The 72,089-nt window shown below is 42.5% G+C and overlaps 1 protein-coding gene across 1 annotated transcript; it reads right to left on the bottom strand.

The window, feature by feature from the left end:
* Window positions 1–27,116: 27,116 nt before the first annotated feature.
* THOC3 (THO complex 3) lies at window positions 27,117–47,216 on the bottom strand. Its single transcript, XM_032336972.1, has 6 exons — window positions 46,859–47,216; window positions 45,968–46,124; window positions 44,269–44,473; window positions 39,880–40,041; window positions 39,660–39,760; window positions 27,117–27,718 (listed from the first exon to the last, which is right to left on the bottom strand). The coding sequence occupies exons 1-6, from the start codon at window positions 47,123–47,125 to the stop codon at window positions 27,555–27,557; spliced, it is 1,056 nt and encodes a 351-aa protein (XP_032192863.1). The 5' UTR covers window positions 47,126–47,216; the 3' UTR covers window positions 27,117–27,554.
* Window positions 47,217–72,089: the final 24,873 nt, after the last annotated feature.

Below are 72,089 nucleotides of genomic sequence, written 5' to 3'. Positions count from 1 at the left end.
TTAAGCACACTCTGTGCTTAGCACAGACCCTGATGTGGATCTCAATCCCACAACACTGAGATGGAAACCAAGAGTCGGACACTTAATTGAGCCACCCAGGCACCCCTGACAGTTCCCTTTTCAATGGGCATTTGTTTTCAGTTTTTGCTGTTACAATACTGCACTGAGCAAGTCTCTTACTTGCATCTTTGCATATTTGTTGGTGTCTACCTGTAGAATAAATTCCAAATAGAATAAATTTGTTGGTGTTTACCTGTAGAAGCATGTGCATTTTCATATTCAACAGACATTGTCAACTTACCCTCCAAAGAGACATGTGCCAGCTCATCAAAGTGTCTGTTTCCCCATCCCCAGGGGTTAGGCAACATTTAGCTCTTTGACAAACTCATGAGAGAGAAATAGATCTCGTTTTTATTTGTGTTTCTTAATTACTAGTGAGGTTGGGCGTCTTTCAGGTGTGCATTTGTTGTATTTCCTGTGAACTGCCTCTTCATATACTTTGTACACTTTTTTGTGGGGGTGTTCTGTCTTTGCTTCATTTCAATAATGTTTGAGCACCTACTCTGTGGTGGATATTGTGTTCAATAACCTCTCATGAAACTTAGAATAAAGTCTGTCCATACTTGAGTGGGCACTGGAGGCAATGAAGAACTCCCTTACGGGGTACTCCCAAGAGAAAAGACAGTCACCAAGCCTTGAATCTTCCTTACCAGTAAAATAGAAAAATATAGTAATTCTTGTCTGCTAATGAAAAAAAAGCACAAAACAGTTTGTATAAGATAGAGTAATTTCAGGTGCAAGTGAAAGAAAATCAATCGAAAGTGGCCTAAACAGAAAAAAGGAAATGTATTGGCTCATGTGACTAAAAGCTCAGGTTTCAGGCATGGTTGGATCCCGGTGCTCAAACAATATTGTCAAATATCATCTGTATCTCTATATCTTTCAACTCTGTTTTCCGTGTTAATTCTCAAGCTAGATGTATTAAGATGGCCTTGGAAACCTGAGACATACCCTAGTGGTTCAACAACCCATGAAGAGAGACTATTTTCCAGTAGTTCCAGCAAAATTCCAGGGATTAGTTTTGATTGATCCTGACTGGGTCATATTTCCATCATCAAGCTAATCAATGAGGCCTGAGTAGATTACATAGATTAGCCCTGATGAGAGATGAGGATGAATTCCACATGAAGCATATGGCCTGAGTATGATGGGGAAATTCAACAGCCATTACTAACAAGGCAGGCTAAAATTACAGATATCCCTACACCAGATTCTAGCCCTACTTCATCTATGTGCTGTTGGACAAGTCACTGCTCCTCTCTGACTCATCTGTAGGATTCAGAGATCAAACTCAATCACCAACTTTTATATCTGTTATAGTAGCAGCAATTTTTACTTTTCAATTAATAATATATGGACCCCAATATAGGAGAGATAAGAGCTATGTTTTCTTAGAAACTTTATTTAATCCTATATTAGGGTAGGCCAGGATTTGTTGTAATATCAACCCCCAACACCTCACTGGCTTAACACACAAAGTCTTGCTTCTTATTCATGTAACCATTCCACGAAGTTCAGGAAACTCTTTGTGGCAGATCCCTAGCTCCCCCAGTCAGTGACCCACTATCCCACTATCTTGGGATTCTGCAGTAATAAAGTCCTCACACCCCTATAGAAGGAAAAAAGAGCATACACCACTTCTGCCCACATCCTGGTGGCCCTCAGCACCCAGTAACGTGCTTCCATTCAAATGCAAGGGACTCATGGAAATATAATCTTCCTCTGGCAGTAAAAGACACGAGTTTTGGTATTGCTTGCCACAAACTCTATACCATTGACTTATTATAAGGTCAGTCACTGAGAACAATAAGATTTTTTTTTAGTGGATCAAAAAGAAAAGGAAGTTTTTTTTTAAAAAGAGTAGGAAATTAGGTATTACGATGACAGATGCAATCATGTTTCAACCTCAGCAATGACTTTTTAAAGCCCTACTCTCTTTTTTTTTTAAAGATTTTATTTATTTATTTGAGAGAGAATGAGTGAGAGAGAGCATGAGAGAGGAGAAGGTCAGAGGGAGAAGCAGACTCCCCAAGGAGCTGGGAGCCTGATGCGGGACTTGATCCTGGAAGTCTGGGATCATGACCTGAGCCCAAGGCAGTTGCTCAACCAACTGAGCCACCCAGGCGCCGGCCTACTCTTTTTATGTGGTAACTATGAAGATAATCCCTGGTTACAATGAAAAGGAGTTGGACATCGCAGTGGTATTTAAAAATTTGCTTTGTAATTTCAGTATTCTTTTCAATTACAAACAGAAAAAAAAAAAAGAAAACCAGAAATAAAAGAAGAAACTTTAGGGTCAAGCCTATACATACCTCAGTTAACAGATAACTTAAGAAACTATACTGGTCATCTCCAAAATGTTAATATTAAGCATGCCTCATATCTGAGGCTCTCGCTGCGTTTATTACAATGTTTAAACAGTTAAACATATTTAAAATGTGAAGTTCAAGTGTGTTTGCGGAGGCCTCTGCTTTGGAGAGCACAGTGATGGGTGACTTCTGAGGGTTACAATCAGTCTGCTTGGGTGGTGCCCTGCTGGGTGTCCTCAGGCGAAACATTTTACTTCACTAGTTGTTGTTTTTTTCATCTGTTGGAGGGATGGCTTAGCAAACTCAATGGACCTGACCAGAGAAATAGAAATTAAAAAAAAAAAAAAAAAAGTACGGGGCGTCCGGGTTGTTCAGTTGGTTAATGTCTGCTTTGGGCTCAGGTCACGAGCCGGGGATCCTGGGATCAAGTCCCACATTGGGCTCCCTGTTCAGCAGGAAGTCTGCTTCCCCCTCTCCCTCTGCCTCTGTCCGTAGCTTGTGCTCTCTCTCTCTCTCACTCTCTCTCTCTCTCAAATAAGTAAATAAAATCTTAGAAAGGAAGGAAGGAAGGGAGGTAGGAAGGGAGGGAGGAGGGACAAGGTATAGCACTGTAACACACGGACATCTGGGACTCGGTTGGTTGCCTATAATTTAGCAATGCACAAAAAGCATTCAGTTGAAGCATAGGAAATTCCTGTTGTTGTTGTTTTTTTAAAGATTTATTTATTTATTTGACGGACAGAGATCACAACTAGGCAGAGAGGCAGGCAGAGAGAGATGAAGACCAGGCTCTCCGCTAAGCAGAGAGCCCGACATGGGGCTCGATCCCAGGACCCCAAGATCATGACCTGAGCTGAAGGCAGAGGCTTTAACCCACTGAGCCACCCAGGCGAACCTGAAATTCCTGTTTTAAGAGGTAAAAACCAGCCAAATATAAGCACCTATTTGCAATATAATTTTGCATATAATATAAACTAATGTATGAACACTGGTAGCCTGTGGTCCTTTTCTAGCCCATAGACATGTTATCTTTTAAAAACACAAACTAAGGGTCCTGGGTGGCTCAGTGAGTTAAAGCGTCTGCCTTCAGCTCGGGTCGTGATCCCAGGGTCCTGGAATCGAGCCCCACATTGGGCTCTCTGCTCAGCAGGGAGCCTGCTTCCCATCCCCCCACCCCGCCCCACTCTGCTGGTCTCTCTGCCTGCTTGTGATCTCTGTCTGTCAAATAAATAAAATAAAATCTTTAAAAAAAAAAAAACATACAAACTGAGATTTTTCACATGAAAAACATATTTCTGGTCTCTTTTTAGAAAAAAATGTCTTGCTGAGCAAACATAGGAGAAAATCTTTACGATCATGGGCTAGGCTAAGATTTCTTAGCTATAACACTAAAACAATGACTCGAATAAAGTTGGTAAATTGGACATCAAGAGAAGAATTTCTGCTCTTCAAAAGACACTTAAGAGAATATAAAGACCACATGCTTGGGAGAGTTTGTTTGCAAATCTCGTAACTGACTTAGAACAATCTGTATCCAGACCATAGAGAGAACCCTCAAGTCTTTAAGGCCACATATTATATGATTCCATTTATATGAAATGTCCAGAAGAGGTGAGTCCATAGAGACAGAAAGTAAATTTGCGGTTGCTTAGGCCAGGGGGAAGGGGGATATTGTGGGGAGCTGTGGGGTGATAGCTAAAAGGCATATACAGTTTGAGGTGATGAAAATGTTTTAAAAATTGACTGTGGAGATGGTTGCATATTCTTTGGATATACTAAAAATCGCTGAATTGTATACTTTAAATGAGTGAATTTATGGCATACCTTTCTTCCCCCTTTTCCTGGAATGCTCTCCCTCCTGATGGCCATGTGATGGTCCCCTTCATTCAGGTCTTGACCTGAATAACCTTCTCCTCATTCATACTCTCTCTCACTGTCTCTCTCTCTCTCAAATAAATAAATAAAATGTTTTTAAAAAATATTTGTTGAATAAATGAATCCCAATTTTACAAATAAGGAAATGAAGTCCCACAAAGAGTCAGTGGCAGAGCCAGGATATAGTCCCAAAGCTCATCACTTTGACTTTAAAGGATGTTCTTTTCACCTTTCATTTAGGATCAAATGGAGGAGGCCTCAGAGCACATGCTTTGGAATCAGAAAGACCTCAGGTTAAGTTAGTGCTTCTTTATCATTTTGGATCACTGATCTTTGAGGATCTGTTGAAAGTTTTAGGCCCTTCACTCTGAAGAAGGGACAGAAGTGCAAATGTAACCACTTTGCAGATGACTGCAAGGAGCTCTTGGATCCTCTGCAGTAGCCTTCCTGAGCTTCCTAGCTTGTGTCTCTGGACAAGTCCCCTCAGCCCTCTGAGCCCCAGTCACCATACTGAGGTGGGGATGGTGAGGCTGACCTCACGGGGTTGACGGCGGATCCAAGGACATCAGCACGATCATCTGCTGATCAAGTCCCTGTGCACTGACGCTAACCTACCCAAGCCGCTGTGTGACAAGCAGGGAAGACGGACTGGACTCAAGAGACCTTGTCCCAGCCTGTGCAACTCTGAGGTCCTTATTTTCTACGAGCCTTGGCTGTGCCCACCAGGAAAATGAGATTATTGCTCATTTAACAGACTGGATCAAATGAAATAGTGAAAGCCCTCAGGAAACACTAAAGTCCTGGAAACATTTCCCAAGATATCCCCAGTGAGTGCCACAAATTGTTTTACTGTTTCAATTTCAGCTACAGAAAGCATTCTACAGACCCAGGCCTAAGGAGTTCGAGGATAATTCGGGCCAAATCCCATTATGCCAAATCCTCTCACAGTGCCACTTTCCCGTGTAGAAAGCTCCCCTCACCGAGGGATTACAGCCATTTGGACTCACCTCTGCCTCCCACTGGCCTAGCACTGGCGCACTGCAGGCACTCCTTACCAAAAACTTCCATCCACAATCCCAAGAAAAAGGTCTGGAGGAAGGAGGTGTCCACAAGGGAGGTCTTGAGCTGGTTATCAGCCTGCATGTGCGGAGGGGTGGCCGTATGTCAGATACCCGAAGACTGCCGTGTGTGGACCGGGACACCCCAAAAGTGTTAGCCGCTGTAATGTGCTTGTCTGAGGAACCGCGCAGAGGACACGGTGACAATGAGGGGAAACAGGGCCACTGCAGTGCGCTGGCCCCTGCCACGGGCTATTCGGCTGGCCACGGATGCCCAACTAGAGGCTGAAGCCCCAGTTAGAAAGTAGGAAGAAGAGCTGGATTCAGGAAAGGTGCGCAGTGTCCACTACTCTGCGAACTGCAGAGCTGGCAGACAAGACAGAGGCGCGGAGGTACTTGGTGCCTTTAATCCCAGAGCCTTGCTGGAGATGTACGGTGCTAACTGGCCAGCTTCTGGGTTTCCCCCCACAGATGGCCTAGCTTTCTGTTCCTTCTGGTCTGCTAAGACAGTCATCATCCAGCCAGCTTCTTTCCAGGACCCATAGTTTTGATGCTGTCATATCCTCTCCCAGTCTCTAGTCATTGTGAGTGAATAGCCCTTAAAGCTTTCTTTGTCACTGCAGAGGCCTATGGTGAGGGAGCAGAGGAACGTGCACCTGCTCGACCCACCATGTCAGACCAAAAGTTCACCTTTGCTCAAGCTCAAGTTTTGTGACTTATAACTAGAGTTGTGACCAATACAATTATTATTTCCCTTGGAAGATAAAGAATCTGAGACCCAATTCATATGCCCAAAGTCACATAGCTGGTATTGGGAGTGATGTCAAGATTGGATCTCTGCCTGACTCCACAGCCAGTAGTCCTCCCCAAGACCTTCTCCTTCCTTTCACCCAGTCTTACTGTGTCTAGTAATAAGACCTTTTAGTAGATCAAAGTTAATAAGATTTGGAGGAAGTGAAGCTCAGTGGGTTAAAGCGTCTGCCTTTAGCTCAGGTCATGATCCCAGGGTATTGGGATGGAGCCACGAATTGGGCTCTCTGCTCAGCAGGGAGCCTGCTTCCCCCAATCTCTCTGCCTGCCTCTCTGCCTACTTGTGATCTCTGTCAAAAAAATAAATAAAAAATAAAATCTTTTTAAAAAAAAATTCCATCTGGGAGAGTGCTTTGTGCTGAACTGTGTGGTCTCCCAAAATTCGTATTTTGAAGACTTAACCCCAAGGACCTTGAAACAGGACTGTATTTGGAGACAGGGCCTTTAAAGAGGTGATTAAGGTAAAATGACTGGACAGCTTTGGTACTGCCTATATCTGGCAATTTCTGTAGTGGGTGCGGGGAATGTGCTGCGCAGTCTCACCCAGGTCAAGTAGCCCTTCTGGAGTCAGAGGGCTGAGTGGAGTCAGTGTGTTCAGAGCTATACAGCCCTCTAAATAGAAATCAGGCCTTCAGAAGGGGGAAAGAGAAATGTCATTAGAACTTCCTATTTCCTGGGCGCCTGGGTGGCTCAGTGGGTTAAGCCGCTGCCTTTGGCTCACGTCATGATCTCAGGGTCCTGGGATCGAGTACCGTATCGGGCTCTCTGCTCAGCAGGGAGCCTGCTTCCTCCTTTCTCTCTGCCTATTTGTGATCTCTCTCTGTCAAATAAATAAATAAAATCTTAAAAAAAAAAAAAAAGAACTTCCTATTTCCCTTTGCATCTATCTGCATGTCTGCTTCATTCTTTCAAGTCAGTGTCTCCACGGGGTAAAGAATGTGTCTGTCAAATGATAGCTGTGTTGTGTTATGCTATCCTAAGGGGGTAAACAACATGGTTGTTAGCTCCACTTAAAAAAATAAAAATCCTATGAAAGGATGTGATTGGCCTGGTTTAGGTCACATGCTCCCCCATGACCCCATCACTGTGGCCAAGGAGAGGGCACACCAGCCTGCCACAGCTAGGGCCAGACATGGACCCCACCTTGGACAGCAGCAGGTGCTGGGGTGTGTAGACAAAATAACAGGAAACCTCCATCATATCTATAAGGCAGAGTTGTTGCAAGAAAATACCTGAAGTTTCCTTTTTTCCTTTGGCATCCAATGTGTCTTCAGTTCCTTTTTTTTTCCCCCCAAGCCATTCCCACCCTCACCGAGCCCTCCAGCTCCAAATTTGCCAAGCTGAAGAGCAGGTCCTAGGAAAACAAAACAAAACAAAAAACCCACAGGTGAGTTCTAAGCAGGCTCTGGCTCCCCTGTGCATATCTCTCTTGTTTGAAAAAAGTAAATCAAAGCAGAAGGCGCTTGAGTGAGCCACCATGTCCCTGAGACTTGGATTCATCAGTTATCAGGTGGAGTCAGTAACCACCCCAACTCAGTAAGTCCTTGTGATATGAACTGAACTGACACATGTGAAATGGGCTCAGAACATACAGTAGCTACTTAGTGAGTGTCCATCTATAGTTTTAAAAGCCCAGTCAAAAGGCAATCTCACTAAAAATAATTGTCCAAGAACATGTAAAACCTCCCCAATAGCCAAGAAAAGACCACATCACCCTCTTTCCAGGGAGCACCTGTCCCTTGGTATCACCCTCCAGTACCCTCACCTGCAATTCTGCACACCCAGGCTGAGTCCCCTCCACCCCAGTTTCTGAGAGTTCAGATCTGCACATTCCCCTCCCAAACCACCCTCCCCACCCTCCAGTCATCTGTGCTGCCCAGCCCGGCAAGCTGTCTAACACCTCACCTTCCTTATTAGTTTATTTCCCCACTTTCCTCACTCAGAGAAGGGTGGGAGCAGGAAGAATCACACAAGGCAGGAGACTCTGAGACCAGATGGATGCAGCCCCTGCCCCCTGGTGCCATGCCCCTACCCACAGCTCCCACTAGCTCACCTCTGGCCTTCCAGTGTCCCCTTTGCTCCCCACGCCCTCCCATCACTCCCACACTGAGCAGCCGGTGCTTTCCAGTCCCCACTACTTTCCCCTCCCCCTCTGCCCAAGAAGGCTCACAAAGCCAGGCCAATTTCCAGACCTGCAGGTCCACAGCTCTGGCAAAAAGCCCAATTCTCCTGCCTGGCAGGAGTCGTTAGCTAGAAGATACTCTGAAGTGGGTTGAGGGGCAGTGTAGTAGGAAGACCACTCACTGAGATTCCTGACCCTCTGCAAGTTTCAGGCTCACTAGCTCTGTGACCTTGAAATTATGCTCTCTGAGCCCACCTATTTAGCTTCTCCCAATACATACTTCTTTTTTTTTTTTTTTAAAGATTTTATTTATTTATTTGACAGAGAGAGATCACAAGTAGGCAGAGAGGCAGGCAGAGAGAGAGGAGGAAGCAGGCTCCCCGCTGAGCAGAGAGCCCGATGTGGGATTCGATCCCAGGACCCTGAGATCATGACCTGAGCCGAAGGCAGCAGCTTAACCCACTGAGCCACCCAGGCGCCCTCCCAATACATACTTCTAAAGATACAATAACACCAACCCTTACTTCATGTGACTCTGTTTCCCCTCCTGGGAACTACGAGGGCAGCACAGTGAGTGGGGATGAGACTTAATCCTTCTTAGACTGTGTGATGTTGGACAAGTCCCTTTGCCTTTCTGTGGCTAGGTGCCTTCATCTGTCAAATGGAATGATCTGACACCCGCCTCACAGGCTTGCTCTGAGAAGCAAGACAATCACAGGAAAATAGGAACATACTTTGTCAAGCTGTTGGTTGTCACAGAGGAAGGTTTCTTCGAAGATGGATTTTGAAAACAAAATAATGGAATAAAAAGGTAATGAACATTTCTGCTTCCAGCAAGTTGGAATAATGGAACAGATTTAACCTCCCATCTGACAGCAACAACAACAAAACAGTGAAAATATGAAACAACCATTTTCAAGACAGTGGATATAAAGCAACAAAGGATAATGACCCTTGTGGGAGCAAATGAATGAAGTGAGCCCTCCAGTTGCCTTACCTCACTGCCTGGAGGGCGAGTCTAGGCTGTGACTCAGGGAGCAGGGAGACACCGGTTGGCAGATAACTGCACTGAGGAGACAAAGCTGAGAGCTGGGAGACACTTGGGGTCCACAGGACGAAGCACAGATGCCAGAGAGGAGTGAGCCCATGAGGAAAACTCTGGAGGCCCCTGGAGCCTGTGGCAGAGCACTGAGCCGTGCATTTGAGTGTGTGAGGAGACCTGCTGAGGCCGGAAAGCACTGGCTCTCTGACAGCGCTAGAGGGACAGCTGTGGGTCCTTGCACAGGCTGGGAACAGTGCCTGCTCCTACCATCCGGTCTGTAAAGCCTCAAGCTTCAGAGTCTGGGTAGAACACTCTCAGTCCTGCCTTCATAATGAGGAACGATTAGCCCTTCACTAACATGCACTCTGGTCCTGTGTAGTAATCTTGAAAGATACAAACAATAAACTGTTTTCAAGTAATTAAACTGCTTTCCAAAGTAAAGCTCGAGACTTTTGGTAAAAATATTAAAATAGCCAGCAACCAACAAAGTAAAATTCACAATATTTGACATCCAATAAAAGATTTATAGGCATGGAAAGAAGCAGGAAAATATGACCCACAATGAGAAAAATCAATCAAAATCAATCTAGAACTGACACAGTGTTAGAATAAGCAAAGAAGGACATTTAAAAAATTACTGTATTTTAATATATATTATATATATTACATTAGTACTTTATAATAGTCAGTATTATGTTAAAATATATATGATTTATACTTATGTATTTATATGTAATATAATAAACACAAAATATAACATAATGTATTTGATATAATATATTTATTTTCTTAATATTCCATATTTTTACAAAGTTAACTAGGGACATAGAAAACATATTTTTAAAATATATTTTTAAAAGGCCCTAATTTTTAAAAATGGAAACTATAATATCTAATGAAAAATACACTATGAGATTAAGAGAAAATCAGTCATTACAGAAGCAAATATTAGTGAACTTAAGGATACAGAAATAGAAACTATCCAAAAATAAAACATACAAAGAAAAAATAATATTTTGAAAGATTTTGATTTTAAGTAATCTCTACACCCAACATGAGGCTTGAACTCACAACATCAAGATCCGGAGTCACAGCCAGCCAGGTACCCCAAAATACTAATTTTAAATAATGAAATAGTGTCAGTGAACTATGGAACAATTTTAAATTATGATATATATACACGTATATGCATATGTACATATTTATATGTGCAACTGGAATTCCTAAAGAAGACAGGGATGGACAGAAAACTATTTGAAAAAACAACAACCAAAATATTCTAAATTTGAAGAAAACACACAGATTCAAGAACCTCAACAAACTCCCAAGAACAAGAAACATCAAGAAAACTATACCAGGACACATCATAATAAAACTGCTCAAAATCAGTAAGTGAGAAAATCTGAATACAGAGAAAAAAAGCACATAACCTATAGGAAACCAAAGATAAGAACAGACTTCTCATTAGAAACAATGCAATCAAGAAGACAGACAATGGACAACATATTTAAAGTACTAAAGGAAAAACTGTAAACCTAGGGATATATCACCGTGTTACTGGGTTGGACTACTCAATATTATTAACGGTCAATTCTCCCCAAATGGACGCATATAGTCAACACAGTCCAAATCAAAATATCAGGAAGATTTTATATAAATTGACAAACTAATTCCAAAATTCATACAGAATTGCAAAGGAGCTAGAATTCTCACACACACATGCACGCACACACACAACTCTGAAAAAGAAAGTTGAAGGGCTAAGACCACCTGATTTCAAAAATTATTGCATTATTCAAGACAGCATGGTATTGGCATCAAAGTAGCCACAAAGATGAGTAGAACAGAAAAGAGTCAAGAAATACACCCACACATACACAGGTTTTTGACAAAGGTGCAAAGGGAATACAGTAAAGATAGCCTTCTTGACAAATGATCCTGGAACAATCGGATATTCATATGCAAAAAAAAATTGTCGATCCATACTTATCATCTACAAAAATAACTCATAAATGGATTACACAGAGAAAAACAAATACTATATGATCTTCCTTGTATGTGCAATCTAAAAAAACAAAAACAAAAGCAAAAAAACTGAGCCTGGGTGACTCAGTCAGTTGAGCATCTGCCTTCAGCTCAGGTCATGATCCCGAAGTCCTGGGATCGAGCCCCACATCAGGCTCCTTGCTCAGCGGGCAGTCTGTTTCTCCTTCTCCCTCTACCCTCCGCCGAGTGTGCATGCTCTCTCTCTCTCCCTCATAATTAAAATCTAAAAAAAATTTAAAATACACAGACACACAAGCTCATAGATACAGAGAAAAGATAGGTAGCTGCCAGAGACAGGGTAGGGTGGACTAAGAGGGCAAATGGAGTCAAAAGATACAAACTTCCAGTTATAAGATACCTACGTCATTGGAATGTAACGTACAGCATGGTGACCAGAGTTAATAATTTTATATTGCATATGTGAAAGTTGCTAAGAGAGTAAATCTTAAAAGTTTTCAACACACACAAAAAAATGTTGTTGTAACTATGGTGAGGGATGTTAACCAGACTTACTGTAGTGAACATGTCATAACACATACGGATATCAAGTCATTATGTTGCACACATGGGGCCAATGTAATCTTGTATGTCAGTTATATCTCAGTTTTTATTTTTATTTTTTTTAAAGATTTTATTTATTTATTTGACAGAGAGATCACAAGTAGGAAGAGAGGCAGGCAGAGAGAGAGAGGAGGAAGCAGGCTCCCCGCTGAGCAGAGAGCCCGATGCGGGACTCGATCCCAGGACCCTGAGATCATGACCCAAGCCGAAGGCAGCGGCTTAACCCACTGAGCCACCCAGGCGCCCTATATCTCAGTTTTTAAAAAATGGGTCACAGATCTAAAGGTAAAACCCAAAACTACACAGCATCTAGAAGAAAACATAGGAAAAAGTCTTCATGGCCCTGGGTAGCACAGAATATCAAAGAGTTCTTAGATCTAACACCAGAAGCGTGACCATTAAGATCAAATACATAAATTGGACTCCATCAAAATTAAGCACTTCTGTTCTTTGAAAGACACTTTTAAGAAAATAAAACAAGCTACACACTGGGAGAAAATACTTGTGAAGCATATGTCTGTTATCCAGAATAAATAAAGAACTCTCAAAACTCAGCAGTAAGAAAACAAACAACCCAATCTTTAAAAATATGAGCAAAACATTTGAACAGACTCTTAACGAAAGAAGATATACAGATGGCAAATAAGTACTTGAAGAGATGCTCTACATCATTAGTCATTACAGAAATGCTAATTATAATCACAGTGACATATTATTACATGTCCATTAGAATGGCTTAAATTAAAAAGACTGACCACAGCAAGTGTTGGTGGAGAGGTGGAAGAACCAGAACTCTCATGCTGGTGAAATTAAACATAAACTGATCATATGATCCAGTCATTCCATTCTTAAGTGTTTACCCAAGAGAAAAGGAAATAAATATCCATACAAAGAGTTATGCACATATATTAATAGCAGCTTTGCTTGTAATAGCCAAAAACTGGAAACAAAGCAAATGACCATCAATAAGTGAATGGATAAACAAAGTGTGCTACATCTATCCAACGGACTACTATTTAGCAACAAAAAGGAATGTTGTTTATACAAAGATCACCATGGCTCAATCTCAATATAACTATGCTGTTTGAATGAAGCAAAACAAGAGCTACATAATGCTATACCTACAACTTTAGAAAATTCAAACTGTGGGGCACCTGGGTGGCTCAGTCAGTTCAATGTCTGACTTCAGCTCGGGTCATGATCCCAGGGTCCTGGGATAGAGTGCAGTATCAGGCTCCCTGGGAGTCTGCTCCTCACTCTCTTCTGCCCCTCCTCACTGCTGGTGTGCTCATTCTCTTTCTCTCTCTCTGTTTCTCTCTCTCAAATAAATAAAAATCTTAAAAAAAAAAAAAAAAAAGGAAGGAAGGAAAGAAAGAAAAGAAAAGAGGGACGCCTGGGTGGCTCAGTCGATTAAGCATCTGCCTTCGGCTAAGGTCATGATCCCAGGGTCCTGGGATCAAGCCCCAAATCAAGCACCCTGCTCAGTGGGAAGCCTGCTCTCCCTTTCCCACTCCCCCTGCTTGTGTTCCCTCTCTCACTGTTTCTCTCTCTGTCAAATAAATAAAATCTAAAAAAAAAAAACAAAAAGAAAATGCAAACTAATCTGTAATGCCACAAAGTTGATCAGTGGTTACGTGGCAGGAAGTTGGAGAGAATAGAGATAAAGAGACATGAGGAACTGTTTGTAGGTGAGGAGTATGTTCACTACTTTAATTGTGGTGATGGGTTTCATGAGAGAATGCATATGCCAAAATTTAGCAAACTACACACTTCAAATATGTGTAGCTTATTGTATGGCAATATGTACATCAAAAAGCTGTAAGAAAAAAAAAAGATAATGCATATATAAAGGATTACTGCTACATCCAGTACAATTCACTTCAGGTCTTTTTTAATTTTTATTTTTAAATAATTTTACACTTACAGAAGAGTTGCAAAGATGGTACAGATCGTTTCCAAATATCATTCACCAGCCCCCTGATGTTAACAACTTACATAAGCATGGTACAGTTATCAAAATGCACACAATTTCACCACTCTGTCTTCCTCTCTGGGGAGCCTGCTGCAGTCCAACAGACCAGTCCTCCCAGTTAGAAGGTCTAGGCCTTGGCCTCCAGCTTTATGCTGCTCTGTAGGCAATCAACACTCCACACATTCCGGACAGCTCACCATGTCCTCCCCCAGCCCCATCTCTCATTAGCTCCAGATCCTACAGCTAACTGTATCCACCATGTCTCCCCAGCTATCTCACAGATGCCTCAAAAGCAGCATGACTAAAAATGAATGCATAATTGTCCCTGCACCCCCTAAAAATCTTGTTCCTACGGTCTTGAACTTAGCAAAGGTATGGTCAAAACCCATCACACATCAGACATCTCAGAGTCTTCTCAGACTCCTCTCTCTCTTAAGGTCCACCAAAGTAAGAGACCAATCAAATTCTGCTAACTCTTTTCCTCCTGTCATTCAAACCCCACCCCTTGGGCCCCATCTCAACTGCCACATTTTCACTCAGGCCCTGATGTCAATTCTCTTAGGGCTGTCAGAACAGGCCTTAAACATTCCTGTACTTCGAGTCTCTCCTCCTGACCCTATTGCCTAAGATGATCTTTCTAAACTGCCCAGTGCCCTAAGTTACTTCCTTCTTCCTAAAAACTACAGTGATTCCCAAATACCCACAGGGTAACACCGTGGCTTCAGGTAGGATATTCAAGGTCCTTTTGAAGCAGGCTTCAACATCCTGGCTCAGCCAGTTCACTCCTCGAAGAAGCCGTGATGTTAAATGGAAGTCCTCCCCAACCGAAGCCCACCAGGTATCCCTCACGCTTTTGCCCTGTTGTTCCCTCAGCCTAGAAGGTTTTTTCCTATCTTCCCCACTAGGAAACTCCTACCCAAGGTGCAGCTCTATTTTCACCCTCAGAATGAGCCTTCTCTGAAGTTACAGGAAGAACTGCAAGTCCCCTTTCGTATATAACCAGAACCCATAACACATACTTCAGAGGCAGCTTCCTGTGTCCTCCTCCACAATATGTGAAACCCCACAGAATTTTATTTATCTGATTTCTACTTATCTTGATCCCTAGCACCAGCACAGGACTGGGGACCATACAGACACACTGATGGCCACACAACTGGATAAAGAGATAAGCAGATGTATTATTCATGGATAGGTGGACAGAAAAGGAGACTGACAGAAAGATGAACAGATAACATATGGCTGGACGGATGGACAGATGAGATCATAAGCACTTCAAGGGCAGAGATTGCTTCTTTTGTGTGTGTGTGTGTGTGTGAATTTAATTTTTTTTATAAACATATAATGTATTTTTCCCCAGGGGTACAGGTCTGTGAATTGCCAGGTTTACACACTTCACAGCACTCACCATAGCACATACCCTCCCCACTGTCCATAACCCCACCCCCCTCTCCCGACCCCCCTCCCCCCAGCAACCCTCAGTTTGTTTTGTGAGATTAAGAGTCACTTATGGTTTATCTCCTTCCCAATTCCATCTTGTTTCATTTATTCTTTTCTTACCCCCCAAACCCCCCATGTTGCACAGAGATTGCTTCTTATTCAACTCATCTGCAGTGCCTAGAATAGGGCCAGATGTTCAACTTATGTTGCTGAAGGACGGAGTGAATGATTGAAGCACTAGGTTATTGTGGTAAAGTTTTGGACTAAGAGTCAGAAGATCTGATATCTGTCTGTAGTCTCTAGTTGTCTATGTAAACACAAGCAACATAACTAAACACCTTCAATCTACTCTTCTGTAAAATGGGTAGACTGGGTTAAATAATTTCCAGGGTCTTTTCCAAACACTCTGTGTTCCCTGACTTGAAGCTGCCCAAATCAAAGACCAGGCTATGGGATAGGAGGAGGAGCTTCAGTTAAGCAAACGTGTTTATTTACAACTTGTCCTGATGCAGAGCCGTTCCAGATCCCTGCCAACGATGAAGGAGAAAAGTTAACACACTCCAGATTAGATTCTGTGCAAACTGTCTGGCTCAGAGCCTTGTGGGGGAAATGAAAGACAGGCTGAGTGTAGAGCCTGAGGGGTAATTAACAGGGAAACGTGAACCTCTCTGGGGAGGGGTGTCCCCTCCCCAGTTGAAAGGAAGGACTGAAGGGCCAGGCCTCACCACGCCTCCCAAGGCCCCCGCTGATGGCCAAATGCACTCTGTGCAGAAGGATGGTTGTTTGTTCCCACAGCACGTGGCCTGTCCTGCCTGAGTTCACACCTGGACTCCGAACGTGCTCTGGAGAACTAACTGTGCCCAGAGCACGGCCATCATTAGTTACAGACAGGCATGTGCCGGGTGCTGTCTACGTGTCCCCTCGTCACTTCTCCCAACAACCCGGGGGGCAAGAGCGATGGTCCTCACTTCAGGGAGAAGGACAACGTGGCCAGTGAGTGGCAGATGGAGAACCTGAACCCGGAGGCCGACGGCTGCCTGTCCACGGACAGCCGCCCCAGAAATGGCTGGGCAGCCATGCAGAGACTGCAGACTCTGTGCAGCAGCCGATTGGAGTTAACACCTGCTGGAGCTTGCCTGACCCTCTACGGGGTGCTTTCACACCAATCCCAGCCTACAGTGTGATCCATTGCTCCCATTGTGGGGACACTGAGACTCAGACCGACCAGTGAGTGAGCCAGTCACACAACTTGTAAAAGCTGAACCTGGGATTCCCTCTCTGGGAACCGGAGCCACAGACCAGGGCTCCTAACTGGTGAATTAATCTATTCCCATGTAGTAGCTGTAATGGACATCTGTGAATTTGCCTAAACATCCATTCTACCTGCCTCCGGTAACTACATGTAGATTTCCTTGGGGATTTACACCCACACCCCACCAGCTACCAACTCAGTCCATGTGATGTGGGCAGAACTATATGCCCTATACTTCCCAACCCCATTGGTCCCAATGAATGCATGGGACCAAAGACATCCAATGAGACTAAGTCCCACGACATGAGAGCAAACCATTGAGAAAGTGGCTCACTCTTTCTGCTAGGGTTTCTGAACTGGTAAAAGGGAAGCCAGAAGCTGCCAAGAGCCACCTGAGATATCGCAAAGAGACAGCCCACCAGAGGGTAAAGACAACCAGAGAAAAACAGACAAGAAGATGGGGAGACACAATTTTCTAAGGACCTATTCTGAAACCTAGATCCAGCCACACCTTAATATATTCAAGGTACATAAGCCAATGAATCACCTTTCTACTTGAACCAGTTGGAGTCAAGTGTCTCTCACATGCACCTAAGAGGCCCTGAGTCAATACAGCCCTTCATCACACTGAACTATCACTTGGGTCCTTGGCTGTTGACCAGTTAGACCCAGGTCACTTGAGGGCAAAAGTTGTCAAGGCCACCACTGGGTCTCAGTGCCTGACTCCAAGCATGCCTGATGAGTATCTGTAGAATGAATAAAAACCCAGCTTGACTCAATGATCCTTTGTGAAGCTGGAAGCACTCGGGCCCAAGAAGACTGACTCCACTGGCCTGGCCCAATCTTCCATCCTCCTCTACCCACCCATCTTTTTAAAGTCAATTCAAAGGCTGTCTCCAATGAAACTGGCCCACAGCCCTTTCCAACTACGAAAGTGCTCTTACCTGCATCAGGTCTTCCATGGAATGTTTCTACCTTATGCAGTAATGAGTGCCCATGACTGACCTCTCCACTCGACTGAGGAGTACTAAGTACAGAGTCTAAAATTGAATCATTTGGGGCACCTGGGTAGCTCAGTGGGTTAAGCCCCTGCCTTCAGCTCAGGTCATGATCCCAGGGTCCTGGGATCGAGCCCCACATCAGGCTCTCTGCTCGGTGGCGAGCCTGCTTTCCTCTCTCTCTCTCTGCCTGCCTCTCTGCCTACTTGTGATCGCTGTCAAAAAAAAATAAATAAAATCTTTTTTTAAAAAATGGAATTATTTATACATCAAGCTGGAACTTGGTACCCTCCAGAGCTCAGAAAATACTTCCCAAATCCAGGGGCTCATCTCATTCCATAAGCATACACCAACCTCTAGTACATGCCAAGCACTGAGAATAGAGGTGAGTACAGCATGAAGGTTAAAAATAATGACAATAGTAAGAGCTAACATTTACTGAGTTATTTATTACCTTGTGCCAGGCACTAATCTAAGCATTTTGCACGTACTAACTCATTTAACCCTCAGAACACACTAGTGAGTTAGTTACTATTACTATCCCCCATTTTACAAGTGAGGAAAGTAAGGCTCAGATGTCAAAGAATTTGTCCAAGGTCACGAGACAGTAAGTGGCAGAGCCAGGATTTGAACCCAGGTTATTTGATTCCAAATCCCTACTTTTGCTATGCTGTGGGATCATGAGTATTTAGTAGGCTGTTTTGTCGTACGCCTGGCCTTTGCCTTCCTAATGCCTTTATACCTCACTTCTGGAAAGAGCTAAAAGTAGAACTGACCATAACCAATGCTGCTGACAGAAAGACTGGGATTCTGGAGTGAGACACACTGGTCTGAATTTTTAATAGTACCATTCGTTGGCCCAGTGTATCCTGGTGTAAAGTCTCTAAGTCTCATCTTCTTCAGGATTAATAATACTTCATGGGCAGTCTGAGGGTTAAAAGAGGAAATATGTGAATATCACTTAGCACAATCACTAAAAGCAGATTGCTGTCACTGGTATCTTTTATTATTCTTAGAGAATAAAGCAACTCATCAATATACAGGGCTTGGCACAAGGTATATCATCAAATACTATAAATGTGCTTCTAGTTTTGTTTTGTTTTGTTTTTCCCCTCCCTCACCACACTCTATGACCTTGAAAGAGCACCCACACTTCTCTGAAATGATTCAACCAGTGCTGTTCACCAGGCCCCTAGAAAGCCCTGCTTCCAGCCAGCCTTCAAAATGGATTAAGAATTTGGAATTCCCTTTATTTCTCCACCCACGGGATCAAAGGGTGCAGGCAAGGGCTGGGGAGCGGGGGAGGAATGCAAGATGGAAAAGCCAAGTTTTAAGCTGGCAGAAGAACAACTGTGGTTCATGCTAGGCTCTCCTGAGCTGCAGGGCCCAGGCCCCCATGTTCTGCTCTGCCCGTGCCCTTGAGAAATAAACACAGCTGCCAGAAAACAGGACGCTTCAGCTAGGACTAATCCTCAGCCACAAGACAAGCAGGAACTCAGAGGGGCCCTGCGATGAGAACCAAGTGTTTTCCAAAAACATCAGCAAATACACAGAGCAGGAGGGAGGGGAGAGCACAATGCAAACACACGATTAGGCTTCAGAGCACGAATAAAGGCTGAACACACAGACCAGCGCCAACCTTCTGGACGCCCACCTCCCTCCCTGCGGCCTTGCCTCCACTGCCCTCTAGTGGCCAGACAGGGACACGCCCGCAAGTTTAAACCCAGTTCCCAGGGCTGAAAAGACGTAAAGCGGGATCCCAGGGCTTGGAGCCTCTCAGAGAAACCAGATCCCCTCCTCTCCATCCCTCAGCCACTGGCCTCGTTCAGCCTCTCCCTCACCTCTCCCTAGCACCTCTGCGACACCCTGCTCGCTGGTTTTAATAAAAATAATAAACAGCCTCGTGAATGCTGACTGCAGGCACTGTGCTGAGCCCTTACACACCATTATCTCACTGAATTCTTACAACACCCTTTGGAAGTGGGCAGTGTCCCACCTAGAGATGAGGAAACACACAGAGGCTCGCACGAGTTTGAGGTTTTGGCCCAGGCCCTTTGGCTAACTACAAGGGGGAGATCCGGGCCTCAAACCCAGCAGCACCCTGGGCTGGAATCAGGGTAATCAGGTAACATACAGCTTCACCAGCAGTAGCAGCAGGCCTGGGGAATGTTAGAGCTTCAAGTTCTCAGGCTCCCAACCCCCCTGCAGGGAACTAAAACTCTGGAGGTGGGATCTAGCAACATTTGCTTTAACAGGCCCTGCCAGGATGGGGACACGTCTGCATTCCACCATGCTGCTTCAAGGAACTCTCCCTGAATCAAGTCGCCATGCCACCCCAGGAGGTCTTCCTAAAATACAACTCTCAGCTGCCTAAAGCCCTTAAAACCACACTGGCAGGCCTTGAGTCTCTCTTTAGTAGTTATGCCCCTTCACAGTTGTCCCCAGTCTGCCTCTCTAGTTCCATTCTTGACACCCTTTCCTTAAATACAGAGAAGGAGAGCAGGGTGGACAGCTAACTCTGATCAAGCACCCTCTGCTATGTGCAAGCTCTCCCCTAGCACTGAGCCTGCAGGATGATGCTCACTCCTCACCAGCATTAAAATCGAAGTGCCCAAAACTGGGAACCTAAAGCTCAGAGCAGTGTCAAGAATGCCTTTGTTCATGTAGCCAGCAAGTGACAAGGCCCAGATAAGAGCCTGGACTATCTGACACCATAGACCCAGCACTTCCAAGCCCGAAAGAACCAAAATGGTTAGGAAGCTGGGCTGCGGCCCCATGCTGGAGGCTCTGATGTCTCAATGGGTAGAGGCTTCCCAAACAGGTTCTGGTCTTTATTTAATGGAGCTACCAGGCCAAGGTCCACCTCATTCTACCCAAAAAGCCCTTCATGAGCAAATCCCAGTCTTAACCACCTTCTCTGTGACTCTAGTAATAGGAAGACAGGAGCTTGGAGTGGCCAAAACCCTGACCCTCCCATGACCAGACCCAGAGCTGATGAGTTAGATCATGACAAAGCACAATAGCCCAAAGGTTAGGTGAACCGTTTCTCCTCGGCACAAGGACTGTTAAAGGAAAGCCTATCCCACCACGGTTCCCCACTGCTGCCCAGGCTCCTTGTCAGCCACACCAGGCCAGAATGGTCCACGCCTCCAGGCCTTTGCCAATACAGCCCTGCTGCCTCAAACCCTGTCCAATGCTACCCACTCCTCTAGGACCAAACTTGTACACCTTTTACAAGAAGCCTTCCTCCTCCACACTTCCAGGCACTCCTGGGCCACTCCTGTGCCACCATCCACCTTTCTGTAGTCTGAAGAAACCACAGGGCCTAGGGTAGCAGGACCCAGGGCAGCAGTTCTCAACCACGCAGGCTGTTAAGAGTTCCCTGGGGAGTCTGGTTGGGGGTGTGGCCTGACCATCAAGGGGTTCTAGTATATAGCCAGGGACCAGAAAAACTGACCTACTGGGCAGGACCTGAGCTTCTGAGTCTCACACAGAGGTTTTGATCCTGCTCCTCCACCAGAGAGCTGTACCATTTGAGCAAGAGAACCAACCCTCCCAAACCTGTTTCATCTGCTGTGAATTGGGGGTTATACCACCCACCTCTCCAGGTCACTGTGAGGGCTCAATGAGGACCTAACCTTCTTAGGCCCCCATGACCCCGCTCCCTTCCCTCCTCTGCTCTCCCCACAGGCCCCACCCTTCACAAAGGCAAGTATTAACAGCCTGGTTGGCATTCTGCCCAAACCACTTTCCCATCAGTCATTTATTTAATAAAAATGTACTGAGCACCTGCTTGGTAGTACTTGGCACCATGCTACCAAGGATACAGCAATGAATGTGTCAGAAAAGGTCCCAAGACACTGACAGGTTAGCTGAGGAGACAGTCACAAAGCAAGCAAATGAGTGACTTCTGATGATAAGAAATACTCTCAATTTAACAAGTGAGAAGAGATTGGGCAATGGGACAAAGCTACCTTAAAGAGGAGGTAAATTAAGACCTAGACACAGAAGGGAACACAGACTGAAATGACTGGATCTGGGTAAAGTTCAAATGGAAGTTGCTGCAGTGTTTTCAGCAAGGGAGAGGCACGATCTGACTTACTCTTCTACAAAACCACTGTCACACTGAATTATCACCATCTCCACACCAGGTTGTGGGTTCCCAGGGGCAGAGATTGGCTGATCTTCATATCTGCACCTTCAGCACTCAGCCCAGGCCTGCCACAGGGTAGGTGCTAAGTGGCTGGCTGAATGAACCTCCTTGCCCCTCATGTGTTATTTCCCTTGGTTTAGCAAGCCAAACCTTTCGTCTAGTTTCTACCTATCAGCATCATGGCAGCTTTGCCACAAAGAACCAAAATGTTGATGACGGACAATCTTCTAAGACTCCCAAGGCTTTCTATCTGTGTGGTTGGCAAGCAACATCTAGATTGGACTGAATTTAAACAGCTGGAATTCTAGACCCATGTGCAGGGCTTCAAACGAATGTACTGACCAGGGGACCCCGGGCGAGTTCCCCAACCCTGAGCCTCAACTATCATCTGTAAAGTGGGTCCAAGGTAAGCTAGTCTGATTTTCCCCTTTCTCATATAATGCCCAACACTCACAGGAAGCTCAGACATGTAGTCAATCCAACAAAGACTGCTTTCTACAAACAGGGTAAGAGGGCAGGAACTCTACTATGCGTTGAACAAAGCACTTCGCCACCATCATGGAGATGCAGTCCATCATAAATGTTCAATGTTCAATGTTCAAATGTTCAATAAATAAGCACAGGCTTGATCATCTTCAACCTGACCTCCATGGTGCCTATCTCATTTAGGAGAGAAACTTTTCTCCAAGTTAACTTTAATCCCCATTCTGGGTATAGTTGAAGAGCAGGTACAAACGGGCTTGTGCCTAGCCCAGATCTCCTTTGGTCCTCAAGAACATCCTAAGATGTTCTGTCAGATTCCTTGCCCTACATGCACCATTGCCTGACCTGTATCCTAACAGCCTCAAGAAGGTAAAAGGAAGCAAATCCATGGTGGCCCCAGTAGTCCCCAATAGCATTGCAGCCATGGCAAGTTACACCCAGTGTGCTATGACACTGCTGGTTGGACAGGCATGTTAGCATATTCTGCCTGCTCTGCCAAAGGGAGATCCTGGATGCCTTGAAGTTCATCACCTCGTGGATCCATGTAGCAACAATTTCAAACACGTAAACTCTAGTAAATTTGCAGCTATTGGCTTAATAGTTCTCAGTTTAATATCCCTAACTACCACCAGTCCTTAGCTCTACAAATGAGTATTTAAAAATAACTGATAACAGGGTGCCTGGGTGGCTCAGTGGGTTAAAGCCTCTGCCTTCGGCTCAGGTCATGATCCCAGGGTCCTGGGATTGAGCCCCGCATCGGGCTCTCTGTTCAGCAGGGAGCCTGCTTCCTCCTCTCTCTCTGCCTGTTTCTCTGCCTACTTGTGATCTCTGCCTGTCAAATAAATCAAATAAATAAATAAATAAATAAATAAATAAAAATGACTGTTAAGGGGTGTCTGGGTGGCTCAGTTGGTTAAGCATCCAACTCTTGATCTCAGCTCAGGATTTGATCTCAGGGTTGTGAGCTCAAGATCCACACTGCACTCCACACTGGGGTGGAGCCTGCTTAAAAAAGGTAACAATAAAAAATAACTGTTAAATGTTCATCTTCTCTAAACCCTACCCCATCCTACTCCCCACCTTTTAATGCACAGAATGTGATGCGCTTGGGAGACAGTGAAGCTTCATAAGGTAAGGAGGTTTATATTGCACACAGATTTGGCGTTAACACCTACATAATAGTTACTTCTTCAACATCCATGATGCACCAGGCATTTGACATGTGGCAAGTCATTTAACCCTAATAAGGTTTTCATTACTATAGACATTATAATCAAACTGCAGCTCATGGAAGGGAAGTAACTGGGCCCAAGTCTCCCCGTTAGTGACAACAGAAAAAGGATTTGAACCCAGCTCTATCCAAGTCTGCCCTACTCAGCAGGCCGCACTACTAACCAGCACAGACAGACATCACTGGAGCCCAAGACCCTCTCTCCTTTTCTCTTCAACCCCACCTCACATTCCACCTGACCACCTTCTCCACAGCCCAGAACTCAGCCGCCCCCTCTGCTTTCCCCCAAGCTGCAGTACCTTCTCACATGTCCTCCCCCCCCACCCCCCCCACCCCCGTCACACCCCTCCCCCCATTCAAGACTGGCACTAAGTCCTCCTCCTCCGCCTCCAATCCTTGCCCCGCCTTCTCCCCTCCTTTAGGGGAGCTTTACCCTCCTCCTCTTCTCACTTGTCCCCTCAAGTGCACAGCTCTGAGGCTCTGCTTATCCACATGCACACAGCTCCATCACGGCCCTGAACAGACCGCAACACAAAGCAGATGCCGTGTTTCTCCTCTGAACCCCCCGCCCCGCCCAAGTGGGACAGGATGAGCCTCCTCTCTTCGCTCTCATCATTGCAGAGTGGATGATGGACGGGCCTCGCTCAGCTCCGGCGTTGAGAGCCAAGAAAGCCGACAGAGTGCCGACATGTCTCTGCAGCCAGCCTCTGTGTTCTCCTGAAAAGCGGCTCCTTCTTAAAAAGAAGGGATGTGCTAAGCATCTCCCGCACGCCAGGTACTGTGCTGGACCCTTTACAGACACAGCACGTCCTTTGAGTCTCCAAAGGACCCAAGGACAGGAGGCTGTATCACCCGCACTTTATGGGAGAGGAAAGTGGGCTCAGGTCCGTCACTGCCGGAGCCAGGACTCAAAGCCCCATTCCGTTTGCCTAGGAAACCAGCCTTCTTTTCACTGTACGGCAGGGTCACAGGGAGTGGAGAAGGCAGCACTTACCCACGCACAGGTGTTTCTGAGTGTGCAAGGCTCTTCAAGGTGTACGATCTCTACTCCCCTTCTGAAAGAGAGGACTTACCTTTTAACCCTGTTCATGGGCTTTTTCCCTTCCAAAGAAGGAAGCCGTTTCGTGGTCCCTTTTATGATTAAAACCCTTAGGGAGTAATATATATCTTTGAAACAGGAATAGGAGGAAGGGTTTATCTACCCCATTCCTGATCATTCTAAAATAAAAGGCCACTGACACATCACACCCCAAGCAGCTCATAATACATACACACACACACACACACACACACACACACACACACACACACACACAGAGTCTTTGTTCTGGACCTCATAGAATTGGCCTCTTCCTGATTCCTTTTTTACATCTAATTGCCTCTCATCAAAACTCCCTGCACTAGCCTCCCAGCCCCCTCTATCAGGATGCTATCCCCACCACAGCTTAGGGCAGGGGGATAATCCTCAAGGTACACACATACACCTTACACAAGCTTTAACATTTGGCAGGTTTCATTCTTCGCTGTATCTCATGCCACAGAGAAACCAGAATCCTAGCACAAAACATACTATAGCCTTCACTACCTGTTTCTTAGCCTGACTTGTAACTCAAGTCTACACAGCAATGGGTCATTGGTACAGCAAATCCCAAACCTACTTTACCAACTACAGCCTAGCTCAGAGCAGAAGTCACCACCTTCTTTTGACTTGCTAGTGTCTGGACCAGTAACTGTGTAACATGGCTAGACTGATTGAATCCATCAATTGCTGGGTGACTATGAATGGCTCCCTTCTTGCCCTGAATCAGACAACTCACTCAAGCCATAAGGGCATCAGGTCTGGGACAAATTATACATTTCTCCAAGATGGACCCAACTTCTAAGCCTCCCTAAGACTCTGAAGTCAGGGCACAGAAATGTTGTCAGCAAGGCCCTGACAGTAAGCAAAAGCTGCCACAAGCTCGAGCTCTTTCCAATAAGGGTTTTTCTGTCACTAAAAGTGAAAGCCAGCTGAAAGCAACAAATCTCCTAGTGAAAAGTTGAGCGGATCATTACCTTACACAACCGCAGAGGGAAAAAATCCACATGGATCAAAGAGGAGGGAACTGATCAAAGAGCTAGACTAAAACTTGGTGTCTGATTCCAATGCTAAGGAGGATATATAGAAAAAGAGAGCAGCAACTCCAGGGATGACAGATAACCATAAAAACAAAAACAGTGTGCCACGTTTACTCCCAGTGACATGAGCAACACTGAACCTCCGACATAATGAGGTGGCATGCTGGTTTGCAACTAAAAAGACCACCTTCAGGGAAGGATGCAGGCAGAGGCTATTCTGGAGGCTGAAGGAAACACTACTGAGCCTGAAGACTGGACTCAACCAATCACTAATTAACTTTGGGCCAAAAGTCAACTTCTCAGAGTCAAGGTTTACTCATCTGTAAAATGGGAATGGCAAGTGGAGACAGAATGGCCACTGCAAATAGAAGGCATATGGACCTCTAAGCACATCTAGATCTGAATACTGTCAGTTAATGAATAACACTGAGTTGAACTCCCTGAGTAGTAAAATGATGATAACATCCAACTGCAGAAGGCTATTGCAAAAATTGAGTGAAGTGCTCATTATAGTACCAAGCCTAAGGAAGGTCTAATTACTAAAAATTTCTATTAAGACTTTCTGAGTGTTTTTAATACTGCCTAACATGGTATTGAGCACTTTACATGCTTTATGTTGTCACACTTGATTTGTCTACTCTGCAAGATTTGTATAAACATGTTTCTAACATAAATACAACATAGGAAAACTCCTAAAAGGATGCACACAAAAATGCTAATAGTGACTATCTCCTGGGAGGAGAAATAAGGATTTTTTTTTTCTTTTCACTTACTTGCTTTTTCCAGAATTTTCAACAAACATCATTATTTCTGTATTTTTAATGTCAAAATACATTAAAATACAATGAAAATCAAGACATTGTTCACAGGTAATCTCCTACCTGAGCAACTTCTTTTGGAAGTAAGAGCTAACAAAGTTTTGCTTTCCCTGAGGAACTGGCATGTGCTCTGCTTTTCATTAAGAATTAACTGACTTCTGGGCACCCTGGATGGCTCAGTGGGTTAAGCCTCTGCCTTCTGCTCAGGTCATGATCTCAGGGTCCTGGGATCGAGCCCCACATCAGGCTCTCTGCTCGGTGGGGAACCTGCTTCCCCCCTCTCTCTGCTTGCTTCTCTGCCTACTTGTGATCTCTCTGTCAAATAAATAAATAAAATCTTAAAAAAAAAAAACAAAAAAGAATTAATTGACTTCTCCCTTCTTCACTTTGCCACCAGGGGGCACAGCCAAAATTTTAGTTCAATCAGTCAGGTCCTCATTCTTTCCATATTTGTTTTAATTTCCCCAATTTCAACTTTCTATTCTTATCTGTATGTCTTCTCCTGATTTTGGATTTGTTTATATTTTACAATGTTTACCATAAATTTATTGTCCTCAAATCTTTTGTAGATTAAGACAGGGTACCCTCAAGCTGAAGAATTTAAGGCTTGCTATTGCACTTCATGCTGGGTCCCTGCATTTCACAGAATTCTTGGTTAGGACATTAAATGATAGAATGTCAACCTTTAATCCACCTGAAATTTTTTTTTAAATGCAAAACTGCAACATCTCCCAATATCTGCAACAATAATAACAAACATACCATAACTTTTAAAGTCATAGGAGTCCCATAATTAAAGTCAGTTTTATTAAATGCTCAAATCTCAAAATTATATACATTTCTTTTTATTGTAAAAAATCTCCAACCCCATCACAGCTTCTTCACTTACCCCACCCCCCAAGGTAGGTACTGTCCAAGCAGAAGCAAACCCAACAAAGTCTACCACACACGCCAAGGCAGGGAAGACAGGAAGTACCCAGACAGGAAGATATGCTGGTGTTATCGTGCAGAAACCTCCTGTGGAGGGGAAAGAACGGGAAGAGTTCACATAACAAGAACGGGACTGGAACAGGCAGACTGACAAGACTTGTATAATTTATGCCAATTTACAAACACTTCATGAGCCCATCAACTCCAAGAGAAGAGACCAAACTAATACACAAAGGAAGGCCTCTGCCAGCGTCTCCTCTCCCTGAAGGCCTCCTATCAGGAGTCATTAGGAAGCCCAAACAGCTTCACAGTTCCTGCTTCCCGACTGCTGTCATATTTGCCATCTTTGTCATCACAGGCAAACGCCAGCAGAGGCCTTTTGGGGTGCCAAGCCACGGTGAAAGTCGGGGACTCACACTGCACCTCCCATAGCTTGTCTCCTATAAAAATCAATATAGAAAAACCAATCAATACGTTAATAAGAAACCACATTCATTATGTGCTTGCCTACATTAACTCATTTAATCCACTTTTTCTAGGATATTTTATTTATTTGAGAGAGAGCGCGCAGGAGCGAGGGGTTGGGGGATGGGGAGGCGAGGGAAGAGAATAAACATAAAGAGGGAGAGTGAAGCAGACTTTCTGCTGAGCAGGGAGCCCAACATGCAGCTCAATCCCAGGACCCTGATCATGACCTGAGCTGAAAGCAGACACTTAACCGACTGAGCCACACAGGCGCCCCTCATTAAATCCACCTACTAACCCTACAGGACAGGTACAATCATTGCCCCATTTTACACAGAACATTGAGGCCGAGAGAGAGCACAAGCCAGTAGGTGGCAGAGCAAGATCTGAATGCAGAGCATATGAGCTAAACCTATTCCACACTCCCTAGGAAAACAGTACCAGCAGTTAATATTTGTTGAGCACCCCTTAGGAATCACATGCATTATACTTTAGAAATAAAGTATAATCACAATGCATCAAGGCAAGTAATGATTTTAAACCCCATTTTATAAAGGAACAGGTGACTGAACAGTTAAGTCATACTCATAGGAGTCAGCATATGAAGTGAGTCTGTTTCCAAAGCCACAGGTCCTTCTTCTAAATCACAATGCTTTGCAAACAGATTTTTACCTCCAAAAATGTCATTCTTCTTACTTGAAATTAAACATGATTTTTCTGAAGCCATTATTCCTTTAGTCCCACTTTACTTTTATGTTAAGATTCATGTAAAGAATCTTAAGATTAATGTAATAAAACATTAACAATGTAGTGTTATTTTGAAGTTGCAGGATACATTAAATTATATACTTCAAACTGGTCAACTATACAGTAAATTATATTTTAATAAAGCTGTTTAAAATATATGTATAACATGCACACATATGTGTGTGGAGAGAGCGAGAGAAAGAGAGACCCTCTTTGTTAAGTAATCCTACTTCAGGGACAGTTAAACATTTCTCATGATGCTAGTATCTGGCAGTCTAGCTATATGTCTGAGCAAATTTCTATATTACACAAACATAAAGAATACTTTCACAGGCTGCTACCCTCCTTTTACTTCTCTTCTGGCCTTTATGCCATCATTTGTCCGTCACGTGGGATTGGTAAAAATAAAGAAATTTATACAGTTCAAGAAACTCAGAGCAGACATGAAGAGGCCTCCTAAAATGTTTCCTAAATAACAATGTGGCTTCATAAAATTCAACATCTTGACAGTTTTATTGGAAAGTTTAATCTCTGAATGATAAATAAGGTGCTATCTGGGGCTGACATGACTACTCCAGATCACTGAAGTTCTAAAAGACTCGGTGCAATATGTATGGTGTGTCTAAAAAGCCAAAATTAAGTGGACTGTTAAAATACATGTTATCAGGGGCGCCTGGGTGGCTCAGTGGGTTAAAGCCTCTACCTTCGGCTCAGGTCATGATCCCAGGGTCCTGGGATGGAGCCCCACATCAGGCTCTCTGCTCAGTGGTGATCCTGCTTCCTCCTCTCTCTGCCTGCCTCTCTGCCTACTTGTGATCTCTGTCTGTCAAATAAATAAAATCTTTTAAAAAAAAATGTTATCAGACATAAAATTAATTCTTACTTTTACATTTAACAGTTAAAAATATGTAAAACACAAAACCTTACTTAACATATGACTTCAACTATACATAGTATAGTGTATGTATACACATACAGATGAATCAATGTCTATATATAAAATATCTATACAGATATATAAATATCTACATATGAAAAAAAGATTGGAAGGAAATATACTAGTATGTTAGGAATTAGCTATCTCCAAATTATGGATCTATGTGTGATTAATTTCTCCTTTTAATTGCCAGCATTTTCCAAGTATTCTATACTGAGCATATATACTATTTTACAAACCAACATACAAAAACATGCTTACTGCATAAAATTCAAACAGCACTTAGGTACAGAGCAGCACTGGGAAACAGCACTATGATGGAAACATTCTACATCTGTGCTATCCAATACAGAAACCATCAGCCACATGTGGCTACTTAAGTCCTTAAAATGTACCTAGGGTAACTAAAAAAACGGAATTTTTCATTTTATCTACTTGGTTTCAGTAATAATACTTAAGATTATAATTTAAAGTAAAATTTATCTTCTCCCAATCTTCTAAGTCTGAAATAAATTCTTTCAAAAGTCTTTCTACTAATTTAGCCTTAGTTTCTTTACCTAAGTGGGAACACATCAAGTGCATTGATTGGCTACTTGCTCTGCTCATTCAGTAAAATGCCTTGCCAGTCTTGCATTTCAGCGCATATGGAGCTATGTTTTTCTCCTGGCACAATGTAATATGGATGTATCACAACTTATTTAATCAGTCCTTCATAATGAAATTGAGACTATTTCCCTTTTATGTATGAAATAATGCTATAACTATAACTGTGCTTCCCTTTGATAGTCATCTGACTTTTAATTTTTAGCCTAGGTTATAGAAAAGATTAAAAAAATGTTAAAAGTATATGTCTGAACTACTTAGAAAAATTAATACAGCCATATTTTATATATTCCTGAAAGAGTATATGTGAACTAAATCATATTTTAGGGGCACCTGGGTGGCTCCGAGGGTTAAGCAGCCAGCTCTTGATTTCAGCTCAGGTCATGATCTCAGGATCCTGGGATCAAGCCCCGTGGTAGGCTCTGTGCTCAGCTGGATGTCTGCTTGAGGATTCTCTCTCCTCCTGTCCCTCTGCCCCTGCCCCCATCTGTGCTCTCTCTCTAAAGTAAATAAACAAATCTTAAAAAATAAAAAATAAGGGGTGCCTGGCTAGTTCAGTTGGTTAAGCATCTGCCTTCAGCTCAGGTCATGATCCTGGGGTGCTGGAATCAAGCCCCGCGTCAGGCTCCTTCCTCAGCAGTAAGTCTGCTTCTCCCACTCCCTCTGCTGCTCTCCGCCCACCCCCACCCCCGCCCACTTGTGCTCTCTCTCGCTCACACTCTCTAATAAATAAATAAAATCTTTTTAAAAAATAAAAATAAAATAAATCACATTTTATATGTATTAGGTGAGGCAGACAAACCTGTGCCAGGACGACATGGGAAAAACATGCACGTGCATGCGTTGTTAAGAACAAACACTGGAGGGGCACCTGGGTGGCTCAGTGGGTTAAAGCCTCTGCCTTCAGCTCAGGTCATGGTCCCAGGGTCCTGGGATCGAGCCCCACATCGGGCTCCCAGCTGGGTGGGGAGCCTGCTTCCCTCTCTCTCTCTGCCTGCCTCTCTGCCCACTTGTGATCTCTGTCTGTCAAATAAATAAATAAACTCTTCAAAAAAAAAAAAAAAGAACAAACACTGGAATAACTTTTCTGTACATGGTTTGGTCCTTCACAAAATGTCAGTACCTTGGACTCAGGGAGCAATCCCACTTCACTGGTTTCCCCAAAAGGATGACCCAAAGTGAAGACCATAAGGAATATTTCTCACAGCTTTACTTATAATGGTGCACAGATGAAAAGCCACCAAAGAGCAGAGCAACTGAAGCACCCACAGGCATAAATAAGTAAAGACCAGCAGTTTGAGAACATCCTGACATATTCAATGGGATTCGGGACTGCATTACAAGCGGCAGCAGAGCTGACATTACGAAGCTGTAACATGCTCAGGTGGAACAGGCACAGCCTGGAGCAGGAGAGGATCCACACATCACACAAACAAAGCAGATGCAAAGGAGCTGCGTATCTGAATGGCTGGACAACACTTAGCACAATGTCATCAACAGTGGCATTTTTAAATGGTGGAATTTCAACTTTTTTACTTTGCTCTTTGAAGTCTTCTACATAGTTTAAATGCTTTTACTAAAGCATCGTGTATTTCCAAAAACAATAAAGCTACAATACAAAACAAATCTGAGGGTAATGACAAGATGGCAGAGTAGGAGGATCCTGAGCTCACCTCCTCCACAGACACACTGAGGCAACAAGTGTATCTACTGCAATTAACTCTGAAAATGATCTGAAGACCAGCAGAAGAGATCTTCCACAGCTGACCATAGAGACATGGCCACACTGAAAGGGTAGAAGGGGTGGAGACATGTTCGGGAACCAAACCCCTATGCAAATAACCACCAACGGGAGAGCCATCACAAGCATGGAGGAGTGAAGGGATCAGATCCCACACGGGGCAATCGTGGCTGTAAGGACCTATGCTAGGAAGACAAGTTCCCATCATGTCTGGCTTTGAAAATCAGCAGGGCTTAACTCCAGGAGCTTTAGAAATCAGTGCTGCTTAACTCCAGTTGAACTGAAAGGCAAAAGAGCCAGTAATACACTACTAAGTATCTCAGCCAGAGATGGCACTGAAGCTGCAGCTTAAAAAGCGCCTAGAGTATACATGAAGGAGATTTAATAAGTAATTTTAGGGTGTGTGCGGGAACGGCAAACATGTGCAGATTTCTCCAGGAATAAAAAAGTGTTGATGGGTGCCATTTTTCTTGCCCACCGTGAGCCTTGATAGCTAGATGCTTGCAGAAGCCAATTCTAACACTCTCCTTGTTAGCAACACATGCCCCACACCAGCATTCCCCTACCACCCACCCTACCCAGTCCACTGGCCTCCACAGGCACCCCTCCAAGGCAGCTCCTCCCCTGCCATATCCAGCAGGCAGGCCCACATGGGACCAGGACCCCACTAAAGTGACTCCTCACCCAGGGGACAGGGGAGATAACCCTATGCACCAGCTTGCCTATAGTTCCTACAGCTGGGCCTCTTAGCTGGCACCCTAAAGAACAAGGCCTGCCCTTGCATGTACCTGCAGCTGTCACACAGGCTAATAACACACAGCAGACTGAGTGCCAGCCCCACCTACCACTAAGCCCATGGCAGCTGCAGCCAGGCCTCTCCACAGTACGGGAAGCAAACCCTGCCCAGTGCGCCTGCAGCAGGCAAAGCAGGTCAGCGCAGCCAACTGGGCTGAAAGCCAGCCCCCATCCCCCACCGTCAGCATGCTCATAGCAATCACAGCTCAACCACAGCAGGAGGGTGCACACAGCTCATAGAGGGGACAGCCCTGGTTCCGGTGACCAGGGCAGATAGCATACAGGGCACCACAGGACCTCTTCTATGTAAAATCACTACTTTCAAGGTCAGATGTAGCTGACCTACCTAACATGCAGAAACAAACACACAGTTAGACAAAATGAGGAGACTGAGGGATATGTCCCAAATGAACAAACAAGACAAAAATCACAGAGAAAGGACTAAACAAAATGGAGGTATGTGATATGACTGATGGGAAGTTCAAAGTAATGCTCCTAAAGATACTCAACTGGACTTGAGAAAACAGTGGATGAACTCCGTGAGAACTTCAACAAAGAGACAGAAAATGTAATACAGTAACTGAAATGAAAAATAACACCAAAGGAAATCAACAGCAGATTGGGTGGTGCAGAAGAACGGATCAGAGATCTTGAGGACAGGGTAATAGAAAATAACTAAGATGAACAACAAAAAGACAAAAGAATAATAAAAGTGAGAACAGGTGAAGGAACCTCTACAACACCATCAAGCATGATAACATTTGCTTCGTAGGAGTCCACGAAGGAGGAGAAAGGAAAGGGGGCAGGAAATGTATTTGAAAAGGTAACGACTGAAAGCTTCCTGAATCTGAGGAAGGAAACACACATCAGATCCAGGAAACAAAGGAAAGCTCCAAACAAGATGAACCCAAAAAGGTTCACACCAAGACACATAATAATTAAAATGGCAAAAATTAAAGATAAAGAGAGAATCTTCAAAGCAGCAAGAGAAAAGTTGTCACATATAAGAGAAAACCCATAAGGCTATAGGCTGATCTCAGCAAAAACTCTGCAGGCCAGAAGGGAGTGGCCATGATACATTCAAAGAGCTGGAAGGAAAGAAGCTACAACCAAGAATACTCTACCTGCCAAGGCTATCACTCAGAATTGAAGGAGATAAAGAGGTTCCCAAACAAAAGGAAGTTCATCACCACTAACCCAGCCTTACAAGAAATATTTAAGAGAATTCTTTAAGTGAAAAGAAAAGGCCATGATTAGAAGAAAATTATGAAAGAAAAAATTTCACTAGTAAAAGCAAACATATGATTAAAGGTAGTGGACTAATCACTTATAAAGCCATTATGAAGGTTAAAACACAAAGCAGTAAAATCAATTACATCTACAAAAATTACTCAAGGGATACACAAAATTAAAAGATATATAATATGATATACACATAAAATGTTGAGGGGGAGTACAAATTCAGTGCTTTTTGGAATGTGTCCAAGCTTAAGCAACTAACAATAAAGAGTACTACACAAATAGGATGTTATTTATGACTCCATGGTAACCACAAATCAAAAACCTCTAAAAGGTATTTAAAAAATAAAGAGAAGGTAATCCAAACATAACATTAAAGGGAGCCATCAACCACAAGGAAAGAGAGAGCAAGAGAAGAAAGGAACAAAGAAAAACCATAAAACAACAGAAAACAATGAACAAAATGGCAATAAATACATACCTATGAATAATTAAATGTAAATTGACTAAATGGTCCAATCAAGAGATACAGGGTGACTGGATGACTGAAAAAACAAGACTCAACTATATGCTGCCTACAAGACTCACTTCAGGGGTGCCTGGGTGGCTCAGTGGGTTAAAGCCTCTGCCTTCGGCTCAGGTCATGATTCCAGGGTCCTGGGATCTAGGCCCACATCGGGCTTTCTGCTCAAAAGGGAGCCTGCTTCCTCCTCCCTCTCTCTCTGCTGCCGCTCTGCCTACTTGTGATCTCTGTCAAGTAAATAAATAAAATCTTTAAAAAAAAAAAAAAAAAGACTCACTTCAAATCTAAAGACACATGTGGACTGAAAGTGACAGGGCAGTAAAAGATATTCCATGTAGACAGAAGTGAAAAAAAAGCTGGGGTAGTGATATTTTTATCAGACAAAGGCAGCCCTCTCAGGTCCCCTTCCTCCTCAGGACCTTTGTACTATCACTTTGCTATTGCCTAATAAACTTTGCCTTGCTGCCCACCAAAAAAAAAAAAAAAACTATCAGACAAGATACACTTTGCAACAAAGACTATAGCAAGAGACAAAAAGAGGAATTAAATAATGATAAAGGAATCAATCCAATGAGAGGATATAACAATTGTAAGTATCTATGTACCTAACATAGGAGATAGGAGCACCTAAAAACATAGAGTGAATATTAACAAACATAAAAGGAGCAACTGACAGTAATACAATAGTAGGGGACTTTAACACCATGCTCACATCAATGGACAGATCATCCTGACAGAAAATCAACAAAAAGCACATTAGACCAGATGGACTTTACAGATATATACAGAACATTCCATTCAAAAATAACAGAATATACATTATTTTCAAGCACACATGGAATATGCTCCAGTATGGATCATATACAGTAGGCCATAGAACAAGTTGCAATGAATTTAAGAGGGCTGAAATTTTATCAAGCCATCTTTTTTTTATTTTATTTTATTTATTTATTTGATAGAAAGAGACAGCAAGAGACAAAATACAAGCAGGGGAAGTCAGAAAGGGAGAAGCAGGATTCCCGCTGAGCAGGGAGCCCAATGTGGGGCTAGATCCCAGGACCCTGGGACCCTGGGACCACGAACTGGGCCAACGGCAGATGCCCAAAGACTGAACAACCCAGGTACCCCTATCAAGTGTCTTTTCTGACCCACAATGGTATGAAACTAGGAATCAATTACAAGAAAAAAAAAAAAAAACTGGAAAAAAAACACAAACATACAGAAGCTAAACAATATAAACAACCAAAGTGTCAATGAATAAATCAAAGAGGAAATTTTTTAAAAAATGAAGACAAATAAAAATGGAAACACAACAATCCAAAATCTCTGGGATCCAGCAAAAGCAGTTCTAACAGGAAAGTTTATGCCAATACAGGCCTACCTTACAAAACAAGAAAAATCCCAAATAAACAAATTAACCTTACATCTAAAGGAGCTACAAAAAGAACAAAGCCCCAAGTTAGTAGAAGGAAGGAAACAAAAAAGATTAGAGCAGAAATAAATTAAATAGACACTAAAAAAAATTGGAAAAGATCCATGAAACTAAGAGCTGGTTCTCTGAAATCATCAACAAGTTTGATAAACCTTTACCAGACGCATCAAGAAGAGAGAGAACTCAAATAAATGAATTCAGAAATGAAAGAAGAAATAACTGACACCACAAAAATACAAAGGGTTATATGAGAATACTATGAAAAATTATATGCCAACAAATTGGACAACCCAAAGGACTGGATAAATTCCTATAAACATACAATATTCCAAAACTGAATCAAGAAGAAAGAGAAAATTTGAACAGACGAATTACTAGTAATGAAACTGAACTGGTAATCAAAAAACTCCAAAAAAAACAAAACTCCAGGACCAGATGGATTCACAGGTGCATTCTATTAAACACTTAAGGAACAGTTAATACCTATTCTTCTCAAACTATTCCAAAAAATCAGCGAGGAAGAAAAACTTCCAAATTCATTCTATGAGGCCAGCATTACCCTGATACCACAACCAGGTAAAGACACTACCAAAAAAAAAGCAAAAACAAAAACAAAAAGCAAAAAACTGCAGGCCAACATCTCTGATGAATATAGATGCAACAATCCTCAACAAAATATATTAGCAAACCACATTCAACAATACATTAAAAAGATCATACGCCATGATCAAGTGGTATTTATTCCAGGATGGTTCAATATTTACAAATAAATCAATATGATACATCACATCAATAAGAGGAAGGATAAAAACCATATGATCATTTCAATAGACACAGAAAAACCATTTGACAAAAATAAACACCCATTGTTGATAAAAGCTCTCAACAAAATGGATTTAGAGGAAACACACTTCAACATATAAAGACCATATATGAAAAACCCAGATAACACCACACTCAATGGTGAAAAACTGAAAGCTTTTCCCCTAAAATCAGGAACAAGACAAAGATGTCTACTTTCACCATTTTATTCAACACAGTCTTGGAAGTCCTGGCCACAGCAACCAGACAAGAGAAAAAAAAAAAAAAAAGGAACCCAAATTGGTAAGAAAGAAGTAAAACTGTTAGTATTTGCACATGACATGATACTATATATAGAAAACTGGAAGGACTCCACAAAAAGTATTAGAAATAATGAATTCAATAAAGTTGCAGGCAACAAAATTAATATACAGAAATCCATTGCATTCTATACACTAATAATGATGTAGTAGGAAGAAAATTTAAAAAACAATCCCATTTACAATTGCACCTAAAAGAATAAATACCTGGGAATACATTTAACCACAGAGGGGAAAGACCTATACTCTAAAAACTATCAGACACTGAAGAAAGAAATTGAAGGTAACACAAATAGAAAAATTAACCATGCCCAGGACTGGAAGAATTAATATTGTTATAATGTCCGTATCACCCAAAGCAATCCACAGATTCAATGCAGTCCCTATCAAAATACCAGTATTTTTCACAAAACTAGAACAAATAATCCCAAAATTTGTATGGAACCACAAAAGACTCTGAGCAACCAAAGCAATCTTAAGAAAGAACAAAGCTAGAAGTATCACAATCCCAGACTTCAAGATATACTACAAAGCTATAGTAATCAAAACAATGTGGCACTGGCACAAAACCGGATATGCTAGATCAATGGAACAGGATAGAGAGCCCAGAAATAAACCCACACTTAATATGATCATTAATCCACAACAAAGGAGGCAAGAATATGCAATGGAAAAAACAGTCTCTTCAACAAATGGTGCTGGGAAAACAGGACAACTACATTCAAACAAATGAAATTGGACCACTTTCTTACACCATACAGAAAAATAAGCTCAAAATGGACTAAAGACTTAAATGTGAGATATGAAACAATAAAAGTCCTAAAAGAAAACACAGGCAGCAATCTCTTAAACATCAGCTTTAGCAATGTATTTATGGATATGTCTCCTCAAGCAAAGAAAAACAAAAGCAAAAATAAAATACTGGGACTACACCAAAATAAAAAGCTTCTGCATAGCAAAGGAAACCATCAACAAAACAAAAAGGCAACCTATTGAATGGGAGAAGATACTTCCAAATAATAAATCCATTAAGAGGTTAATATCCAAAATATATAAGACAATTCTATGTTCAACACTAAAAAACAAACAAACAAAAAAAGTAGGCTGATTAAAAAACGGGGTGCCTGGGTGGCTTAGTCAGTTGAGCATCCAACTCTTAAGATTTCGGCTCAGGTCATGATCACAGGGTCCTGAGATTGAGCCCCATGTCAGGATCCACACTCAGCAGGGAGTCTGCTTGAGATTCTTTCCCTCTGCCCCTTCCGCCAGGCCCACTCATGTTCTCTCTCTCCCAAATGGGTGAATCTTTAAAAAAAAAAAAAAAAAAAAAAGGTGCGGGGGGAGGGGGACAAAAATCCTAGACAGACATTTTTCCAAAGGAGACACACAGATGACCAACAAACATGAAAAGGTGCTCACATCAATGATCATCAGGGAAATGCACATACAATGAAATATCACCTCATACCTACCAAAATAGCTAGTATCAAACAGATAATAAAAAACAAACGGTGAGGATGTAAAGAAGAAGGAATCCTCATACATTGCTGGTGGGTATATAAATTGGTGCAGCTACTGTAGAAAACAGTATGGAGCTTTCTCGAGAAATTAAAAATAGAAATGTATGATCCAATAATTCCACTACTGGGTAATTACCCAAAGAAAACAAAATACTAATTCAAAAAGGTATGTAAACCCCTATGTTTATTGCAGCATTATTTACAATAGCCACAATATGGAAGCAACCTAAGTATCCATGGATAGACAAATGAATAAAGATCTGAGATATATATACACAATGGAATATTAATCAGTCATTAAAAAAAGAATGAGATCTTGCCATTTATGAGAACATGGGGTGGACCTAAGGGTTATTAAGCTAAGTTAAATAAATCAGGAAAGACAAATACAATATGATTTCACTTGTACATGAAATCTAAAAAACAAAACAAGTAAATAAATAAACAACAGAAACAGATTCATAATTAAAGAAAACTGTTGGGAGCCAGAGGAGAGAAAGCTGGGGTGATGAGTGAAATATTAAGAGGTACAAACTTCCAATTATAAAATAAATACATCCTGAAGATATAAAGTATAGCAACAGGAATATAGTTAATAATATTATAATGATGTTATACGGTGACAGATGACGACTACCTTTATTGTGATCAATGACTAATATGTATGTCTGTCAAATCACTGTCATACATGAAACTAATATAATATCATGTCAGTCATACTTTGATAATAAAAAATTATTAATTAAAAATAAGTAAAGCTAAGGAAATTCTTTCGTAAAATGAATACTCTCCTCTCATTTTTCTATTTTCAAATTCTACTGGTTGTTTTTAAAGCAAATCACATGTATTTTGTTAATTCCTAAGATTATTTTAAGTTCACATACAGGCAAAATACAGGAAAAAAGTATACCACAATACTAAAAGAGATTGTGTTTAGAGGTGGAACCAAAAGTACCACTTTTTTCTTCCTCCTATTTTCCACATTTTAAAAATTTCATAACAGAAGAATTGAAAGTTAATGAAATGCAAAATATTTTCCTAAATTACTTTTTTCAGACCTGCTCCTTTCTAAACTCTTTGCTCCCTTATGACCTGACTATAATAGTCCTAATAAACAAAGCTGTCTTAAGAGGAAAATTCATTTATGCTAATGCAAGTGAAGTAGTAATGTGAAGATAAAAACACATGACAGGAAAAGTCTTGATGGCCAACAGATGACAGACAGAAGACTCACTATGGTAGTGAGGGTATCAGTTACCTGTCTCTACTTCAGCAATGTCAATAAAATGATCTTCCGAGGCTGATGCCAGCATTTTTCCATCGTGACTAAAACTAAGGGTCCTCACAGGCCAATCCAGCCTGTAACAGAGTGGAGACAGGACATGTTAGAATAACCCAGTGAGTGTAGGGCACAATTTCATCCAAAATAAAGTCAAATTAATTTATCCAACAAGGAAAGTGCCGGCAGAGCTGCTTACCTAGAAAAGCACCGAACACAAACCAACTCATCCACATCCCAGAGGCTGACCAAAGCATCTGCACTTCCTGTGGCAAAGTACTTCCCCATGGGGTCAAACTTGATACAGATGCAGTTGGAAGGATGGGCATTGATAGACTGCACAGGCTTCAGCTCTGGGTAGCTAAGAAACAAGACAGATAGCAATTAAACTATGGGAAGAGGACTGTGGTACTAAGACGACAACGGGAGATACTAAAGAAGAAAATCAAAGACAACAAACCAAGTATCAGACTGTAATTCAAACAAACTTTCCTGGACTTAAAAAAAAAAAAAAATTATGGGGCACCTGGGTGGCTCAGGGCATTAAGCCTCTGCCTTCGGCTCAGGTCGTGGTCTCAGGGTCCTGGGATCAGGCCCCACAATAGGCTCTCTGCTTGGCAGAGAGCCTGCTTCCCCCTCTCTCTCTGCCTGCCTCTCTGCCTACTTGTGATCTCTCTGTCTGTCAAATAAATAAATAAAATCTTTTAAAAAAATTAGATTATCATCAGACCTTTCTGACTGTAAGACTTTATGCCAAAAGAAAATGGGATAATATATTTAAGATACACAAGCAAGAAAATAGGAATCAAGGATTTTTATATCTAGCAAAACTATCAATTACAAAGAGCTCAAATAGTAAATACAATTAAATATCTGTAAGTTTTATAGGTATATAAGTTGTAAGCATGAACTTAAAGAATATTGTCCTGTGAACCCTTCCTGAGGAATCTAAAGAATGAACTTTGACAATCAAAATGACTAGAGACTTATCAGCATGGGACTGGTGATTAGCATTACATATACAGCTTCTTGTAGAAATTATAGATGTAAAAGAAAGGCATAGTACATAGTAGCTCTACACTCTGATAATATAATATTAACTATTTTTTTTAATCGAAGAAAAATTAGGAAAACAATGCAAAAAGCAAAATTTACTATTTTAAGTAATCACAGTGGTGGTGGTAGTGGGAATACTGTTATTCTGAGATACCTCTATGTGTAATATGGAGAAAGGTAATAAGTAACCATGGGATATTCTAATTCTATAATCCCAGTGTCCTTGAGAATCAGAATACTCAAATATTCAGTTTGGAAGGAAAGAGTTACCTAAAATATAGAAAATGTTTTGTAGGATTCTTCTTTTTTTTTTTTTTTTTTTTATTTATTTGACACAGAGACCACAAGTAGGCAGAGAGGCAGATTGGGGGCGGGGGTGGGGGAAGCAGGCTCCCTGCTGAGCAGAGAGCCCGACACGGGGCTCGATCCCAAGACCCTGAGACCATGACCTGGGCCGAAGGCAGAGGCTTTAGCCCACTGAGCCATCCAGGTGCCCGCAGTAGGATTCCACTAGTCCTGAATTTTAGTTCAATGTTATCAACATAAACTCACTATTCACATATTTTAATCTTTAAAAATAAACACTTACATGTCCTTGCTCTGTCCACAGGAAAGGTCTAGAAATAATGATCAAACCAGCAATATGGACATCTGTAGTTCCAGTACCTTTTCTCAGAAAAAGAATCCAAGGATTCCTAGAGAATTTTCTGATTAAAGGTCTGAGCCAGGAAACATACAAGATGAACCTGGCATATCCTGTCCTACCAGAGAGCAACAAACTGAAGACTACCTGCATTGTTAACAAAAAAAAAAAAAAAAAAAAAAAAAGACTCAGGAACAACTTGAAGAGGCTCCCATTAGCTGAAGAAGGGATAATTTGAGTTTCCATACAGATAATTACTCCAATGGACTGAAACACATCTCCCATGCTTAAGTACAAGAGTTTACAGTAAGTCTTTTTTTTTTTTTTTAATTTTATTTATTTATTTATTTGAGACAGAGAGAGATCACAAGCAGGCAGAGATGGAGGGAAGCAGGCTCCTTGCCCGGCAGAGAGCCCGATGTGGGGCTCGATCCCAGGACCCTGAGATCAAGACCTGAATCGAAGGCAAAGGCTTAACCCACTGAGACACTCAGGCGCCCCTACAGTAAGTCTTTTTTTTTTTTTTTTTTTTAAGATTTTATTTATTTATTTGAGAGAGAGACAGTGAGAAAGAGCATGAGCGAGGAGAAGGTCAGAGGGAGAAGCAGACTCCCCATGGCGCTGGGAGCCTGATGCGGGACTTGATCCCGGGACTCTGGGATCATGACCTGAGCCAAAGGCAGTCGTCCAATCAACTGAGCCACCCAGGCGTCCCTACTAAGTCTTAAAAATAAAACCTAGCTGATCGTCTTTGGAGGTGATGGAGAACTAATTCATTATCTGATGACAAAGGGAAAGAACCATTTATCCTGCCTTTCCTAAGTGAACTATATTATTAAATAACAAAACAGTAAATGAGAGGAAGTATCTTATATTCTAACAAATAAATAAGCATACAGAATCAGCAAAATCCAGACTAGGAGAATCTCTGCAGGTTAACAGTCTAGTTTTCCAACAGCTACATTATAAAGTAGAAGAGGATGAAGAGCAACTTCATAGTTTAACACATTTAAAAGACATCAAATTTTTTTAAATAGACAAATCCAGAATGTCTAGAAATGCATACTTGGTAGCTAAAACTATGAAGAAATACTATAAAAATCAAAATAGTGTTTCCTTTTGAGGACTAGAACAAAGGACATGGAGGGACTTCTGGGATGCAGCAAATATTTCTTGACCTGGGTGGGGTTACACAGATAATAGTTCATTAAGCTGTATGTTGTTTTAAAGACAGTTTTTTGTTTTCTTTTGTTTATTTATTTATTTATTTGAGAGAGAGAGAGAGGCAGTGAGAGAGAGAATGAGAGGGGAGAAGGTCAGAGGGAGAAGCGGACTCCCCACGGAGCTGGGAGCCTGATGTGGGACTTGATCCCGGGGCTCCGGCATCATGACCTGAGTCGAAGGCAGTTGCTCAACCACCCGAGCCACCCAGGTGTCCCAAGCTGTATGTTGTTTTAAGTGGTTTTCTGTGTATGTGTTTTATTTCCTAACTGAAAGGCTTAAAAAAAAAAAAATAAGCTATAGAACACCAACTTGAATAAAATTCAAGTTGCTAAGCACAGGTTTCCAGCCTTTTATATAATCTGGTCCCAGATTACATTTCAACTTTATCTTCCCATTTTCAGGCCATCTCTTCAGATACCTTATCTGATACCATTCTCAGCAACTGTGATCTACCAACTACTGTCCATATAGGCCATGTTCATTCACACCTTTGCCCATTGTATGGTTCCCTTCTGCTGATTCTTAAAATTCTACTCAGTTTTCAAGGTCAAGATCAGAAGCTGCCTCTTTCAATCCCCAACTCCCATAGTCAATTTAAGTTTCTATCCCTGGGATTCCAAAGCAAACTCCATGCCTCTCGAAAAGAACCTATTTCACATTGCCTTGCATTGCCCACCCAGACAGCAGAAAGAACAGAGTCAACAGACCTGAATTTCAATTCCAACACTTCATTCATTTACAGAATAAATATTTATGGAGATCCTAACTCTGTGTAGCAAGTATTAAGGTAGGAACTAGGGATTCAACAGGAAAAAAGTTACACATAGTCCCTTCCTTCATGTCATTTATAGTCTAATGGCAGATATAGATTAATTAAACATTTATTATAGGGGTGCCTGGGTGGCTCAGTCAGTTAAGCATCTGCCTTCGGCTCAGATCATGATCCTGGGTCCTAGGATCAAGCCCCGCACTTGGCTCCCTGCTTAGTGGAGAGCCTGCTTTTCCCTCTCCCTCTGCTGCTCCCCCTGCTTGTATACTCTGTCAACTAAACAAATAAAATCTTTAAAACAAACAAACATTTAATTACAATACAGAATGAGAAATGCTGCCAACAGGAAGTACATAAAATAAGCTTTTAAACTGGGGAGGTAGGAAAGTACTGAAGATGGCTGCCCTGGAGAGAAATTTTAAAATATTTAAAGATATTTTAAAATATCTTTAAATTTTAAAATATTAAATATTAATTAATTAAAATATTAAATATTTAAAATACTAAATTTTAAAATTTTTAAATCTATTAATTAATTAATTAATTAATTAATTTTAAAGAAATTTTAAGAAATTTAAGCAGAGACTTTATGGGTATAAATTAACCATAATTCAAGGTGTACCTAGTTCTAGTGCTCACCTGTTGACTAATAATTTAAACTCTCTTGAATCCCAGATCCTCATCTGTCAAATAAGACTCAAATAACAACCCCAGAGAATTTCTGAGGACTCAGTAAATATAAGGTGCCTGGCTCAAAGGTGCTCAACAGAGGTTAGGATTTTTTATTACCATTTGTCTTTTAAGCTCCTTCAGGCCAGGCTTGCATCTAATTCATTCTGTATCCATGCAGCACCCAGCACAAAGACATGACAGTCCCTAAGCTAGAACCCTCTCACCTGAGGATGTTGATACAACCATTGCCATTTGTCAGGAAGAACATGTTGTTGTCATTATTCCAGGAGATTTCATTGACTTCAAACTTGAACTGCTCCTCCGCTTTGGAACGGTGTGTCTTGGCATCAATAAAGGTCACCACATCATCCTTGTTGCCTACAGCAATGGTCTGCCCATCAGGACTCCAGCAGATATTAATGTTCTCCCCTGGAAACCCAGATATAATCAGCAAGATACTGTTTGCCTATAATCCTGCAGTTAACTTTTTTTTAATACTACGAAGACCAGAGCTATCTCCAAACCTCATTCACCAAGGTCCCAGTCAACAGAAGGGAATGACTACTTACTCACCAATTATGAGTCCAACACTTTCGTCTACAAATTGCCCCTTATGCACTCTCATAACTCTCTAAGGAATACTTTATTATCCCCATATTACATATGAAGATATGAAAGATATGAGACATGAGCCAAAGTGTCAAAGCCATGAAGTAACACACCCAAGATCGAAACCAGATTTGACTCCAAAGCCCCCTAGTCTTATACCACCATTTCCCAAACTCCAGTCATTCACATGCCACTTTTCCAATTTTTGTCCTATCCATGTTGGCTATATCTTTAAGTATATATATAAATATATATAGCTATATATAAAAATAACAGCTATATTTCTTTATTCAAGACTTTTCTTAAAATTGACTCAAAAATTTTCAGTTAAATAAATTCAGTTTCCATTTAGCAGTAAATTCTATGGGCTAGATCTTTTTTCCTGGTAGGCATTAAAATACATACACAGCCGGTTTTTAATGTTCATCCACGTGCTATCTAACTCATTTAAGAATCACCAGTTGTCTACTTGGAGAAAGCACTACAAGATTCCACCTCCAGGGACAAGTCTTGTCAACAAAGTCCAGTGGCCCACAGTGAACATGTCAATTAAAAATCTCACCAACTTTATCAATTCTATGATGCATATATTTTCACATTTTATTTTCTACAACATATCTTAAAATGCATTAGGAGGCATCTCGAAATTTTTGGTGTATGATGCTTATCTAGAAACTTTATTTTCCTTCCTAACAACGCATAAAATATTGGTGCATGTTATAATCAATGACACGTTAGTCAGTGAAACATAGTAAGTGACCTCAAGGTTTATAGGACAATACCTGGTGAAGAACAGATTCTACAAATGTACTATACAACTTCCAGGTCGTCTTCTCCCAGACCACCAAGACTATTCATTCCCAAGATCAGTCATTCTGGCCTATCAGCAGTTTCCTAAATTCTCCATCTATCTACACATGAAGCTCCCTCCTAGAGCTGCACCCCACCCCTCACCCATGCACTGTACCCTGACCACTAAATCCCTATTACCTATTCTAAGAATTTGCTCAAATTCCGCTCAAATGTCCTCACAGGCAAGGGTCAGACTTAAGCATTTCCATTCTAGGTATCCATCTTGTAGACTCTTCAGTGTAAGATGAACCATATCATATCACGTTAGGTTTTTTCGTTAACACATATGTCTCTCTCCCTGCACTAAACCTAGTACAGGTCCTGGGAGCTGGAAATTGTCTTATTCAGCCCAGGATGTCCCACACCTAACACGAGGCCACACACAAAGAAGATACTTGGGAAATGCTTGTTGAATGACTATAAGCTGCTCATCTTCCTACTGCCCTCTCTCTCAAGAGTCACCTTTAGTGTTCACAGTGGCAATGCATTTTGTAGTCCTCACATCCCAGATGCGAATGGTTTTGTCTCCAGATGCTGTGACAAAGAGGTCAGGATTACTCGGATGCCAACAAAGCTGGTCCACACTATCCCCATGTCCCCGATAATTGTTTTCTTTGACCTGAAAGAACAGAATCCAAATGCTACTTCACACATAAGTACCTGCCTCCACATGTGTCTTCTAAACCTTATTCAAAGAAAAAGCCAGAAAATTTAAAAGAATTTTTAAATTTTTAAACCCCTTCCCCAAAACTCTTCCCAATACCCTCCTCCCTTCCTCTCCAATCACTCTGAATTGTTCTGAGATTTGGATTCCACAGCAATGCTCTAACTCTTTTGCCCTCCCTGGCCTTCCTCCTTCTTTCTGGTTCTCCACATTTACTCCACCAAGGTTCCCAATCTTCTTGCTCACTCTCACAGGAAGCCTCCTTACCACCATAGGGACCCCACCACCACCACAGCCTCTAGCCACTCCTCACCACCACACAACTCCTTCCTACCACTCCCATACACCCCCACCTCACTCGAATCCCATCTACCCTCCTCACCACCAGTCCTCATCCCCTCCTCGCCTCCACTCCCAGCTCATCTTTACACCTCCTTACTGCTACACTCCCTCACATCCCCACCTCCCTCTTACCATCACCATCTTCCTCTCTACCACATTCCTTCCAGATCCCTAATCATTACCCTTGTCACTCCCGCACTCCTCCAGCGTGCTCTACACAACCCTCTTTTCCCCACACCCCTCCCTTCTCCTCGCCTCCATCCCGCATTCTCTCCAACACCTGGCTCTCCACACCTGGCTTTACCACAGACCCTCTCTCTGGCCTGGGCCGGTCCCTGACAGCTTACCAACCGGTCCTTCTCCAGCAGGAATACGCTGGCCGTCTTGTCGAAAGACCCCGAGGCCAAGCGACGCCCATCGCAGCTCCAGGCCACCGAGTGCACCTTGGCGCTATGTGCAGGGAACTCGCGAGTCTTGCTGTGGCCGCGGAACAGCTCCTGCATTCCCAGCACGTAGCGTGTTGGGCCGCTGGTCACTGAACACCATGGAGCCATTGAACCAGGACCGCTCTGACCAAGCGCCGAGGGCCCCATAGCTGCCGCAGCTACCGCCATGGCGAGCTCCCAGGAGGCCGCGTTCCTACCGCCACCTTAGCGCAGTCAGTCCTGCCGCCGCCGCCGCACGCATGCGCCTGGAAGAGAGGCTCTTCCTGCACAGCCGCAATGAGGGCCATCAGAGCAGGGACTACAAATCCCGGCATGCAGCGCGCGCGCTTCCTTTTCAAACAGGAATGATTACTATTAAGCTTCCTTCAGTTAGTGATTCTGGAGGTTTAAGGGTTTATTTGTATCGTGCTTAATTTTAAAAAGGAAAGCCAACAATATCCTTCCAAACCTCAAATCCCCATTAGCAAAAGACCTTTTATTCAAGGGTTGATCCCCACCACTCAGTCTCCTACCTTAGAACAGAAGGTCCTCGACTCTCCGGCTGGAGAAGGACCGGCTGGTGAACTAGAGGTTTGCCGGGGTCCAGAGTGGGGAGGAGAGGGATTGCGAAGGAGTCTTGACATAGCTTTAAATAAACAAATTCTACGGTCTTGAAAGGTATTATTGATGAGGGACAGAAGCAGAAAAAACTGTTCACCTTTAGTCCGGAAGCCTGATGTGTATAGCCTGCATAGTTCAGTATGGATGGAATGCGTAGTGACTGCTACATTCTCTCCGTTCTCTCTCTCTCTCTCTCTCTCTCTCTTTTTAAAGGTTTTTACTTATTTGACAGAGAGATAGAGCATAAGTAGGCAGGGCAGCAGGCAGATGGAGAGGGAGAAGCAGGTTCTTCGCTGAGCAGGGAGCCTGAGGCGCAGCTCGATCTCAGGACCCTGGGATTGTGACCTGACCAGAAGGCAGACGCTTAATTGACTGAACCACTCAGGCACCCCTGGTTACATTCCTAAAAGGTCTCATGACTGCCTGTGTATCTCGCCAATAGTTAATATCAAGCTGAATGATAAGCACCAGAGAAATCTTTCGAAAATAGTTTCATGAGTAAAATTTTTTTTCTTTTTAAAATATTTTATTTATATGACAGAGTGAGATCACAAGTAGGCAGAGAGGCAGGCAGAGAGAGAGAGAGGAGGAGGAAGCAGGCTCCCCGCTGAGCAGAGAGCCCGATGTGGGGCTCGATTCCAGGACCCTGAGATCATGACCTGAGCCGAAGGCAGAGGCTCAACCCACTGAGCCACCCAGGTGCCCTCATTAGTAGAAATTTGAAGAAAACATTTCTGATCTAATACTGCCTGCACATCCTGACCCCCTTGAGCAGTAAGCATACAACCACCAGCTTCATACAGCAAAAGAGCAGATCTTTCTGCTCACAGGACCTACCACCCATGCCACTTAAGTAAATTTACTAAGTTGCACCGCAAAACACCTCAGGAATTCTTTCTTGACTATCATGTTCTGTGATCCCACAACACTACATGCACGTGATTAGATATGCAAAAACGTAAAAGATACAGAACAAAAAGTAAATGTCCATTTGTGTCACACACACACACACACACACACACACACACTCATTATTCCCAACCTTCTCACGCCTACCTTAAACCACACGTCCTGTGGTTTCTTGCTGAAGAAACCACTGATGAGCTGCCTGCACCAACCAAGGCCCTGGAGAAGGACTGTGGGCTGGGGAAGGGTTTTGGTGGTAAGCAGATAGCTAGAGAAACAAATTTTGTGGGGATGGTCTGGGTGACTCAGTCAATTAAGCATCCAGATCTTGATCTCAGCTCAGGTCTTGATCTTAGGGTCTTGAGTTCAAGCCCCTCACTGGGCTCCACACTGGGTGTGAAGCCGACTTTAAAAAAAAAAATTAAAGGTAATATGAGCACTTGGGTAACAAATGTTAACAATACAAAAGGAAGGGGTAGCTGGGTGGCTCAGTCAATCAACTGCGTTCAGCTCAGGTCATGATCCCAGGGTCCTGGGATCTCTGCTCAGCAGAGAGCCAGCTTCTGCCTTTCCCTCCGCCTGTCTTTCTGCCTACTTGTGCTCACTCTTTCTCTGTCTCGCTCTCTGTCAAATAAATAAATAAAATCTTAAAAAAAAAATTTCTGAGCTGAAAGCAGCCAGAGTCTTACCAAAAAAAAAAAGAATAGAGTGAAAGTAAGTTTACCTCCTGTGCCCCAAAATTTACCTTCTGAAAAATATTAACTTTTTTGTGTGGTCTTCCAGAGATAGTTTAAGTGTAAATCAGCACCTCTGGGGAGGTGTATATCCTTACAGTTCTGTGTATATCCTTCTTACACCACCAGAAAAAAATGGTAGCCTTCCTTATGTAACTTGTTTTCTAAGGTAAACACACATGAATAATTTATCAGTATATGCAAATGTTTCACTCTTCTTAATGAATGTAGTCTTTTATGATATGCATGTATAATAATTTATTCAACTGATCCCCTTAATGGATATTGAATGAATGAGGATATTTAGTGTCCATGAATTTGCTTTTAGAACAATACTGCAGTAAATATGCCTATACAAACTTCACTGTGCACATACGAACTTTTTTATTCGAACAGATATTGCCCAAATATCTATGAAAGCATTCTAACAATCTCCATTTCCATCAGCAACATAGGAGAATGTCTTAATATCCTAAATACTAAATGAGGCCACATGTAAAGCATATGTGCTTTAGTAAATGAGACCTTCTATTTCCCCATTTCCCTTCTCTACCCCACTGCAACCACGAATTGTTATAGACTTCAAAGCTTTTTAGACTCCACGGAATATCAATGAAGCTCACTAAAATCTTAGGGTAGGAGACTATTTGGTGTCTAGTTGTCCCTCCTTAAACTTTTATTTTCAAGTATTGTCTTCATATGCTAGCATTTTTTTTCCCTACAAACACAAAGGATTTCCATCTCTGGGTTCCAGATAAGGAAACTAAAGAACAAAGAGGCAAAATGTCCTGCTCCAGATCACATGGTTGCTATTGGACAGAGCAAATATTTGGTCAGCTGTTAATGACCAAATCTACACTCTGATTCTCAGTACCTGAAATCCCCATGTTATAAACATAATTCTTAGTATTTCTATATGAATTTTGTATTTTTTTAAAAGATTTTATTCACCCATTTGACAGACAGAAATCACAAGCAGGCAAAGAGGCAGGCAGAGAGAGAAGAGGAAGCAGGCTCCCTGCGGAGCAGAGAGCTCGATCCCAGGACCCTGAGACCATGACGTGAGCCGAGGGCAGAGGCTCAACCCACCAAGCCACCCAGGCGCCCCGAATTTTGTATTTTTGTACATTATGTGTGTTCTCTATTTCACTTTCCCTTGTGTTCTTTTTCTGATGTTGGAACCTCATTTGTGATAAGTATAACCTGCTGCTCTTCTCTGAGACAGGAGCTAATACAACTGTTTTGAAGTTAGAATAGCATATGTGTGGGGGCTCTTTGATTGAAGCCAGAGAATCTCAAAGGAGAGATAAAATTCAGGGGAACAGGCGCATGGGCCATTTTTTTAAACTTGTATTCAGAAAAAAAATCAAATTTACAGAAAAGATGCAAAGATAATAAGAATGCTGCTAGTCCTACAGCCCGGATTCACCTAATTTTAGCATTTTGTTCCACTCGTTCTCTATAGAGAGAGCATATACATATACATATCTTTGGCCTAAATGTTTGGAAGTAAATGGCATATGTTATTATAGTCTACCCTGAAATTTTCCAGTGAATATTACCTAAGAACAAGGATATTCTGTTTCCTATCCCCAATATGGTTATCAACCTTGGTAACTTGAACAGCAACATACCTTAATCTACTGTCTGTATCTCAATGATTTGGCCAGTAATATCCTTTAGAGCATTTCTCCAGTTCAGGATTTAGTCTAGGATCTGATATTGTATTAAGTTAACCTGTCTTCTTAGTCTCCTTGAATCTATAAAAATCCCCCAGGATTTCTGTACTTATGATATTCACATTTTTTTTGAAGAATATAGCTGATGGACTATCATTATAGTCCCTTTGCCACCAAAAATTCTCTTTCAGGAGCTGATCTTTGCTCAAACTCCAAAGAATATTTTTACATATGGGAGTCTTTAGATTTTTGTAGTCACTCAGGGCGGAATCAGGACATAAACAATAAAACTAGAGATGACAGGATATTTAGAGGAACTATTCAGAGGGTGAGGGAGACATACTATAGTGCAGGAAGAGTAGAAAAGAAAGAGGGGGGCTGGAAGTAGAAGTCCTTTGATAGTAGGGGACCTTGGAAAGCTGTTGTCACAAAAGGAAGGATCCTGTCATTCTAAGCAAAGCCTCAGCATGTAGGTGTGTATCAGTCAGGGTTCAACCACAGAAGCAAACTAGTGGAAGATACATATTAAGAGACTTATTGCAGGAATTGGCTAACAAGACCATGGGTAGAAAACAAACAGAAAAATAGCAGAAGTAATCTCTCCTTATAAGTAATTACTTTTTTTTTTTTTTTTTTAAGTAGGCTCCACACCCAGTGTGGAGCCCAACACCAGGCTTGAACTCACAACTCTGAGTTCAAGACCTGAGAGCTGAGATCAAGAGTCAGGACACTTAACCAACTGAGCCACCCAGGTGTTCCTTCCTCCTTATAAGTAATTACTTTAAGTGAAAGTAGATTAACCTCTCCAATCAAAAGGCAGAGATTGGCAGAATGGATAAAAATATATGAATCGGGGTACCTGGGTGGCTCAGTGGGTAAAGCCTCTGCCTTCGGCTTGGGTCAAGATCCCAGGACCTGGGATTGAGCCCCGAATTGGGCTCTCTGCTCAGCGGGAACCCTGCTTCCTCCTCTCTCTCTCTCTGCCTGCCTCTCTGTCTACTTGTGATCTCTGTCAAATAAATAAAATCTTTAAAAATATATATATATGAATCAACTATATGCTGTCTGTAAGAACTTATTTTAGATATAAAAACATAAATATATTGAAAGGATGGAGAAAGATATTCCATGAAAATAACCACCAAAAGGAAGGAAGTTGGCTTTATTAATATCAAACAAAATGGACTTTAAATCAAAAAAAGTTTACAAGAGCCAAGGACATTATGTATTAATAAAAGTTTCAATATAGCTAAAAGACATATCATAAACATTTATGCACCTAATGAGAGACCACCAAAAACATGCAGCCAAAACTGAAATCAATTTTATTAATATCTGTGAAAAATAAAGATATAAATCGAGTAAGAGATCCCTAGACCTAAGCTCCAGAACACACTGACTCGTTTTATCTGTTCTTCCTTTACTAAAACCTTTAGTAAAACTTTACTAAACCATTTGCAAAGATAACTGAGATGGAAATTCTTCCAAAATATTAAAACATCATCCTTCTAGGGGAACAGCACAGACCAGCAGAGGTTAGAGTGGCAACTAGGGCTTCTATTCAAAGCTCACAGTAAATCTAGGGGCTCCACGGGAACATCCTCTGGTTTCTGAGGTCCTGGATTAGGTAAATAAGAAGTTTGGAATTTGTCCATTTCTTCCAGATTGTCCAGTTTGTTAGCATATAATTTTTCATAGTATTCTCTTATAATGGTTTGTCAACAAATGGTGTTGGGAAAACAGGACAGCCACATGCGGAAGAATGAAACTGGACCACTTTCTTACACTATACACAAAAATAAATTCAAAATGGATGAAAGACCTAAATGTGAGACAGGAATTCATCAAAATCCTGGAGAAGAACACAGGCAGCGACCCCTTTGACCTTGGCCATAGCAACTTCTTACCAGACAAGTTACTGGAAGCAAGGGAAAAGAAAGCAAAAATGAACCATAGGAATTTCATCAAGATAAAAAGGTTCTGCCCAGCAAAGGAAAAAATCAACAAAACTAAAAGGCAGCCTGTAAAATGGATGAAGATAAACGCAAATGATGTATCTGAAAAAGGATCAGTATCCAAAATCTATAAAGACTTTATCAAACTCAACACCTAAAAAACAAATAACCCAGTTAAGAAATGGGTGAAAATATAAAGATACTTTTCTAAAGAAGACATCCAGATGGCTAACAGACACATGAAAAGCAGCTCAACATCACTCATCATCAAGAAAATACAAATCAAAATCACAATGAGATACCACCTCACACCTGTCAGAATGACGAAAAAGAACAACACAAGAAATGACAGGTGTTGGTAAAGATGCAGAGAAAGGACAACCCTCTTTGCACTGCTGGTGGGAATGCAAACTGGAGCAGAATTCTCTCCGGAGAACAATATGGAGGTTCCTCAAAAAACTAAAAATAGAGCTATCCTACAACCCAGCAATTGCACCACCAGATATTTACCCAAAGTTTACAAAAATAGATTCCAAGAGGTACATGCACCCCAATGTTGATAGCAACATTACCAACAATAACCAAACTATGGAGAGAGCCCAAATGTCCATCGACTGATGAATAGATAAAGAAGATGTGGTATATGGGGTGCCTGGGTGGTTCCAGAGGGTTAAGCCTCTACCTTCAGCTCAGGTCATGGTCCTGGGATCAAGCCCCATATTGGGCTCTCTGCTCAGCAGGGGGCCTGCTTCCCCCTCTCTCTCTGCCTGCCTCTCTGCCTACTTGTGATTTCTGTCTGTCAAATAAATAAATAAAACCTTAAAAAAAAAAAAAAAGAAAATAGATGAACATATGGTGGGGGGCAAGAGAAAGGAAACAAACCATAAGAGACTCTTAACAATAAAGAACAGAGAGTTGATGGAGAGATGTGGGTGGGAGATGGACTGGATGGGGGATGGGTATTAAGGAGGCCACTTGTTGTGATGAGCACTGGGTGTTGTGTGTAAGTGATGAACCACTGAATTCTTCTCCTGAAATTATTGTACAGTATATTAACTAACTCAAATTTAAATAAAATTTCAAAGACAAAACAAGAAATTTGGAATACTCACAGCAGGACAGAGTCCTCAAAAACTTATTTTTCAGTTCCCTTCCCATACAGAATCTTGGTCTCTCAGCCAAGTCTAAAATGCAAAGCAATGATGATCTTCTAACAGCCTCTGAGGAGATGCCAAAAACTTGGCTTTAGCCTCCAGGACCAGAATCCTACCTAACAGAGCAAACTGCACCTCTACATCTAAGAATCTGTACCCTTCTTAAGGAGACGGTAACTGACTAAAATGTCATTGAGAATCACATATTGAAAGCAGTTTTTTCACTTGAATATTTCAAAGAAGGATCAATAGAAAATATTTTTACACATTTAAAAAATGAATAACAGGGAAAGAACACAGAGATCCATGAACTCAATGCAGAAGACTACTGACATATTGCTCATGAATAATAAACAGCCCTCTTGTCTACAGAGAGGATAGTGTGATTCCCAGCTGCTCATTCTCTTAGTGTAAACACGGAGTAAAGAAAAGGGTGGCCTCATATGACCTCACACTCTTTGTGATGTCAATCTCTATAAGAACACGCAAGAGTGGGGACTTCCCACACCAGTGGAAAGAGCCACCCTGCTCTGGACAGCTGATTTGCAGAGACCTTTGAAGTAAGACACCCCAGATCCTGCAACAGAAGGGGCAGGCTCTTCACAAAAGTTAAGTTCAAAGAAGGAGGCATCTGCTTCAGTGGCTTCAGTTCAAGACAAAAGGTGAATGCCAACAAAGTCCTCTGAAAAAAAAACCACATTGATGTTAGTCTTTGTACAGAGCTCAGGCCCTTTTCAAACCAGAACTGGTTTTATGGGTCATGAGGATACTGTCAAGGGCCTGATTCCAGAAGCGAGACTGTGGCTTAGGCATGTGTCTCATGGGCAGAAGGAGAGTCAGAACAGGAACCCCAGGCCCAGGCAGAGAACATAGCTGGACATTCCTATGATTACGGAACCTCCTACCTTGAACAAAGCAATTAAGTGTCGCAGCCTCTGAAGTTTTGAAATCTCTAAGGAGAAGCGAGCCAGTCATAGAAAAAGACAGAAAATCTGAGAAAATTATGGAATTTAAAGAGCAGCAACTCCTTCCATGTTCCGGGGAGTCAAAGGTGCCGGGTTCCACATGCTGCGCCAGTCACTGCACTAGGCTCCGTCTCAGGGAGTGTGCGTCTGCTACACTTAATCTTAGCCAAAAGGCCGAGAAGTGATTGAATGCATGTCTGCTTAGCCAAAAAGTCCCCCTCCAAACCCTCCTAGGGAGAAAATCTCCCTCAGAAATCGTTCACTCCCTGTAGTGCAATTGTCAAGGAGGCTGCTGGGGACTGATTCATCTCTCTGTCCCAAATGAAAAGGTTTCCAGGTTCCCTCCTACCCACCTCAACCCCAGAGAGAGCACAAACAGCTCATTGTGAGAGCATGAGCGGGAACATGCATGTAATGACCTTGGCTACTGAGGCCTGAGCACTATGGATCTCTGGGGTGGGGTGGTAAAGCAGTTTTCCTTATTCTTCGACCCTACTCCCACAAATGATGACAAAGGGGAGGAAGGGAAGGTCTTATCAAGGCTTGGAAGGGAAGAAACATGTTTAGGGTGTTGTTAGAGTAAGATCTGAGATGGTGAGAACAAGACACAGTGAAAGGGTACTTGCTACTTAAGGATCTTTAATGTCTGCGGTGTTAATACATTTTAGAGCAAATGTTCAACTCATAAGGAGACCTCTTTGTTTTATACATACTTTCTGTAAAATATTCCACGTGAGGACAACAGGATGACCTAGATGCCAATGGTGGCCAGTATGAGGGAGAACAGTAGCACAGTGAGTGGGAAACAAGGAAAATGACTGAAGGGAAATCAGAATGAACCAGAAGTGGGAAGAATGAGAATATTCATCATTTCTATCATACCCACCCCACCAGACACAAACACACTCATGCACAACCAGATCAATCCCACCTCTCTGTGGCAACTGACAGCCCTGGAGTCATCCCCACAAGAAATGTGTTTCGGGTTTATCTTTGGGCACAAAGTCAGTGTCTCCGTGAATGTTGTCATATCTATGCTCTGAGGAAGGTGATCTTGGGGGGGCCTCAAGCTGTGTTCCATGACAGTATCTAGGAATCTTGTATTAGCTTTCTGCCCTAACAAATTACCACAAACTTTGTGGTTTAAAACAACAAAATTATTCCTCACCCTTCTATTCAGATCAAGATGTCAGCCATACTAAAAATAGAAAACCCTAAAGATTCCACCAAAAAATTACTAGAACTGATAAATGAGTTCAGTAATCAAGATGCAGCAGGCTTTGTGTGTGTGTGCGCAAAACCTGATTCTAAAGTTCATGTGAAATGGAAAAATCCTAGAATGGTTAAAACAACTTTGAAAAAAAACAAAATTGGAAAGCTCGTATTAACTGATTTCAAGACTTATTACAAAGTTTTGGTAACCCAAACAGTGCGGTGTTGGCATAAAAAAAGCAAATAGATCAATGAAGCTGAATATATATGTGTATATACAGTCATACAAACAATGGATTTTTAAAATATAGACTTCATGGGGCGCCTGGGTGGCTCAGTGGGTTAAAGCCTCTGCCTTCAGCTCAGGTCATGATCCCAGGGTTCTGGGATCGAGCCCCGCATTGGGCTCTCTGCTCAGCAGGGAACCTGCTTCCCTTCCTCTATCTGCCTACCTTTCTGCCTACTTGTGATCTCTGTCTTTCAAATAAATAAATAAAATCTTTTTAAAAAATAAAATAAAATATAGACTTCATTTATAAGAATGGTTTTAAATTTACAGAAAAATTGAGAAGATAGCACATAACGTTCCTATATGCCTCTCAACAATTTCCTCCATTACCAACATCCTATATTAATATATTTGTTATAATTAATGAACCAACATCGACACACCATCATTAACTAAAGTCCATCACTTATTCAAATTCTCTTAGTTTTAACCAGTATCTTTTTCTGTTCTAGGATTCTACCCAGATTACATCTCGTTGTTATGTCTCTCTAGGCTCCTTTTAGCTATGACAGTTTCTCAGATTTCCCTTAATTTTTGATGACCTTGACAGGTTTGGGGATTACTGGACAAGTATTTTGTAGAATGTCCCTCAACTGGGATTTGTCTGATGTTTTCATTAGGCTAGAGTACGTATTTTGAGGAGGAATACTTTAAACATAAAGTGCTTATGTTCTATCAATGTTATATACTGGCAACATGATGTATCTGATGATTAACCCTCCACACCTGGCTGAAATAGGGTCTGTCACTTTTCTCCACTATAAAAGTACTCTTCCCCTCCCCAATTCCCTATACTATACTCTTCAGAAGGAAGTCACTACACACAGCCCACAGCTGGAATGGAAAGTTATACTCCACTTACTTAAGTGTGGAATATCTACATAAATTACTTGAAATTCTCTTGCAAGACAGATTTTTCTCTTCTCCCTCATTACTTATTCAATAATTGTATCAGTATAAACTCGTGGATATTTATTTTATACATTAGGTTATAATCCAATACTACTTTATTTATATATTGCTCATATTGTTCAAATTGGCTGTTGGGATCTCCTTCAGTTGGCTGCTGTGTTTTTTTGACAGAATCCCATCAATATAGGATTTTCTTTTTTCAGCACTTCCTTCATTTCTGGGGCTTCAAAATGCTCTGAGTCCATTTTATATTATTTCCTGCCCCAGCCTTAAAATCATCCACTACTCCAAGGATCCCTGGATCTTTTTATCCAGGGATCCTTGGAGTAGTCATGGTATTTTACAAAAATGGTAAATTTTAAAAAAATTGTATTTTAAAAAAACAAGATTTGGGCATTAGGTGTGCATTCATTGCTAATGGAGTGAATATTTGATTTTAACAAAGATGCAAAAACTGCCCATTCAGTAGAGAAAGCAGCCTTTTCAACAAATGATGCTTCAACAATTTTCTGTATGTGAAGGAGGGAGGGAAGGAAGGAAGGAAGGAGCAGAGGGTGGGAGGAAGGAAAGAAGGGAGGGGAGAAGAAAGAAGGGAGGGAGGGAGGAAAGAGAGGGAAGGAAGGAAGGAAAGGAAAGAAAGAAAGAGGAAGGGAGGGAGGTAAGGAAAGAAGGAAAGAAAGAGAAAGAGAAGAAAAAAGGAAGGAAGGAATAAAGGAAGGGAGGGGGAGGGAAGGAACGGAAGGAAAGACGAAAGAGAAAGGAAGGGAGGGAGGGAGGGAGGGGTTGGGTCTATACCTTGTTCCAGGCACAAATTTATTAAAAAGAAAGATCCATAACAGAACAGATTACTGAGTTTGACATCAAAATTCATGCACTGTTCTTTGGAAAACACTTTAAAGAATGAGACAAGCCACATATGGAGGAAAAAATATTTACCTGATAAAATGTTTATTTGAGTAAAAAAAAAATAATAATTTAATCCAGAATTCATATTTAAATCTAAGAACTCAATTTCTTTTTTTTTTTTAAGATTTTATTTATTTATTTGACAGACAAAGATCACAAGTAGGCAGAGAGGCAGGCACAGAGGAGAGAGGAGGAAGCAGGCTCGCCATCGAGCAGAGAGCCTGATGCAGGGCTCGATCCCAGGACCCTGAGATCATGACCTGAGCTGAAGGCAGAGGCTTTAAACCACGAGCCACCCAGGTGGCCCAGAACTCAATTTCTTAGATGAACAAAAGATTTGCACACACCTTCCCAGAAGAATATATAGATAACAAATGAGCACACAGAAGATGCTTGCCAACATTTGTCATAGGGGAATAACAAATTAAAACCAGACCTATTAGAATGGATAAAATTAAAAAGACTGATCATGCAAAAAATTTGAAAGACTATGGAGAAACTGGTAGAAATACAAGAGGGTAAAAACTCATTGGAAGACATTTTAGCAGTTTCCTAAAACGTTAAGCCAATACAGACCATGATCCAGCCATTCTACTCCAAGGTGTTCAATAAAAAGACAAGTAAGTATGTGTTCATACAAAGACTTCAGTACAAATGCTTCTTATCTCAGTCCTGAGTACCAGCCAAAAATCTGGAGCCATATAGACACTCAAGAAATTCTAGATAGATAAAGATATCTATTTATATATCTATAGATATATATCTAGATATCTATATATTTATAGAATTTATCTATCTAGATATAGATAAATTCTAGATAGATAAAGAGACCAGAGGATGGACCAGAAGAGAAGTAGACTGGGGGTGCCTGGGTGGCACAATCAGTTGAGTGTCTGGCTCTTGGTTTCAGCTCAGGTCATGATCTCAGGGTTGTAGAATCAAGCCCTCCATCAGCCTGTACTCTCGGAGGGGAGCTGCTTGACGATTCTCTCTCTCTGCCTTTGCCCCTCCCCGACTCACATGTGCTCACACTCTCTCTCGGTCTCTAAAATAAATCTTTTAAAAGAGAGAGAGAGAGAGTAGTAGACTGGATGGATACAGGAACAGGAACAGATGATGGGCAGGAAAATAGAAAGATGAATCAATTTGTAGATAAACAATGGTGAGATAAAAGGAGAAATGAATGGACAGAACAAATGTACAAAAGAATGAAGATCAATGGATGGACATGAAGATGGACAGGAAAGGTAGAAACATGGGCAGATGGATGATGAAGAGACATATGCATTAGATGGATAGATGGACCAATGGACAAAGGGTTCATAAGCACTCCAAGGGAAGACTGTACCTTGTTTATCTGTTTTTACAGTGCACACAAAGGACAACACATAAGTAGTTAGATAACCAGTACAAATTTTATGAATGAATGAATGAAGTACTGGGTTGTTATGGAAAGAGTTTTGGACTAAGATCTGATTTCTATCTCTGTCTGTAGCCTCTAATTGTCTATGTAAACATGAGCAACTTAACTAAACACCTTCAATTTACTCTTCTGTAAAATGGGTAGACTGGGTTAAATAATTTCCAGGGTCTTTTCCAAACACTCTGTGTTCCCTGAATTGAAGCTGCCCAAATCAAAGACCAGGCTATGGGATAGGAGGAGGAGCTTCAGTTAAGCAAATGTGCGTTTATTTACAACTTGTCCTGATGCAGAGCCGTTCCAGATCCCTGCCAACGATGAAGGAGAAAAGTTAACACACTCCAGATTAGATTCTGTGCAAACTGTCTGGCTCAGAGCCTTGTGGGGGAAACGAAAGACAGGCTGAGTGTAGAGCCTGAGGGGTAATTAACAGGGAAACGTGAACCTCTCTGGGGAGGGGTGTACCCTCCCCCAGTTGAAAGGACTGAAGGGCCAGGCCTCACCACACCTCCCAAGGCCCCTGCTGATGGCCAAATGCACTCTATGCAGAAGGATGGTTGTTTGTTCCCACAGCACATGGCCTGTCCTGCCCGAGTTCACACCTGGACTCCGAACGTGCTCTGGAGAACTAATTGTGCCCAGAGCACGGCCATCATTAGTTACAGACAGGCATGTGCCGGGTGCTGTCTACGTGTCCCCTCGTCACTTCTCCCAACAACCCGGGGGGCAAGAGCGATGGTCCTCACTTCAGGGAGGAGGACAACGTGGCCAGTGAGTGGCAGATGGAGAACCTGAACCCGGAGGCCAATGGCTGCCTGTCTGCGGACAGCCGCCCCAGAACTGGCTGGGCAGCCATGCAGAGACTGCAGACTTCGTGCAGTACCCAACTGGAGTTGACACCTGCTGGAGCTCGCCTGACCCTCTGCGGGGTGCTTTCACACCGATCCCAGCCTACAGTGTGATCCATTGCTCCCATTGTGGATGTGGGGACACTGAGACTCAGACCTACCAGTGAGTGAGCCAGCCACAGTCACACAACTTGTAAAGGCTGAACTTGGGATTCCTTCTCTGGGAACCAGAGCCGCAGGCCAGTGCTCTAACTGATGAATTAATCTATTCCCATGTGGTAGCTGGAATGGACATCTGTGAATTTGCCTAAACATCCATTCTACCTGCATCTGGGTTATTTCTGAGGAATCACATCCAGCACACTACACCACCTGTCACTTCAGTCCATGTGATTTGGGTGGTAGTGACATGGCCTGGGGTGTGGGGGAGGAATGCAAGATGGAACAGGCCACGTTTTGAGCTGGCAGAAGAACAACTGTGGCTCATACTAGGCTCTCCTGAGCTGTAGGGCCCAGGCCCCCATGTTATGCTCTGCCCGTGCCCTTGAGAAATAAACACAGCTGCCAGAAAACAGGACGCTTCACCTAGGGCTAATCCTCAGCCACAGGACAAGCAGGAACTCAGAGGGGCCCTGCAATGAGAATCAAGTGTTTTCCAAAAACATCAGCAAATACACAGAGCAGGAGGGAGGGGAGAGCACAATGCAAACACAGAGCAGGAATAAAGGCTGAACACACAGACCAGCTCCAACCTTCTGGACGCCCACCTCCTTCCCTGCCGCCTTGCCTCCACTGCCCTCTAGTGGCCAGACAGGAACACGCCCGCGAGTTTAAACCCAGTTCCCAGGACTGGAAGGAGGTTAGCTGGGCTCCAGTAAGGGAGGATCACAGGGCTTGGAGCCTCTCAAAGAAACCAGATCCCCTCTTCTCCATTCCTCAGCCTCTCCATCCCTCAGCCACTGGCTTCGTTCAGCCTCTCCCTCACCTCTCCCTAGCACCTCTGTGGCAACCTGCTCGCTTGTTTTAATAAAAATAGTAAACAGCCTCCTGAATGCTCTCACTGAATTCTTACAACATCCTTTGGAAGTGGGCAGTGTCTCACCTAGAGATGAGGAAACACCCAGAGGCTCACGTGAGTTAGGAAACTTATCAAATCCCACATGGCTACCTACAGGTGGAAAAGAGAATCAGGGACCACTGATGGGTGGAATTTTTTGAGAAGGGAGAACCTATCTCCTTGCCTTTTCCAACTTACTGAGGCTTCCTGTACTCCTTGGCAAGTGGCCTCTTCCTGTGTCTTCTGTGTCACTTCAACCCCCACCTCACATTCCACCTGACCACCTTCTCCACAGCCCAGAACTCAGCCGCCCCCTCCGCTTTGCTCCAAGCTGCAGTACCTTCTCACATGTCCTCCCCCTCGTTGGTCACACCTCTCCCCCCATTCAAGACTGGCACTAAGTCCTCCTCCTCCGCCTCCAATCCTTGCCCCACCTTCTCCCCTCCTTTAGAGGAGCTTTACCCTCATCCTCCTCTCACTTGCCCTGCTCAGTGCACAGCTCTGAGGCTCTGCTTGTCCACATGCACACAGCTCCATCACGGCCCCGAACAGACCGCAACACAAAGCAGATGCCGTGTTTCTCCTCTGAACCCCCCGCCCCGCCCAAGTGGGACAGGATGAGCCTCCTCTCTTCGCTCTCATCATTGCAGAGTGGATGATGGACGGGCCTCGCTCAGCTCCGGCGTTGAGAGCCAAGAAAGCCGACAGAGTGCCGACATGTCTCTGCAGCCAGCCTGTGTTCTCCTGAAAAGCGGCTCCTTCTTAAAAAGAAGGGATGTGCTAAGCATCTCCCGCACGCCAGGTACTGTGCTGGACCCTTTACAGACACAGCACGTCCTTTGAGTCTCCAAAGGACCCAAGGACAGGAGGCTGTATCACCCGCACTTTATGGGAGAGGAAAGTGGGCTCAGGTCCGTCACTGCCGGAGCAAGGACTCAAAGCCCCATTCCGTTTGCCTAGGAAACCAGCCTTCTTTTCACTGTACGGCAGGGTCACAGGGAGTGGAGAAGGCAGCACTTACCCACGCACAGGTGTTTCTGAGCATGCAAGGCTCTTCAAGGTGTACGACCTCTACTCCCCTTCTGAAAGAGAGGACTTACTTTTTAACCCTGTTCATGGGCTTTTTCCCTTCCAAAGAAGGAAGCCATTTTGTGGTCCCTTTTGTGATTAAAACCCTTAGGGAGTGATACACATCTTTGAAATAGGAATGGGAGAAGGGTTTATCTACCCCATTCCTGGTCAATCTAAAATAAAAGGCCACCGACACATCACACCCCAAGCAGCTCATAATGATGAGGGAGCAGGAGGCTGGCTGAAGATGAAGCAGGGGCTGGTGCCTTGCACCCCCTCTCTACCCACTCCCCTTGGTAATATGTGTGACATTTCACAGGCACCCCTGACTGCCCTAAAAGAAGAGCAAATGGTTATCTTGCAGAGATCACAGTCCTGCAAGGCAGGAGTCTCTCTTGGTTTACAAATGTCCTTGAGATTTACAACAAAGAAGTTGCCTTATCAATAGCCCAATTTCCAAAGACACATAACTCAGTTCCTCAAGCCCTAACGTCACCCTCCCCTCCATAAAAAAACCAAAGGAGATGGAGGTAGAAGGAAAAGTAAATAAAGTTAAATTTCTTTTAAGACCTAAATCTCACTAACAAGGACGTTTGATAGCAGGAATGTAACATTCCACCAGGAGACTCCCAATTGTCTTTATGTTAGTGCCTCATTAGAGGGAAAGTGGCCTTGGTTTGATAGTAACCAGGCCTTCAATATCCTGACAGTCTTCTTTACCCCAATAGCCCTTCTGAACAACCCTTTGTCCTCACCTACCCAACTCCTGTGTATATAACCAGCCACTCCTCACATGCCCAGGACAGCAGCATCTCCGTCTGCCCACGGGTCCTGTCCCCGTGCTTTAATAAACCACCACTTTGCACCAAAGATGTCTTAAGAATTCTTTCTTTAGTCGTCAGCTCCGAACCTCACCCCACCGAACCTGACTTAGGTTCTGGAACTTCATCATTTTTGGTGAGCCAGCCAGGAGATTTATGAGTCTTTACATTTGGACTCTGAGCTTTGGTGCAAAATTGGTGAGTACTTTCTCTCCTTTTCCTTTACTCTCATTCCAGGGCTTTTCAAGGAGTATGGTCTTATTGGAACACTTGCCTGTCAATTGCTCAGGCTGCAATTCTATCCCGTGTCTATTCTACGGGGAGGAGAGCGTCTGCCTTTTGGCTGTAAGTTAGTACCCTGGCCGGAATGGCAATAAGACCCAGAAACTTGATGGCCTCTCTTTATTCCTGTTCTTACAGAAAGCTGTCTCTCTTGGGCACGGGACAGCCACCTAAGTCACCAGGACGGCTGCCAATCTTAAGACTCCCGTGTGAGGTTTCTTCCTGATTGATCTAATGTGATCCCCTCCACATCCCTGGTCTAGCCACTTCTGGCCGCGGGACCTCCACTGGGAGCCGGCCTAAACCAGTACCTGATTGAATTAAAACGCAACCGGGGACCGTTTCCTAGGGAAGTTGGCTGTAAGGACCACATGTGTTGGAATGTCGCTTAGATCATGATGGATTTCAGTCTTTACTATTTCTCATCAGTGTCATCTGCAAACCGCTTAAAGCTATGAAATTGGGTAATTTCCCCTTGCCAAACTTTTCTAGTATTTCCATGGGTTAAAATGGCAAAACAGTATGCAGTCTTCAGGACAGACAATGAGCATGGCATGGCACAGCGTTTTGGTCCATTCACCAGGCACCCATCAGCAGCCTAGGATGCGATGGGGAAGTGGAGGGACGCCGGCACCCCTCCAGGGCCTTTTATGGCAGGAATGCCTTCTCGGGGAAGGCAGGATGGTGATCAATAGCGATATCTTGAGGGATGCCTCTGGTCGCTTTTGACACACAGGAACCTCTGACATACCCTGCGTGGGACGCCACCCAGGAGTCAGGGGATTTGGTAATGGACCTTCATTACTTTTCTGGAAGCATGGCCTCAGTAGGCTTCTTCAGTTCCCAAGGACTCTACCTTGGGGTGCCTTTTAACCCACTGGAAATAATTTGGATTGCAAAACTTGGGAAAGGACTGAGCTCCTGTAACACTGCATGGCCTCAGTGGAATCTATCAGTTAGATCTCCTCTGCAGGAAGCAGGGCAAGCGGACCTAGGGTGCCTGCTTTGCTCATACCTAGGCCTTCATTGCTCTACACCAGGACCCCAGACTAAGGGGCTTTTGCGGAAAGTGTTTGCCCAAATGAGTCAGCTAGTAAACTTTCTCTGACATATTCGATGATAATTACGTAAATAAGCCTTCTTCTAGTAAACCCAGGTTGCTGGGCCATCCCTAGCAAAGGGGACTCTGGCTTTATTTCTCTCTGTTTCTCCTAATAGATGTGGGGGCTTCTCTCTCACTCACTTCCCGTGTTAATGGCTATAAGTGGAGCCAACTGGGGTTAGTCTAACTCGAGACAGAGACCATAAGGAATATTCCCAAGCAGCTGCCGAAACTCTCTTTGTTTCGGGGAAGTTTCCCTGTGTTCTCTGGCCGACTTGGACTGCTTAGCCCCTCCCCCCTTGCTGGTGGGAAAGCATGGCGTCTGCTCCTCTGTTGGGCCTTATGAGCTCTAAAACCGGGAATCCTTTCTCTGCATCCTGGCAGCACTTTGTTTCCTCTGTTTCCCCTTCTCCTGTTTCTGCACCAAGGTGCGTGCAGCCTGCATGACTAGCCTCTAGATCATGCACCACGGCTCCTTCTCTCTTCACTGTCAAGGAGCAAGAAGAGCACCCCCTGGACCTAACATCCCCCACTCCAGATCTTCCCACGCATGTCTCAGGTAAACATTCAAAGTGGAGTGGGTCCAGGTGGAACATAAATCAGAGTTGGAACTAAGTTAAGTTTGTTGGTTTAATTAAGATAAGACGTGTCTTTTAAGTTATCAGCAGTAATGTGAATCTTGGAAGTTTACTGAAGGTTAAATAAGCTCATGTTATTTGTTAAAATTTGTTAGTAAAGAAATGACTAAACTGATGGTTAATTGTCTGTCTCAAAGTTTTAATGGGTAATTGCTGAAGTAACTTTCAAAGTCTTTGGTAATCTGAAAGTTTTAAAGTTTTGCTTGGATGACAAATGGAATTGAATTGTGGACATCTAGGTCTTAACCAAATAGGATAAAATGCTAAGTCGTTAATTACTGGACGTAGGTTTGTGCTTTTTGACTTCTTACTGCAAAGAAACTAAGAGTATTTAAATCTGTTGGTAAACGTGTTCTGCGCTTAACAGATTCATAAATTTGCCATCTGAAGAATTCTGTTGTAACAGTTCACAATCGGTTAATAACTAAAGGTGTTTCTAAGAATACAAAGTTCTGCTTAGTGTAACTAAGACTGATGGAAATAAGGGAAACTCTGCAGGAAAGTAGATGATATGTAAGAAAGATTTAAAGAAGGGAAATGCATTTTATGAAAGATAAAAGGTAATTTTTGTCCTAAATGAGATGGTTGTTTGGAAGGAAATGGCTTGGGACAAAACCTGAATGCAAAGGAAAGTTGTAGAAGATTTGTGAAGGGAAATCTTCAGAAAAGGAATTTTAGCTATGGTCAAGAATGGACTAAGATCGAAATGAATGGGTTTTAAAGGTACATTGGTACAAGACTGAAATTGTCTCTGTTCAAAAGGACAGTGTTTTCTTAGATCAATTGATCTGCTGTTAAGAAAATGTAAATGGTTTTCTCTTTGCCTTCCCAGAAAAACCAGTTTCTATGTTTTGTTTTATCAGGTGTTTAACATCCCTAATTATATTTAGGCATGTGCTTTAAAACTTCATAAGATTTTAGCAAATGTTGACAAGACTTAAATTGTAAATCTCTTTAACTCAGGCTTTTCCTTGATACGTGAAGTTGCTCATGAAGTACTACTGAACCAGTGATAAACCTTGGGTTACATTTGGTAAAATGCTGTAACTATTCTAGAGATTCTATGCACTTCCTAAAGTTTTAATGTTTTGAGAGATCATCGCTTGATATTGTAATTATGGGAATGTTATGTGTCACAGAAATTGTAACCTGATTTTCTTGCAGCTAAATTGTAAACTCCCATGTCTCTTTAGCTCTAACCATATCCATTCTGAGTTTTTGTCATTTATAATTGTTTTAATTTTCTTGTAAAATGAGTTTTATCTTCAAGGAGATTCCTATAAAGGACTTTCAGGACAAATACAGATATTTGATATACTTGAAAATCCTAAGACTGAAATGAAAATCCTAAGACTAAAGCCACATTCACCAGATTTAGTAACATGGGACTAAATGAACTACAAGATTATAGTGTTGTGTCTCTTAATGTTTTGTCTTGTTTTAGACATTGCTGGTTCTCTAATGTTTGCTCTTCCAGACTAGGGATACTTCCTCCTAGTTATCTGTAACTTATAGAGATGTAAAAGTGCTCATTTGTAAAAGTGCTCAAAGCATTCAAGCTTTTCTCTCTATATGAACCCTCTGAAACCAAAAGGTCTCAGTAAGCATTCTTCCATGGCAATCAGTCATTTGCATAAGTTCAATAAGAATCTGTTCTCCTTGTAACAGGACACCATTGGAAACTGGTTATTTTACCAAGGCTTTGACTGGGATGTCATATTTGAAAAGACTCAGATATGACCAGACAGTTTAAAGGAACTAAGGTTGACTTTATGAAACCTGGAGCCATAAAGCCCCTTGGGACTGTTGGCCTGATACCTTGCTTACAGAGTTCCCAGCAGCCTCACCAGGTGAGTAAAGAATGTCACTCTTTGGTAGGTTGCAGAGTCTCAGAAGAGGAATTCGCCCAAATCGACAGGTATTGCAGGCATGCCTGATGGCAAGTACAGAGCTTGGCTTCTGGACCAGAGAGGATACTAAAAGTTCAACCTAGAGATTCCTTATAAGAAGTTCCAGCAAAGCGGATTCTAAAAGATCTATTGATCACACTCAACTGTTCTTGCTGAGCTTATCTAAATAATTAGGCCAAGTTTGTTAAAACTGGACTTGTTTCACAAGTGAATTAGTCCTGATTTGGCTATCTCTGTAAATGAGGGTTATTTTAGAGAGAAAAATTATGTTTTAGTAACACACCTTTATGGATGTTAAATTCTAGATTTGATTGTCTTTAAATGTTTGTTTACCTAAGCTAAACAATTTAAGGTAAACTTCAGAGAAGTTACACAATAGCTCATTTAGATGATCTTCTTGTTTTTTTTTTTTTTTATTTTGTGGGGATATTAGTAGAACCCCCTCACACATGATTAAACAACTGGAAAATGGGATTGATTCCCCTACAATTGTATAACTTAACCAATACCTTATGCGTGGCTGGGATAATGAAATTGCCTAAAAGCCAGCCTATTGCACTCCATAGGATTAACTATGGACTTGTGGAGACAATGGATGACCCCATTTTGTTTATAAGTGGATTGTATGATGCATGGGGGACTCCCCTTATCTCTTGACAAGTTTTCTCCCACTTGACAATGATCCTCTGTAATCAGGATATTGTTAAGGCTGGACCACTCAAAGGTCGTCTTATTGGTTTCATCCCTTAGTCATATTTATCCTAGAGGCCACCTCTGTTGGGATGCAATTGCAAATAGATGCTTTAGTGAAACCTAGAACAGCCGCCCTCATAAAAGAGCCTCAAAGCTCACTATGGGACAGTCCCTGACTGTAATGATGTCACATCAGGTCCAGATTTGTCTTAGAAGCCAAAGGCCACCAATGGATGATGGAGGCCGACTTATTAAATACTGGGCTACACTAACAGATATGCCAGAAATAATACTTAAAACCTGTCAAACTTTAAACCTAGTTACCTGTATGCCTGAACCTGACCACTGTACTTCTTTCTCTATAGAGCAAAAATGTTCAAAGTTTATTGATCTTGCTTACTCTATTTGTCCAGATTTAAGATGCCCCTGTTAAAAATACAAATGACAGTTGGTTTTCTGATGACAATAGTTTTCATAAAAAAATAAGATAAGCTAGGTGTGCCATAGTGCTCACTAGCAATTTGCAATTGCCAAAGCCTAAAAATAAACATTAACACTGACTCCACATATGCTTTCCTGGTACTACATGCCCATGGAGCTATTTGGAAGGAAAGGGGATGCTATCAAGCCATAACTCCCCAATCAAATGTGGGCCTAAGTTACAAAACCCTCCTTATCACTATACTAAGGATATATCAAATCACTATATAAGCATATATCAAATCTGGGATACATATCTGTGGCTTACACCCACGATTGGACGGCTCAGTCAGAAGGCAGTTTTATGCTGGGAACAAAGAAATCATATGTATGATACTTGGGCAAATAACACACGACATCTAGGATGGCTGTCATTAGAAATGTGTTCCCAAGTAATAGTACTCCAGGCTACTGACTGGTTTGCTACTGACTGGGCAAGGCGACCTGGCATCAGATGACCAGCACCAAACGGAACCCACTGGATATGTGGAACCAACCTGTGGCCCTGGCTTCCTCCAGGGTGGATAGGACGCTATACTTTAGGATTTGCCTGGATTCATGGGCGCATTACTAAAACCATTACAACTCCAGCTAATCTCCCCAACTTGAAACAAAGATGGACACGATCTGTTTTAAATGGTATGATCACTTAGCATCCATTTTTGTTCCATCTGCGAGACTAGAGGATGTCATGTGGCATGTAGAAGCCCTTAATAAATACACTACAAAGGCACTCAATGATTCACTAAATAGCATCTCCCTACTTAATACCGAAGTGTCACAGATACGCAAGGCAGTCCTACAAAATAGGATGGCCTTAGATGTCCTGACAGCAGCCCAGGGTGGCACATGTGCAATTATCAAGACAGAATGTTGTGTGTACATTCCAGACTATCACAAAAATGTCACAGGACTAATAAAAGACATGAATACCCAGATTAAGGCCCTACAAGATTCTTCTCTCTCTCTCAGTGAATGGTTAAGTTCCTGGTTTGAAGGAGGACTATGGCCAAATCTCCTTCTCGGGCTTCTCATTCTTATCGCCTTATTAACCTTAATATGTTGCTTTGTTCAGTGTTTCTCTACTTGGTGCCGAGACTCCCTTGCTGCAATGACTTCACCATGGCAGATGATCCTTACCACGCACAAAGTCACTTCTTCACTGTCAGCGCTGGATTCAGCTGCCTCCGCCTTTCGTAACTCCCCTATACATTCCTCCACTGATCAATGTTGACCTGAGTAGGTAGGGACAGCTCTACGCCCCTATTCAGCAGGAAGACGTTACAGAAGATGAGACCTTCCACCTTCAACCACCTTAAAGATTTAAGGGTCAAAATTGTTCAGGGGGGAATGATGAGGGAGCAGGAGGCTGGCTGAAGATGAAGCAGGGGCTGGTGCCTTGCACCCCCTCTCCACCCACTCCCCTTGGTAGTATGTGTGACATTTCACAGGCACCCCTGACTGCCCTAAAAGAAGAGCAAATGGTTATCTTGCAGAGATCACAGTCCTGCAAGGCAGGAGTCTCTCTTGGTTTACAAATGTCCTTGAGATTTACAACAAAGAAGTTGCCTTATCAATAGCCCAATTTCCAAAGACACATAACTCAGTTCCTCAAGCCCTAACGTCACCCTCCCCTCCATAAAAAAACCAAAGGAGATGGAGGTAGAAGGAAAAGTAAATAAAGTTAAATTTCTTTTAAGACCTAAATCTCACTAACAAGGACGTTTGATAGCAGGAATGTAACATTCCACCAGGAGACTCCCAATTGTCTTTATGTTAGTGCCTCATTAGAGGGAAAGTGGCCTTGGTTTGATATCCTGACAGTCTTCTTTACCCCAATAGCCCTTCTGAACAACCCTTTGTCCTCACCTACCCAACTCCTGTGTATATAACCAGCCACTCCTCACATGCCCAGGACAGCAGCATCTCCGTCTGCCCACGGGTCCTGTCCCCGTGCTTTAATAAACCACCACTTTGCACCAAAGATGTCTTAAGAATTCTTTCTTTAGTCGTCAGCTCCGAACCTCACCCCACCGAACCTGACTTAGGTTCTGGAACTTCATCAATAATACACACACACACTCCTCTGGTCCCTCCCAAACTGGTCTCTCTTCCTTCTGCTGGTATTCCACGCGGCACTCTGCCGCTGAGGAAAGCTTACCCATAGAACTTACTGCTTCCTGCTCACCGAATGTAACTGCCTCTGGCCAGGACTCTGCCCTTCTGCTCTGGTCTCCCAGTTGCCCTCACCAGGCCCTCCGCCAGGTGTCTCAGTTTCAGCCCCACGAAGGTTAGCATGAAGGAAATAATCCACAACGCACAGGCATGTATCTCATACTTCATATTTGTCAGGATGAATGGTTCATCCTTTACTGGACCTTAGACTACAGAGATACTTGTGTCTCAGCAGAAGACTAGTAATAACAACAAAAAACAAAGCAAAATGAAACAAAACAAAATGCCATCCCTCCTAGCTTACTAGATGAAGGTTTAGAGGGGAAATGATGGGGTATGCCTAGACTTACCAGTCAATAAATAGCCAGATGTGGGGTGCCTGGGTGGCTAAGCGTCTGACTCTTGATTTCAGCTCGGGTCGTGATCTCAGGGTCATGAGACTGAGCCCTTGGCAGACTCCATACTCTGCAGGAGCATGCTTACGATACTCTCATCCTCTGTCTGTCTCCTCTCCCACAAGCTTTCCCTCTGCCCCTCCCTCTTCCACGCCCCCTAGCCCCCACTCTCTCTCTCTAAGAAGAAAATTAAATAAATAAGTAAATAAATAGCCAGATGTGACTGTGAAGAAATTGGACAACTGACAAACTGTAGAATTCTGAGTCTGAGTTGCTGTAAATAATTTCTCTGGCAGAGTTTCAAGCTCCAAGCTCTTTGTTGGCTGCTCTCTAGGGCTGCATATCAAGCCATCTAGGATTGTGTAGCCAAAAAAAGAGGGTGCTGGACCCTGACCCTGACAGCCACAAGTGCAGGTTTTCTTCACTGATGTGTGTATTAATAATTTTTCTATTGGTATATTTGCTCCTTTAGCAAAAGGTGATGGCTCTCTTCTTGTTTAAGTGAGAAGGGACAAGGTTTGCTACCTTTGCTTATCACACAGCCAGAAAAAGAAAATGAAAGAATCCATATTGATGAGAAATTGCTGTTAATAGATCAAATAATACCCGGACCAAACCCTTGAAACCACCAACAGAATTAAGTCTGCAGAAAGCCACATAGCCCATAGTTAAAGATTATTGGGGGAAAAAACACAGGATGCGTTACTTGAGAGAACGACAATGTAGCTCAAGAAAATAAGAAATTAAATAGACTGCACAGTCTTCAACAGTCACAAGGTGAACAACCTCTGCTTTTGCTGACAAAAATAGCACCACTGCCTTCTCACGTTGTTGAGATGTTTTGTTCACCCAGACCGGGAAAAGGAACCCCTCACCACCTGACCACAATCTTGATGAAACCAAATGGACCAGCTCCAGAAAGACGACT

The sequence above is a fragment of the Mustela erminea genome, chromosome 3, assembly GCF_009829155.1.
Source record: "Mustela erminea isolate mMusErm1 chromosome 3, mMusErm1.Pri, whole genome shotgun sequence".
Lineage (NCBI taxonomy): Eukaryota > Metazoa > Chordata > Mammalia > Carnivora > Mustelidae > Mustela > Mustela erminea.
The sequence above is the reverse complement of the archived record's forward strand: the minus strand, read 5'-3'. Positions and strand labels throughout refer to the sequence as shown.

Coding starts and splice junctions, on each gene's coding strand:
- THOC3 (XM_032336972.1), bottom strand. CDS start 47,125: ATGGCGGTAGCTGCGGCAGCTATGGGGCCCTCGGCGCTTGGTCAGAGC. Junction 39,761..39,879: donor TGTGTTCGGTGCTTTTCTAG/GTAAGCAGCTCT, acceptor ACTCTGTTACAG/GCTGGATTGGCCTGTGAGGA. Junction 27,719..39,659: donor CATTGCTGAAGTAGAGACAG/GTAACTGATACC, acceptor TGATTTTTATAG/GAGACAAGCTATGGGAGGTG.